Genomic DNA, 72089 nt, shown 5'->3' on the forward strand with positions numbered 1-72089 from the left:
TTACTCATAGAAATAGAACAACCATTATTCTCTGACTTAAACGAGTAACCATCTCGCAATAAACAAGATCCAGATATAATGTTCATGCTCAACGCAGGCACTAAATAACAATGATTTAAGTTCATAACTAATCCTGATGGTAACTGAAGTGAAACTGTGCCGACGGCGATTGCATCAACCTTGGAACCATTTCCTACGCGCATCGTCACTTCATCTTTCGCCATCCTTCGTTTATTCCGCAGTTCCTGTTTCGAGTTGCAAATATGAGCAACAGAACCGGTATCGAATACCCACGCACTACTATGAGAGCCGGTTAAGTACACATCAATAACATGTATATCAAATATACCTGATTTTTCTTTGGCCGCCTTCTTATCAGCCAGATACTTGGGGCAATTGCGCTTCCAGTGACCCATACCCTTGCAATAGTAACACTCTGTTTCAGGCTTAGGTCCAGCTTTGGGTTTCTTCGTCGGATTGGCAACAGGCTTGCCGCTCTTCTTTGAATTACCCTTCTTGCCTTTGCCGTTTCTCTTGAAACTAGTGGTCTTATTCACCATCAACACTTGATGCTCTTTACGGAGTTCAGACTCTGCAACTTTCAGCATCGCAAACGACTCGCCGGGAGACTTGTTCATCCCTTGCATGTTGTAGTTCAACACAAAGCCTTTATAGCTTGGTGGCAGTTATTGAAGGATTTTGTCAGTGATAGCTTCTTGCGGGAGTTCAATCCCCAGCTCAGCTACACGGTTTGAGTACCCAGACATTTTGAGCACATGTTCACTGACAGACGAGTTCTCCTCCATCTTGCAAGCATAGAATTTATCGGAGGTCTCATACCTCTCGATCCGGGCGTTCTTCTGAAAGATAAACTTCAACTCTTGGAACATCTCAAATGCTCCATGACGCCCAAAGCAACGTTGAAGTCCCGGTTCTAAGCCATACAAGACTGCACATTGAACTACTGAGTAGTCCTCCTTACGTGCTAACCAAGCGTTCTTAACATCCTGATCAGCCGTAGCGGGTGGTTCATCTCCTAGCGCAGCATTAAGGACATAATCCTTCTTCCCAGCTTGTAAGATTAGATTAAGATTACGAGCCCAGTCTACAAAGTTGCTTCCATCATCTTTCAACTTAGCTTTCTCTAGGAACATATTAAAATTCAGGGTGACTGTCGCGTGAGCCATGATTTACAACACAAATATATTCAAAGTGGACTTAGACTATGTTCAAGATAATTAGAGTTTAACTTAATCAAATTAGTCGCTAAACTCCCACTCAAAAAGTACATCTCTCTAGTCATTTGAGTGGTTCATGATCCACTTACACTAGCTCAAGTCCGATCATCACGTGAGTTGAGTATAGTTTCACTGGTAAGCATTCCTATGCTAATCATATCATCTATATGATTCATGATCGACCTTTCGGTCTCATGTGTTCCGAGGCCATGTCTGCACATGCTAGGCTCGTCAAGCTTAACCCGAGTGTTCCGCGTGCGCAACTGTTTTCCACCCGTTGTATGTGAACGTTGAGTCTATCACAGCCGATCATCACGTGGTGTCTCGAAACGACGAACTGTAGCAACGGTGCACAGTCGGGGAGAACACAATTTCGTCTTGAAATTTTAGTGAGAGATCACCTCATAATGCTACCGTCGTTCTAAGAAAAATAAGGTGCATAAAAGGATTAACATCACATGCAATTCATAAGTGACATGATATGTACATCATCACGTGCTCCTTGATCTCCATCATCAAAGCACCGGCACGATCTTCTTTGTCACCGGCGCCACACCATGATCTCCATCAACGTGTCGCCATCGGGGTTGTCGTGCTACTCATGCTATTACTACTAAAGCTACATCCTAGCAAAATAGTAAACGCATCTCCAAGCACAAACGTTAGTTATAAAGACAACCCTATGGCTCCTGCCGGTTGCCGTACCATCGACGTGCAAGTCGATATTATCTATTACAACATGATCATCTCATACATCCAATATATCACATCACATCGTTGGCCATATCACATCACAAGCATACCCTGCAAAAACAAGTTAGACGTCCTCTAATTTTGTTGTTGCATGTTTTACATGGTGACCATGGGTATCTAGTAGGATCGCATCTTACTTACGCAAACACCACAACGGAGATATATGATTTGCTATTTAACCTCATCCAAGGACCTCCTCGGTCAAATCTGATTCAACTAAAGTTGGAGAAACTGACACCCGCCAGTCATCTTTGAGCAACGGAGTTACTCGTAGCGATGAAACCAGTCTCTCGTAAGCGTACGAGTAATGTTAGTCCGAGCCGCTTCGATCCAACAATACCGCGGAATCAAGAAAAGACTAAGGAGGGCAGAAAAACGAACATCACCGCCCACAAAAACTTTTGTGTTCTACTCGAGAAGACATCTACGCATGAACCTAGCTCATGATGCCACTGTTGGGGAACGTCGCATGGGAAACAAAAAATTTCCTACGCGCACGAACACCTATCATGGTGATGTCCATCTACGAGAGCGGATGTGTGATCTACGTACCCTTGTAGACCGTACAGCAGAAGCGTTAGTGAACGCGGTTGATGTAGTGGAACGTCCTCACGTCCCTCGATCCGCCCCGCGAACTATCCCGCGATCAGTCCCACGATCTAGTGCCGAACGGACGGCACCTCCGCGTTCAGCACACGTACAGCTCGACGATGATCTCGGTCTTCTTGATCCAGCAAGAGAGACGGAGAGGTAGAAGAGTTCTCCGGCAGCGTGTCGGTGCTCCGGAGGTTGGTGATGATCTCGTCTCAGCAGGGCTCGGCCCGAGCTCCGCAGAAACGCGATCTAGAGGTAAAACCGTGGAGATATGTGGTCGGGCTGCCGTGGCAAAGTTGTCTCAAATCAGCCCTAAAACTCCACTATATATAGGAGGAGGAGGGGGGAGCCTTGCCTTGGGGTCGAAGGACCCCTAAGGGCTTCGGCCGAGCCAAGGGGGAAGGTCCCCCCCCCCAAACCGAGTCCTACTTGGTTTGGAAGGTGGAGTCCTTCTTCCCTTTCCCACCTCCTCTTTTTTTTCTCTTTGATTTTTCTTCCAATGCGCATAGGGCTCTTTTGGGCTGTCCCACCAGCCCACTAAGGGCTGGTGCACCACCCTCAATGCCTATGGGCTTCCCCGGGGTGGGTTGCCCCCCCCCCCCCCCGGTGAACTCCCGGAACCCATTCGTCATTCCCGGTACATTCCCGGTAACTCCGAAAACCTTCCGGTAATAAAATGAGGTCATCCTATATATCAATCTTCGTTTCCGGACCATTCCGGAAACCCTCGTGACGTCCGTGATCTCATCCGGGACTCCGAACAACATTCGGTAACCAACCATACAACTCAAAAACGCATAAATCAACGTCGAACCTTAAGTGTACAGACCCTGCGGGTTCGAGAACTATGTAGACATGACCCGAGAGACTCCTCGGTCAATATCCAATAGCGGGACCTGGATGCCCATATTGGATCCTACATATTCTACGAAGATCTTATCGTTTGAACCTTAGTGCCAAGGATCCATATAATCCCGTATGTCATTCCCTTTGTCCTTCGGTATGTTACTTGCCCGAGATTCGATCGTCAGTATCCGTATACCTATTTCAATCTCGTTTACCGGCAAGTCTCTTTACTCGTTCCGTAATACAAGATCCCGCAACTTACACTAAGTCACATTGCTTGCAAGGCTTGTGTGTGATGTTGTATTACCGAGTGGGCCCCGAGATACCTCTCCGTCACACGGAGTGACAAATCCCAATCTCGATCCATACTAACTCAACGAACACCTTCGGAGATACCTGTAGAGCATCTTTATAGTCACCCAGTTACGTTGCGACGTTTGATACACACAAAGTTTTCCTCCGGTGTTAGTGAGTTATATGATCTCATGGTCATAGGAACAAATACTTGACACGCAGAAAACAGTAGCAATAAAATGACACGATCAACATGCTACGTCTATTAGTTTGGGTCTAGTCCATCACGTGATTCTCCTAATGACGTGATCCAGTTATCAAGCAACAACACCTTGTTCATAATCAGAAGACACTGACTATCGTTGATCAACTGGCTAGCCAACTAGAGGCTTGCTAGGGACAGTGTTTTGTATATGTATCCACACATGTATATAAGTCTTCATTCAATACAATTATAGCATGGATAATAAACGATTATCTTGATACAGGAATTATAATAATAACTATATTTATTATTGCCTCTAGGGCATAATTCCAACAGTTCCCAGCGGAAAGTTACTCGGTTTATTCGTTTCTGAACGAGGGATCGATGTCAACCCCGAAAAGATCGGGACCATCGTCCGAATGGAGCGGCCGGTCAGAATACATGATGTTCAAAGGCTCACAGGTTGCCTAGCGGCTTTGAGCAGGTTTATCAGTCGACTCGGCAAGAAGGCGCTACCTCTGTACCGACTCATGAAGAAATCAAATACTTTCGAGTGGACAGACGAAGCCCAAATTGCATTCGACGACCTCAAAGCCCTGCTTTCCACCCAGCCGGTTCTTACTGCCCCGCTCAGTAAAGAACCCCTTCTTCTGTACATCGCGGGTACAAATAAAGTCGTCGGCACTGTTCTCACAGTCGAACGCGAAGAAGAAGGCAAAGCGTACAAGGTTCAGCGGCCAGTATATTATGTCTCCGAAGTCCTGACTCCTTCCAAGCAGAGGTATCCTCATTATCAAAAGCTTATTTACGGGATCTACATGACTGCGAAGAAGGTGGCTCATTATTTCCAAGACCACTCGGTGTCTGTCGTTTCTGATGCTCCGTTGTTAGAAATCCTCCACAATCGGGACGCATTAGGCCGAGTGGCGAAGTGGGCAATGGAGATGTTATACTGCGACATCAAGTTCGAAGCCAAGAAGGCTACAAAGTCTCAAGCTCTGGCTGACTTCATAGCAGAATGGGTAGAACAACAGCAACCAACTCACATCTACTCGGCTCATTGGACTATGTTCTTCGATGGGTCCAAGATGTTGAATGGCTCCGGAGCTGGCGTAGTGATCATATCGCCAAAAGGTGATAAACTTAAGTATGCGTTGCAGATACATTTCGATTCCTCCAACAACGAGGCAGAGTATGAAGCTCTCCTTTATGGATTGCGCATGGCCATCCCACTCGGCGTCTGTCGCCTGATGGTCTACGGTGATTCGGATTTGGTGGTTAATCAAGTGATGAAGGAGTGGGATGTAAGGAACCCCACCATGACTGCATCCTGCAACGCAGTAAGGAAGCTCGAGAAGAAGTTTGAAGGTCTGGAACTTCACCATGTTCCACGACTGAAAAACCAAGCAGCCGATGAATTGGCAAAACTTGGATCCACTCGGAGACCAGTCCCGAGTGATGTCTGCCTCGAGCACCTACATCTCCCTTCGGTGAAAGAAGATCCTTTTACAGAGGAACCAGTACAACCGAAGAGCTCAACAGATCCGACTGAAGTCGAGGTCCCTGCTGTGGTTGATTTGATCATGGAGATTCTTGCTCTCATCCCTGATTGGACTGTGTCGTTCATTGCGTACATCCTAAGGCAAGAATTACCAGAAGACGAAGTCCAAGCTAGGCAGATCGTCCACAAGTCGAAGTCGTTCACCGTCATTGATGGCCAGTTGTACAAAGAAAGTGTTTCAGGCGTCCTTCAGCGTTGCATCTCCCCTGAGGAGGGACAGTTAATCCTGGAAGAAATTCACTCGGGAACCTGCGGCCATCATGCCTCTTCAAGAGCAATCGTCGCCAAAGCATTCAGAGCTGACTTCTTCTGGTTGCAGGCGAATGAAATGGCGAAAGATATGGTCGACCGATGCAAAGGATGTCAGTTCTATTCGAACAAGTCCCACAAGCCAACATCCGCGCTGAAGACAATCCCTCTAGTTTGGCCGTTCGCATTGTGGGAATTAGATACAGTCGGACCATTCAGAACAGGCCAAGGGGGATTCACTCATATGTTGGTAGCAGTCGAAAAGTTCACCAAGTGGATTGAAGCCAAGCCCATCAAGAAGCTCGACGCCCTTACGGCTATCAATTTGTCAGAGACATCATCGCCAGATTCGGGGTTCCGCACAGCATAATCACTGACAATGGCACAAACTTTGACTCGGACAGATTCAAAGGTTTTTGCACAGGCCAAGGGATCCGAGTGGATTTTGCATATGTGGCGCATCCCCAAACAAACGGGCAACCAGAGCGGGCGAATGGACTTATTCTTCAAGGGTTGAAACCTCGACTCCTGCGAGAAGTTGGACATGCTGCCGGCGCATGGGTCACCGAGCTGCCTTCGGTGTTGTGGGGCCTCCGCACAACTCCAAATAGATCTACAGGGCGATCCCCGTTCTTCCTCGTTTATGGAGCAGAGGCAGTCCTTCTGAGTGACTTGCTTCACAACTCTCCACGAGTCGAACTCTTCTCCGAAGCCGAAACAGAGCAAGCTAGGCAAGACGGAGTGGATCTTCTAGAAGAAGAGCGCGAGATGGCACTGACTCGCTCAACAATTTATCAACAAGACCTGCGACGTTTTCACGCGCGGCACGTCAGGAATCGTACATTCCAAGCAGGTGACCTGGTGCTCCGAGTGGATCAGCAAAGACCTCACAAGTTGGCTCCCGCCTGGGAAGAACCCTTCATCATCTCCAAGGTGCTGAACAACGGAGCATATCGACTCTACAACCTCGACAGGGAAACGGACGAGCCGCGAGCATGGAACGGAGATCTCCTGAAGCGTTTCTACACGTGACCGCCAACGGAGGCAATGTAAAGAACAAGTATCATTGAAGTAATACAAAGCAAATTGATTTCTTGCAAATTCAAAATTCTTCCGCGTTGGCAAACTCCGGTCTAAAAAAATAAAAAATTCGCTCCGAGTGCGCACTAAAAGTCGCACTCGGGGACTTATCCGCGATCCAGAATCGCCTAAGTACAAACTCTCTCCGAGTGTGCACTAAAAGTCGCACTCGGGGACTTAGCCGCGATCCAGAATCGCCTAAGTACAAACTCTCTCCGAGTGTGCACTAAAAGTCGCACTCGGGGACTTAGCTGCGATCCAGCATCGCCTAAGTACAAACTCTCTCCGAGTGTGCACTAAAAGTCGCACTCGGGGACTTAGTTGCGATCCATCATCACCTAAGTACAAACTCTCTCCGAGTGTGCACTAAAAGTCGCACTCGGGGACTTAGCCGCGATCCAGAACCGCCTAAGTACAAACTCTCTCCGAGTGTGCACTAAAAGTCACACTCGGGAACTTAGCTGCGATCCAGCATCGCCTAAGTACAAACTCTCTTCGAGTGTGCACTAAAAGTCGCACTCGGGGACTTAGCTGCGATCCAGCATCGGCTAAGTACAAACACTCTCCGAGTGTGCACTAAAAGTCGCACTCGGGGACTTAGCCGCGATCCAGAATCGCCTAAGTACAAACTCTCTCCGAGTGTGCACTAAAAGTCGCACTCGGGGACTTAGCTGCAATCCAGCATCGCCTAAGTACAAACTCTCTCCGGGTGTGCACTAAAAGTCGCACTCAGGTACTTAGCTACGATCCAGCATCGCCTAAGTACAAACTCTCTTCGAGTGCGCACTAAAAGTCGCACTCGGGTACTTAGCCGCGATCCAGAATCGCCTAAGTACAAACTCTCTCCGAGTGTGCACTAAAAGTCGCACTCGGGGACTTAGCCGCGATCCAGAATCGCCTAAGTACAAACTCTCTTTGAGTGTGCACTAAAAGTCGCACTCGGGGACTTACTTGCGATCCAGCATCGCCTAAGTACAAACTCTCTCCGAGTGTGCACTAAAAGTCGCACTCGGGGACTTAGCTGCGATCCAGCATCGCCTAAGTACAAACTCTCTCCGAGTGTGCACTAAAAGTCGCACTCGGGGACTTAGCCGCGATCCAGAATTGCCTAAGTACAAACTCTCTCTGAGTGTGCACTAAAAGTCGCACTCGGGGACTTAGCTGCGATCCAGCATCGCCTAAGTACAAACTCTCTCCGAGTGTGCACTAAAAGTCGCACTCAGGGACTTAGCTGCGGTCCAGCATCGCCTAAGTAAAAACTCTCTCTGAGTGCGCACTAAAAGTCGCACTCGGGGACTTAGCCGCGATCCAAAATTGCCTAAGTACAAACTCTCTCCGAGTGTGCACTAAAAGTCGCACTCGGGGACTTAGCCGCGATCCAGAATCGCCTAAGTACAAACTCTCTCCGAGTGTGCACTAAAAGTCGCACTCGGGGACTTAGCTGCGATCCAGCATCGCCTAAGTACAAACTCTCTCCGAGTGTGCACTAAAAGTCGCACTCGGGGACTTAGCTGCGATCCAGCATCGCCTGAGTACAAACTCTCTCCGAGTGTGTACTAAAAGTCGCACTCGGGGACTTAGCCGCGATCCAGAATCGCCTAAGTACAAGCTCTCTCCGAGTGTGCACTAAAAGTCGCACTCGGGGACTTAACTGCGATCCAGCATTGCCTAAGTACAAACTCTCTCCGAGTGTGCACTAAAAGTCGCACTCGGGGACTTAGCTGCGATCCAGCATCGCCTAAGTACAAACTCTCTCCGAGTGCGCACTGAAAGTCACACTCGGGGACTTAGCTGCGACCCAGAGTCGCCTAAGTAAAATCTCGCTCCGAGTGCGAACTTACAGTCGCGCTCGGGGACTTAGCTGCGACACAGAATCGCCTAAGTAAAAAAGCTTCCTTCGAGTGTATCCTAGAGATCCACTCGGAGGCTTAGCACACCCTCATTGAGGCTCATGTGGATGTGAAGACAACTGACAACTACATGAGTACCAACTCGCTTCGAGTGCGAACTTACAGTAGCGCTCGGGGACTTAGCTGCGATCCAGGCTCGCCTAAGTAAAAAAGCTTCCTTCGAGTGTATCCTAGAGATTCACTCGGAGGCTTAGCAGACCCTCATTGAGGCTCATGTGGATGTGAAGACAACTGACAACTACATGAGCAACAACTCGCTCCGAGTGTGCACTAAAAACTCGCACTCGGAGACTTAGCCGCGACGAAGAGTCGCCTAAGTAAAATCTCGCTCCGAGTGCGCACTCGGGGACTTGGCAGACCCTCATTGAGGCTCATGTGGATGTGAAGACAACTGACAACTACATGCTCCGCATGTTTGCCACTGGCTTCACCAAGAAACGCCAAACAAAAACCACGAGCCAAAATCGTGTCAAAAAAAATTTTGCCGAATGAAGGGCAAAATATTCGATTTGAATTCAAAGTTGGTTCAACGATAGTCGACTCGGTGTGGATCAAACTTATCCACACCGAACCACGAATGTGACGGCCAACAGCAGTGGCCAAAGTTTGATACAGATACCACTCGGCATACCGAGGTAAAGTTTTTCAAGCGTCACCAGGAGTGGCACCGGGACTGGCAGGCTCCACAAAAGTGTCAAGGTCGATCCCGTCTGCGATGCGAGTGGCGGTCTCAAGGAAGGTCTCCATGAAATCTTCGAATCGAAGCTTCTTGGTGTTGGCGACCTGCAACGTCTTCAGCTTTTCTTCGCGAGCTTCCTTGCAGTGCACTCGGACTAGCGATAGCGCCACGTCCGCACCACAACGAGCGGCAGACTTCTTCCACGCCTGCACTCTGTTCGGGACGTCCTCCAGCCGAGTCATCAACCCTTCTATTTCCCGCCGGGAATCGTCTTCGGGCCACAGCTCCTTGTCATCCGGCCGATGACTTCTCTCAGGCGGCCGATGAAAGGACCCACTCTGCCAAGGCGAATATGCGCTCGAAGCATGTCCCGATTGGCTTCATCGCCGAGTGGAACGTTCGGAATAACCGACCGCTCAATGTCAGCTGCTTCAGCCTCAGCGTCCATACAAAAATCTGCAAAGACAAGACGAGCAGAAAGTAAGCGCAAAACGAACTACAAAGTCAGGAAACACTCGGCAAAAAGCTTACCACCGAGCAGCGCAATCATCTTCCTTGCCCAGTCACTGACGTACTTCTCGTGTGAAATGCACCGACTGTTCATCAACTTCATCTGACCCATCAGTTCAGTTCTTTGCTTGCCCATTTTCTCAATTTCGGCCACCAATGCCTTGTTGGTATCCCGGGACTCCTCCAAAGACTTCTCTCGGTCAGCAAGAGTCCCCTTCACACCAGCTAAGTCATTCACGGCCGCCTCCAATTCCGCAGCAAGCTGAATCTTTTCAGCCTTCAGAGCATTGTACGCGGATCCCATTTCGCAAGTCTTCTGCCAAATCAGCGCAAAGGAAAGATCAGACACATTCCACAAGGAAAACAATAAAAGCTCAAAGTTCTTCAAACCCCTTCCGACGCAAGCAGTCGACAGCGGTCTCGGGGACAACACCCAGTGGGTTCACTAAGAGTGACCCCACTGGCATGAAGCTCGAACAGGTCCGCCCTATTGAGCTACATGACAAACAGACAAGCCTAGGAGACTACTATTACCCGACCTGAGTAAAACTACTCTCGGGGACTACTTCCAGTGGGTGCACTCGGAGTGCCCCCACTGGTACCATTCGGCCAGATCAGCTCTGATCCAATCAAGTCACGGAAAACGTATATAAAGACAACTGCCGGTGCAAGCACTCGACAGAAGTCTCGGGGACTACACCCACTGGGTTCACTCGGAGTGAACCCACTGTAAAATAATCCTACTGTATCGGAGTATATCCGTTAAACCCCCAGTGGGTTACAAGAGGAAAGTAAACACCTACTAGTGCACTTACTCGAATATCGTCCCGGAGCTCCAAGCTTCTCTTGTACAAAGATGCGATGGAGTCGTACGCTCCATTGGCATCACCCACCATCAACTCCACCTGCACCATGGCCTCCTTGGCGGCTCCCACTTGGTCTTCCGGGAGGTGTCGGGCATCGTACTGGACGGTCGATGGACCCGGCACGACAGGAGACTCCTTGGGCATCCCAAGTCCCGGTCCAGTCGATTCCGCCACGAGAGGCACCGCCTCAGTCGACAGCATCGTCTCGGTCGGCGGCGCGTCCATGGTGGGAGCAGCAGCAGATGGAACAGCCTCAAGGACAGGCGCCAAAGTTTGCCCTGACCCCTTCGGGTCGTCCTCCTCCAGATGAATCACCTCCGAAGGAAGCCCGACTGAACAACATGAGATTACAGAAAAAGGGCAAGATTAAAGACAGCACTCGCAAAACAATAATGCGAACTCTCGGAGTCGTCACAACGTACCTTGCTGGGATGTGGCAGCGTTATCCGTATCCATGGGATCATCGTCCTGGCATGGCAGAGAGGTGGCGGAGGTAGCAGCTCTGTCGAGTAAAATCCACTCGACCGATAAGCATGAGTTTAATCAAATACTAAAAGAATATAGGAGAACAAGACACTTACGCTGAGGCAACTAGAACAGCGATCCTCATCCGAGGCAAAGCTTTCCGAGGCTTGGACCCACTCGGTTTGGCCACCTTGGACGGTTGGTCTGTGGACTCTGCAGCAGCGTCCCTGGTCCTCTTCACGCTCCGAGCACTCAGAGCCATAGGAGGAGCCGGCGGAGCACTCGGAGCCGCTGGAGGAGCCGACGGAGTCACAGGTTCGTGACGGCGCTTGGTTCGAGGCTCTAATGGTGGAGGTGGCGAGCTCTGCTCCCCAGCCTCCCCCTCCTCCTCTTCGGTCTCCTCCTCCGTCTCCCCACTGTCGGAGACGTACTCGGCGCTGTCCATGCTGCCCTCCTGGCTGCCCTCCTCTTCCTCAGCTGGATTCCCGTTCGAGATGGGAGAATACCAGTTGGTCCACTCCTACACAAAACACAGTCGACAACATCAGACGTCAGGCGGTGGAACAAGAAAAAGCGATAAATCTAAGAAGATTCAAAGCACTCGACAAGATGTGCTCACCTCGTTCGGAGGAGGATTGTTAGTGCGGAAGGGCTTCACTCGCCGGGTTCCTCTGGGGTTATCGCAGGCGCCTGTGATGCCGCGGACCCACGCCGTCACAACCTCCCCAGTTACGCATTCTGGATGAGTCCGAGTGGAGTCCTCAGGCCCCGTGTAGTGCCACATGGCGTGGTGCCGGGCTTGCAGCGGCTGGATGCGCCGACCCAGGAAAGTCTCCAGCAAATCCGTGCCGGTGACCCCCTTGCGGACGAGAGCAATCAGTGCGTCGACCAGAGGTTGGATCTGGATCTTCTCCACCTTTGTGAGCGCAAGCTGCCTGGGAGGGGCCGGACGGTCTAGGCTAAAGGGTGGCAACCCAGTCGCGGCATTCGGACAAGCTATGTCCTGGCAGTAGAACTAGGTCGAATGCCAGTTCCTAAAGAGGGGTAGCTACTCTTCGTTTTCTTTTGGAAGCCTAAGCCCCCGCACAGCTGGAGGAGATGGGTTTTGTCGTCCGACTGGCTAAGCTTTTTGACAGTCTGGGACCTAGCGGAGAAGATGTACTTAAAGAGCCCCCAATGGGGGGACATCCGATAAAACACTCGCAAAGGGTGACGAATGCAGCGAGATGGGCTATCGCGTTTGGAGGAAAATGATGGAGCTGCGCCCCGAAGTGGTTCATAATACCTCTGAAGAAGGGGTGAGGAGGCAGAGAGAAGCCCCTAAACACGTGGCTGAGCAGCAAGACGCGCTCTCCCTCCTGCGGCGCCGGCTCCGTATCGCCCTCCGCCGGCAGCCTCCACGACTTGTTGGCAACCATGCCTTGCTCCACCAGCTCCAGCAGGTCGTCCGCCGTCACCGTGGAGGGGAGGAAATCCCCCTGGATCCAACCCGCCGGCAGTGCCCGCTGTCGCCGCTGAGTAGGGGCCGCCTTCTTCTTCTTCTTCTTCTTCTGCGACTCAAGCTTGCTCGTCTGCCCCTTCGTCATGGTGGAGGCAGCAGATCCAAACAGGAGGAGAGGAAGGAGGAGGCTTGGAGCGCGCAGGGAGCTACGGGAGAAGCGAGGCAAGTGCGAGTAACCAGGAGAGCGCAACGAGAAACCCCCACTGGAGAAGTTTAAATAAGCTTCCGACTGGGTCACTAACAGGTGGCCCCGAAATCTTATCCCCCGACCGGCCGCTGCGATATTAGTGGAGAAGATAAAGGTACGGTAATCGAGGCGGCAAAAACTACTCGATGATGATGTCGTCATCCCTGCTGAGCGCGCGGCAACCGAAATTTGAGGATCCCAGAAAATCCGCCGCTGTCAGTTGACCGGTCACATTGAAAGATTCCGTGGAAGCACTCAGTCCCTGACGGTTCGTTTCGCGGATATATTCACTCGGATCACTGGTCGAGAGGATAAAAAGGATCGAGGCAAACAACGCCAAAGTCACATCCATACCAGTCGGATCCGTACTCCAGGGATCACTTCGTCGTTCCAACCCTGATCCATTCGGGGACTAATGATGGGGTTATAGTCCCCAGATAGGGTCATAGGCATGCCCTATAGGTCCTACCCAAGGAATACCCTTCATAAAGGACAAGGCCCTTAGACAGTTCCGACTGAACTAAGGACTTCCCATCATCCAGTCGGTGACGATTCCCCCATCATCTAGTCGGTGACGAGCATTCGAAGCATATTAAACGTACCGACTGGATTCCACTCTGTATATCGTAACCTCCCTGGAGGGCAACGGTCATACGTTTTCATACACCATTATTAGCATTTAAGACATACGTTACCTGTAACGTAGGCATTTAATCGCCACTACTCCACCCTGTCCACCGGGCCGTTGTGAAGGGCAGCGCACTCTATATAAGCCGCCCTTCCCCACTGGTGCAAGGGTTGGCATTTACTGTAACCCCATATTCCACTCGACACTAAGCTCCCAAGAGCACTGAGACGTAGGGCTTTTACCTCCACCATAGAGGGGCCTGAACTCATACATCCTCGCCGTAGCTAAGGCTCTGCCCATCCTTTCGTACCCTACTCATCTACTGTCAGACTTATACCCACGACAATTATAAACTAGTATTAATAATTGAGTGTCATCATGCTAACTCAGACATTGCAAAATATCTATTCTGCAGAATAACTCCCGAGCGGCATCGCACGACCCTTCTCCAGGTGTTTCTCCTCCTTGATGACCACTACGGTAAGTTTCTCTTCTCCTCTTTCATATTCTCCTTGCCTCAATTTCCCCAACAATGACATAGTTAGCCCATTTAGCTCCAAAAAGACATAATTACCCCATTTAGCTCCAAAATACTATAATAACCTCAAAATGGCATAAGAACCTTGGTTAGCTCATTAATATTATATACTTAGCTTGTTTTCCTCTAAAATGAGATAATTAGCCCATTTAGCTCCAAAAAGACATAGTTAGCTAATTTAGCTCCAAGAATAGGAGAAGAGGAGAAGAAAATGGGAAAAATGAAAAGAAAGAAGAAGAAGAAGAGAAGGAGGAGGAGGAGGAGAAGGAGGAGAAGGCCAAGGACCTTCTAGTCCTTCTCCTCCTCCTCCTTCTCCTCCTTCTTCTTGATTTCTTCATCTTCTCCTCCTCCTCCTCTTTCATATTATCATTTCTTTAATTTCCCCGAAAAGACATAATTAGCCCATTTAGCTCCAAAATGCCATAATAACCTCAAAATGGCATAAGAACCTTGGTTAGCTCGTGAATATTATATACTTAGCTTTTTTTCCTCTAAAATGGGATAATTAGCCCATTTAGCTCCAAAAAGACATAATTAGCTAATTTAGCTCCAAGAAGAGGAGAAGAAATAGGAAAAATGAAAAGAAAGAAGAAGAAGAGAAGAAGCAGAAGGAGGAGGAGAAGGAGGAGGAGGAGGAGAAGGAGGAGAAGGCCAAGGACCTTCTAGTCCTTCTCCTCCTCCTCCTTCTCCTCCTTCTTCTTGATTTCTTCTTCTTCTCCTCCTCCTCCTCTTTCTTCTCCTCTTTCATATTATCATTGCTTAAATTTCCCCAACAATGACATAATTAGCCCATTTAGCTCATAAATGCCATAATAAGCTCAAAATGGCATAAGAACCTTGGTTAGCTCGTGAATATTATAGTCTTAGCTTGTTTTCCTCTAAAATGGTATAATTAGCCCATTTAGCTCCAAAATGCCATAATTAGGTAATTTAGCTCCAACAAGAGGAGAAGAGGAGAAGAAATAGGAAAAATGAAATGAAAGAAGAAGAAGAAGAAGAATAGAAGAAGGAGAAGGAGGAGGAGGAGGAGGAGAAGGCCAAGGACCTTCTAGTCCTTCTCCTCCTCCTCCTTCTCCTCCTTCTCCTCCTTCTTCTTGATTTCTTCTTCTTCTCCTCGTCCTCCTCTTTCTTCTCCTCTTTCATATTATCCTTGCTTTAATTTCCCCAAGAATGACATAATTAGCCCATTTAGCTCCAAAATGCCATAATAAGCTCAAAATGGCATAAGAACCTTGGTTAGTTCATGAATATTATATTCTAAGCTTGTTTTCCTATAAAATGGTACAATTAGTCCATATAGCTCCAAAAAGACATAATTAGGTAATTTAGCTCCAACAAGAGGAGAAGAGGAGAAGAAATAGGAAAAATGAAAAGAAATAAGAAGAATAAGAAGAAGAAGAGAAGGAGGAGAAGGAGGAGGAGAAGGTCAAGGACCTTCTAGTCCTTCTCCTCCTCCTCCTCCTCCTCCTCCTTCTTCTTGATTTCTTCTTCTTCTCCTCCTCCTCCTCTTTCTTCTCCTCTTTCATATTATCCTTGCTTTAATTTCCCCAACAATGACATAATTAACCCATTTAGCTCCAAAATTCCATAATAAGCTAAAAATGGCATAAGAACCTTGGTTAGCTCGTGAATATTATATTCTTAGCTTGTTTTCCTCTAAAATGGTATAATTAGCCCATATAGCTCCAAAAAGACATAATTAGGTAATTTAGCTCCAACAAGAGGAGAAGAGGAGAAGAAATAGGAAAAATAAGAAGAAAGAAGAAGAAGAAGAAGAAGAAGAAGAAGAGAAGAAGGAGAAGGAGGAGGAGGAGGAGGAGAAGGCCAAGGACCTTCTAGTCCTTATCCTCCTCCTCCTTCTCCTCCTTCTCCTCCTTCTTCTTGATTTCTTCTTCTTCTCCTCCTCCTCCTCTTTCTTCTCCTCTTTCATATTATCCTTGCTTTAATTTCCCCAACAATGACATAATTAACCCATTTAGCTCCAAAATGCCATAATAAGCTAAAAATGGCATAAGAACCTTGGTTAGCTCATGAATATTATATTCTTAGCTTGCTTTCCGCTAAAATGACATAATTAGCTCAAAAACATCATATTTTGTTCTTCTTCTAACTTTCTTATTCACATTTTTGCAGATTGGCTATACTACATGCATGGAAGCTGGCATTCATGGAGTTGAGAAATGTCGATGGATGAACTTTATATGTATATCATCTAGTTTTCATATGAGTTGATGAACAATGTCGAACTATATGTATATGTATAAATGGATAAACAGTGCAATACTTTGTATGTTGGTTCTTTCGATATATGGGGATGTACATTGATTTATATGTATATCATATATGTGTGGTGAATTATATATATATATGTGTTGGCAAGTATATGTGTGGTGAACTATATATCATATATGTGTGGTGACTTATACAAATGTGTTGTCAAATATATATATATATATATATATATATATATATTTGTGCTGTGAAATAATATAAAACAAAAAAAACAGATACTGTATGGGCTCTTTGTCGTCTGCCAGCTGATGGCACAGGTCTTTGCCATCAGCTGGCCGACGGCAGAGGTGCCACATGGCACCCCAGCTGTGCATCCTGGGGTGTCTACATAGGCTCTTTGTCGTCTGCTACCAGGGTGGGCAGACGGCAAAGAAGAGGGCAGAGAGGAGGGGGGAGGAGGAGGCAAACGGCAAAGAGTGGAGGGGGGGAGGAGGAGGCAGACGGCAAAGAAGAGGGGGGAGGCAGACGGCAAAGAAGAGGGGGGAGGCAGACGGCAAAGAAGAGGGGGGAGGCAGACGACAAAGAAGAGGGGGGCAGACGTCAAAGCCTCCGTTAACCCCTAACGGAGGCAACGCTTGTCGGCTGCCGTCTCAAGAACTTTGCCGACTGCTCCTATGAAAAGCTGACGGCAAAGCTCTTTGTCGTACGCTTTGGGGAGACAGACGGCAAAGAAGGTACGATGTCGTCGTAGGCTGACGCAGAAATTTTGCCGGCCGTGAGATTCTTTGCCGTCTGTGGTATTCTCTTTGTCGTCCGGGATTTACTCTTTGCCGTCTGTGATGGAAGATAGCAAAGAAGCTGATTCCTGTAGTGTCAGCATACTCCTGGTCGATCAAGGCGACTGCCATATGAGCCATCGAAGTCCTCTCATGTCAAAGCCTGAATTCCTGTTAGATATCAATGAGGCAATCAGCCGGTATCTTAATACTGAAGCCGTGCCTCATCTTCAGCTTGTCGTTCGTTATGTCAACGGTAGAAAAACTGATGCCGCTGCGAAGGAAGTCCATGAGTTGTGGACAATGCTTGTCACTACTGCAACAGCAAAAAATTAAAATGAAACAAATGTTAGAAACTGCTGCAACAAGGAAAAATATTTCACTACAACTAAAGAGAAAATTATCTTTAGGATTCAAATGGAACATATTGCTATCCTATGCAATTTTTATATCCTATCAATTGATCAAGAAATTGTAAATTAATTATGACACACACACACACACACACACACACACACACACACACACACATATATATATATATATATTCTCCCACGGTTTTGCAAATATGCAACAAGCTAGACATATTGCATATTGCTATCCTGTGGAACCTAGAGAGATCACTATAGCTATCCAATGGAACCTAGAGAGATCATTAGCTATATGCAATTTTCATAACTATGACATATCATATTGTTATCCAATGGAACCTAGAGAGATCACTAGCTAGATGCAATTTTCATAACCTTGGATCAAAGAACGCTGCATAAAATTGTTTCACTACAACTAAAGAGAAATTGATCTTTATAGGATTCCAAAATGGAACATATTGCTATCGATCCTATGCAATTTTTCATATCCTATGAATTTATCAAGAAACCCTCAATTAACTATCCAATGGAACATATATAGAAACTGCATATTGCTATCCAATGGAACGTAAAGAAATCACTATATATATAAATGCAATTTTCATAACCTTGGATTAAAGAAAGCCTCAAAACATACATCGCCCATTGGAAGATCAAGACATGGTATTTGAAACATAGTTGGATGATGGCAACACCTCGTTGACCGGCCGTGTACTCTAGATCAAGCCCCAAGAACTTCTCATGATCCACCGCGGCGTCAAGTCGTCGTCCCTTCAACTGTCTAAGAAAATGCGGCAGCTCCCTGCTCTCATTCGTGTACACGACATCGAGCTTGGTCTTGCCATGTGCGAGCACCTCTCCGAAGCGAGTTGGCATGGTGGAAGAAGAGAGGGGAAGAAGAGAGGGGAAGAAGAGAGCAAGAGAGGAGAAGAACGGAGAAATGGCGACAGACTCTGCTTCGGTTGTGCTTTTGCGAAGCGGGAGGTAAACCGTTTGGGCCTTTAGTCCCGGGTTGAGCCACCAACCGGGACTAAAGGGTGATACGAACGGTTGCCGCCACCACTTTGTCCCGGTTTGTTCTACTAACCGGGACTAAAGGGGGATACGAACGGTCCACCTGATCCAGGTTTGATCCACCAACCGGGACTAAAGGGGGATACAAACGGTCCGTGCCTATTGGTCCCGGTTCGTATCCGGAACCCGGACCAAAGGGTTAACACGAACCGGGACCAATGGCCCATGATGCCCGCCTGGCGCCCTGGCCTCACCAACCGGGACCAATGACACCATAGGTCCCGGTTCGTGGGTGAACCGGGACTAATGGGATTTCTTCAAGTGGACCAAAACCTTGTTTTCTACTAGTGATGGAGGGTCCACAAAGAAGCGGCCTTGTCTATTCCACCACGGCTTCCGCCTATGGAGGACTAGCTTCACTCACGGTAGATCTTCACGAAGTAGGCGATCTCCTTGCCATTACAAACATCTTGGTTCAACTCCACAACATGAAGTAGGAGGCTCCCAACCGACACCTAACCAATCTAGGAGGCACCACCCTCCAAAAGGTAATAGATGGGGTAGATCAATGAACTCCTTTCTCTTGTGCTTCTAGAGATAATATCCTCAACACAAAACCACTCTCTCATGGAATATGCATGGGTAGGAGAGGTTGATTTGGTGGAAAGCAGCTTGGGGAGGCTAGAGATCAAGTTTCAAATGATTGGATTGGAATATCTTGGTCTCAACACATGAGTAGGTGGTTCTCTCTCAGAAAATGGATCTAGCAATGAAGTGTGTGTTCTGAGTGCTTCTCCTGCGAATGAGATGTGGGTGAAGGGGTATATATAGGGAGCAACCAAAATCCAACCGTTACACACAAAAAGGCAAACTCGGTGACACCAAAGTCATAAACTCGGTGGTACCGATCAGCACTAAAGGTGTGAACTTTTGAATCTCGGTGAGACTGATATATGAAACTCGGTGGCACCAAAAAAGTCACTAACGGTCATATGGCCAAACTCGGTGGCACCGATACTCAAACTCGGAAATTTTGATTTTGTGTGCCTAGACACCTGAAAGTTGGTCACCCAAACTCGGTAGCACCGACTTGGTTTCGGTTGCACCGATTTGGTGGAAATGGCTAGGGTTCTGTCTGAAGTCAAACTCGATTGGTCCGATATGTGAAAGTTGGTGACACCGAATTTGTGTATGTGGAATTCTACAGAGTGGATATGTTGGAAAAATGACTGAGTATTTCGAGGGCAAACTTTGAGCATTTTGAGCAATCAGTTCATTTTACTACCTCACCCCCTTTTAATAGTATTGGCTTTCCTATGGATCCAAAAGTGATTTCTCATAAATATAAAAAGAAGAGTCTTCTAGCTTGAAGATTGAGCCAATATTATTCCTTTCTTGCATCAAGGAGCATCTCCACATAAACCTTTAGCCATAGCATCTTTTGAACTTTTCTGAAATATACTTGGAAAACATATTAGTCCAATGATGCATATGTTGTGATCTATTATGAAAACCACCCTATACGGGCGGCGTCGGCACGACGACTGACGGCTGGCAATAGGGTCCGCAGCCATGCGTGGCGACGGCGGAGAGGAGGAGGCTCGGAGCCATGAAGGTAGCGGCTTTGGATGCCATCGTGAGCGTGTGCTTGAGTAGGATATATAGCTGGTGCTTTGTGTTTGGAATGCATGAGAGCTTGGAGAGAGAGTTGCATTTATAGCCGGGGGATATGAATGTGTGCGTGCATGGGATCGAGCTGTTTGGTGTAGTTTGCATGATCATATATACATGGGCCATGTGCGATTCGATCGGCTTGGAGACTGCTATAGGTTGTCCTCTGGGTGTATCATTTGTTTGATACGGCAAGATTTTAGCATGGTCAGGGGCCGGGTGATGGTTTTGGTATTAGTAATCCTGGAGATATCACAGATACGGCAACAAGTTGAGAAATACCCTTGCATGTTCATGCATGTTAGCCAATCTTGTCATGCCACACAACATATGGTAAGAGTATATATAAAGGATAGGATTATGCAGGTAAGTGGAGAAATAACCATACGGTGTGAGCGCTTGGACTTTGTTACACGCGCGCCACACCGTCGACAAGGAAATAATAATACAGGCGCGCATAGTCACCCTACCGGAAGTTAAGCCGACATGAAGGGTTATGTATGTTACCTTCATATTAGAACCAGCTAGAACCATATTCGTCTTTGATAGTACCATCAGTATTTTATGGGCTCTACAGTCACATGCTTTGATAGTCATCTCGATTAATTATCAAATGATAGCGATTAATCAGGTGCTAATCATTGTCATTTTATACTATATTAGCAGGGGGAAGGTGCGGCGTGTCGATTAATCAGGTGCTAATCACTGTCATTTTATGCTATACTAGCAGGGGGCGGCGACACGCCGCACCCGTGTGTACACTTCCATTGTTTATATGGTTAAAAGGAAACAATGGACCGGATGAAGAAGTTATATAGTGAAATGGTTTTAATTTTAAGCCCGTGTGTACACTTCCATTGTTTATATGGTGAAATGGTTTTAATTTTAAGCCCTTGTGTATTTTTTGTTGTTGCATGCGGTTTCTTGTGCGTGATGTGGACTTTGAGTTATTTGCTGAACACATGTGTACGTACATAATAGTTTTAGAAATGCAGAGAATACATATAGGAGTGCATGCATTGTTAATATGCTAGAGAGAGTGAAGAGATACGCAAGCACATACATAGGCTGAGGGTTACATACTACGGTGACAAAATATTCCCTGGGAAGTCTTGGCATCGCATTGTTATTGTCGTCTATTGCTTGAAGAGTAACTATTGGCTGAACTGAAAACCCAAGGATAAGCTAGCTTCAGTGACAGCTTGTTGATCCTGAGATGCTTTGGAATATTGGCTTCTCCGGTACAACTAACTGAGCATTTGTATATATAGGTGGTGTGTCCATAGAGGCTCTAAACATTGTTAGTGATTGCGGCATATATATATATATATATATATATATATATATATATGTGCGCAGTGCGCTCACTCGTTGAATGAGCTGAGAATGTACTCGATTACTTCCGGGCTCCGGCACGCATAAACTACAGGGGCAAGCATGTTATGTTGATCTTAGCTAACTGGGTGACAGTGTATCCAACAGATCCATACTGGGGAGCTTATCGTTGAATTGTGAGCAGTGCAAACTGTATTTCAGTGTCCACTAACATGGTTATGCAGGTACTTTTCGGAGGTGAGGAAAGGCGATGCCGCCCGAGGTCGGCGAGCCACCCAAGCCCTCGCCGGGGCGCGGCCCCCACCCCAGCCCCTGCCCGCTATCGCCCATCCCCAGCGGCACCCAGCCGGGCCAGCCCTCTGCGGCGGCGGCGGCGTCGCCGCGGTCTCTACACCGCCGCGCCAGATCTGAGATGCCCTTCCGTTTCTCGGACGCCGACGGGGGGGGGGGGGGGGGCTCGGCGAGATCGGCTCCGAGGACATGGACAAGATCGCAGGCGCCCGCGACCATGCGGTGGAGATATCTTCCTCCCTGCCGTGCTCCACCAACCACCGCCACACCGCGTCCCTTGACGGGGGCGCTATGAGCTGTGGTGGCCCAGGGGGTCAGCAGGACGGCGGCGGAGCCAAGGGGATGTTCGCAGATGTACTGGAGGCTATGGTGGCCTTAGAGCATCTCTCTGTGCTGGTCTCCGCTGACCCTGGTGCGGAGGGCGAGGGGTCCGTCGCTCAAGTATGTGGTGGGGAGATCAGCTCATCCATTCCTGACGACGGGAAGACCTTCGCGGAGCCCCGGGAGACGTCGCGTGAGACCAAGGTATGTACTGAATATTCACAAGGCTGTTCTGCATGTGTTCATCATATCTGGGAGGTGAGTTTCTCGATCTCTAAGGATGCATCTAAGGTAGATCAGTGTGGTTCGCTAGTTGTTCATCATTCGTCTGGGTGGGCGACGATTAGAGATGCGGAGGGAGATATTCTTGCAGGTACATATCTTATTCCTAATGATTTGAGGATTGGGTTAGAGTTTGAGATGGATGGTATTATAGTTTTGCTGATTAAACCTGATTTCTTCGAGAGTGATTGTGGGGAGAAGATTGTATCGGTTCCTCCTCGGGTCGGTGGAAAGTTTTGGGTTCTTGCAGATCAGAATAACGATTCAGACGTCGAGGAAGAGACTCCTCCCTGCTCTTCGGTACCATCTCCGATTTCACTAGCATCGCCTGTTGGGATGACGGTGGAGTGCAAGATGCAGCGAGATTTCCATTTACCGATGAAGAAGATGGCTGCTCCAAGGCCGAAACCTTGGATCGGGCCACTTCCTAAGGTAAGTAGGAGTCCAATCCTTTTATCTGATTTTCTTGTTCCTGGTAGTTGGCCTGCGGGAAGGTAGAACCAACGACAGCGTAAATTGCGGACCTCCAAGCTGTCTGCGTCGCCTAGGCCGCTGATGGTGCAGTCGACGAGAGCTTTGCGGGATTCTTTCCTTGCGGCGGCTATTTCGGTGGACGGGACGGTTCCTTTTTCTGTGCCGTATGTGGAATCGCAGGCTGGGTATGTGGCCCAGCCGGGTTCTAGTCGGTCTGATGATGCCCAAGGAGTTTGCCAGAAGGACTCCAACCTTGCTGCTTCGCCTGTTGCCGATTAGGTCGATGGCCAGATGGACTCGAACTCTGCTGTTCGGCAGGAGGCCCACCAGGTGGATAGCCAGTTGGTCTCGAACTCTGCTGTTCGGCAGGAGGCCCACCAGGTGGATAGCCATTTGGTCTCGGACTCGGTTGTTTGGGCCTTTTTAAAGACTGCTAGGGTCGGATTCCCTAGACAGCAATCCAGACGGGCGCCGCGAGTTCCATCTCTTCGGCCGCTTGTCATGTCTGGCAAAGATGCCCCAGCACCGCAACAGCGCACGCCGGCGGCCTCGCAACAGGGTCCAGGCAGTCGAGGACCAGGGCCTCGGGTGCCTCCTCATCCTGCTCCACCGGCGGCTAAGTCAGGGGCGGGAGGAGTGCAGGCCGCTCCTAGAACTGCCGAGCCAGGTGGGCACGCTGGGCACGCTGGGGGTGATGTTACCGGCATGCAACCCCGCGGACGATGGGGAGACGATGGGGTCAATGCGTACGGCGCTGGTCAGCATCGTGGTTCGTCGTCGCAAGGGGGAGGTCGAGGATATGCTTGGCAGTCTAATGCTGGTTCGGGACAGGGTTATTCGGGACCCTCCGGTAATTTCGTACCAGGGCCAGCAGGTCCCAAGAGAGGTGGGTATAGAGGACGGTGGAGAGGACGTGGTGGTGGTAGGAGACTACCGCCTAATGTGGCTCCTGTTGATGTAGACAAGGAGCCAGCGCAGAAGCCCGACGATACTCCATTAACTGCGACCATTGGAGGTGTAGCATCTACTGTGGCTGTAGACAAAGATATTGTGCCCCCATGGATAGAAGGAGCAGATCGCCCAACAAAGTGGGCGCGTAAGAAGGAAAAGATGACGTGCTATCGTTGTGGTGAGAATGGGCACTTTGTGTCCGAGTGCTCGGTGGTGCTTTGTGAGCTTTGTCTTAAGCCCGTGCATGGATCATCCTCATGCCCTCTTATGAAGGGTCCGATGCCTGTTATGACTATCTATGGGGTATGTTCTGAAGAGCTTATGTTCTTCGAGTCCCCTGCTATTTCCACTTCGCCACATACGCCAGATGTAGCTCTTATAGGCAAGATCACCGTTGCCAGTGGTAAGATGACTGTTGACCAGGTGGTGCAATAGCTACGAGATCTGGTGTCAGCTACTTTTTGGTGGGAGCCGATTGCAATTTCGGATTTTGTCTTTAAGGTGGTGTTTCCTTCTAAAGAAGATCTGGCCGTTTACTCAAATTTGGCATGTGCAGAGTTCCAAGCATGAGCTGCATCCTGGAGTTTGATGTATGGGCGGGTGATGAGCCTCAAGGGGTGCCTCTGGACCAGGTCTGGGTTCGCTTCTATGGTGCTCCGTCTAAGGCAGTCCATGATTTTTCTGTGGCTTGGAGTTTTGGCTCCCTAATTGGTAAAACGGAGCAAGTGGATATGGTGTTCACTCGTGCTAATGGGGCGGTTCGGTTGTTAGTGAGTGTTCTTGATAGTGCACTGATTCCGGAGGAAGTACTTTGGATTTTCGAGGGTAAGAGATTTACCCTTCGTCTTCATATCGAGATTCCGTCGGCAGCTGTTCAGGATACGATGGACCCTGACATTGACATGCCGGACAGGGATGGTGATTCGGGTGCTAATAATGCGGACAAGGGACAGTTTCCTTCTGTCTCATACTGCCCCTGGGTCGGCTACACTGGATCCGAAGGAGGGGGAGACTACGCCGGCAGCAGGGGGGCTGTGACTCCTAGGGCTCAGTTGCGCTTTGGCTCCTTCCTGCCAGATGCGTTGCCGGTCAGACTCGCCGATTCACAGATGAAGCGGTCCTTTGGGAAGCAAGTTGCTAGTGCATCGTTGCAACCTTCTTCACCGGCTGTGGGTCTACAGCCGATCTCCCTGGATCGTTACCTGCTTTAGGTTAGACAGGAGGATGATAGGACAGCGTTGTCTGTGCCGAGTATGGGGCCAGTGCAGGAGGTCTCTGGATTTTCTAGTCCGAGCAGTCAGGCAGAGATTATGGTCGCCGATTCTCTGGTGGCTTCGGTGCTGGAGACGCCTCATAATTATATCTCTGAGGATGCGGTCATACAGTTTGGGGGTATTCCAGATCCTGTGACGTTGGACCGGAGGGTTAGCAACCGGATTCAGAGCCAGCCCGATGCGGATGATTTGCAGATGGGTCGGGCGACTAGGATTGCAAAATTGAAGGATGTTGAATCGTCAACACGTATGTCGGTTAATTTGGAGCATTCTATTTTGCAGTTTTCACCTCCCGAAATTATTGAAAAAGCTTCGGCTATCGGGGTCTCGCTTGGTAATTCGAATGCAGAAGTTGCAAAATCTATTAATGAATTATTGGACCTAGAGGTAGATAGGGCTTTGGATATTGTTAGGAACTTAGCTGCGGTTAAACCGATGACAGATGCAGAGATTAGTAACCTTGGGGGGCTGAATTCTTTATGTCAGAATTTATATCCCATAGATGAGCTTAACGAAGGTCAGGATTCGGTTCTTGATAATACTTTAGGTGACGAGGGTGCTGTTCATAATGACTCCGATGATCCTGGTTATACGGACCAGGGTCAAGGGCAGAAAATTAAACGGACTTGGAACAGAAAAGTTTATCCGGTCTCTGCTATTCGTAGGAGTGCCCGCTTTAAGACTGCTAAGAAATTCTATGATGAAAGATGAGAGGAATTTTTTGGAATAGCAGAGGTCTACGCGACTTGGCTAAAACTAGATTCCTCGCTGAAGCCACGACGAAGCACCAGCTAGACTTTATTGCCGTTCTAGAGACAGGGAGAGATAAGTTCTCTTCTCAGTTTCTGAGCTCTCTTTCCGCAGGGACAGATTTTGATTGGCATTGTCTACCTCCAAGAGGAAGATCCGGAGGGATCTTACTTGGAGTTAGATGTGATACACTCCAGGTTAGGGAAGTAGTGTTCGGCGATTTTGCGGTTAAATTCAAAATTACATCCAAATTGGATGGTTTTAGGTGGGCTTTAGTAGCGGTGTATGGGGCTGCTCAGCCTGAACTTAAATCTGAATTCTTGGCCGACTTAGTTCGCATCTGTGATGAACAACTGCCTTTACTGATTGGTGGTGATTTTAATATTATCCGATGGGCGTATGAAAAGAATAATAACAATTCTGATGGTAGATGGCCATTCTTGTTCAATACTATTATTGAGAGCCTAGAACTGTGGGAGATAGAACTCACAGGTAGGAATTTCACTTGGGCAAATTCCCTGCCGAATCAAACTTTTGAGAAGTTAGATAGAGTTCTTACCAGTGTGGACTGGGAACAGAAGTTCCCTTTGGTTACAGTTCGTGCACTCCAAAGGGCGATCTCCGATCATACCCCCTTGCTGTTGGATACTGGGGATGCATTATATATGGGTAATCGAGATAGTTTCTCTTTCGAATCCAGCTGGTTCTTAAGGGAGGGATTTCTGGACCTGATACACAGGGAATGGAATAGGACTTCGGGCGGTGCATCGAGTGTACAATGATGGCAAAATAAAATTAGACACCTGAGACAGTACCTTCGTGGCTGGGCCAAGCATGTCTCGGGGACATATAAAGATGAGCGGGATAGGCTCATAAAATTTATCGATGAGCTGGATAGAAAGGCTGAGCACTGTGTGTTGGACGGAAATGAACGTCAACTCAGATTTGAGGCTGAACAGAGGCTCCGCTCTCTTCTCAGAGAGGAGGATATGAAGTGGGCGAATAGAGCTAAAGTTAAAGCTATTACTCTTGGGGATAATAACACGAAGTTCTTCCATTTAATAGCTAATGGCAAGCACAGGAAGAAGAGGATAGTGCAGCTTGAACAGGATGAAGGTACCATAGTTGGCCATGAGAACCTAAGATTATATATCTCTAACTATTATAGACAGCTTTTTGGTGCTCATCAAGATAGTTTTGTGACTATGGACGAGTACCAGGTTGCAGATATTCCCCAAGTTGGGGAGGCTGATAATGAGTCTTTATCTGCTCCCTTCTCGGAGAAAGAGGTGCTAGACGCGATAGGAGGTTTGAACTGTGGTAAGGCCCCTGGTCCGGATGGGTTTCCGGCAGAATTTTACAAACACTGTTGGCACATCATTAGGAAGGACCTTATGGCTATGTTTGATGATTTGTATGCTGGTAATCTCCAACTCTTCCATCTGAATTTTGGTACTATTACGTCGATACCAAAGAAGGAAGGAGCGTCTCGCATTGAGCAGTTTCGCCCGATTTGCTTGCTTAATGTTAGTTTCAAAATATTCACAAAGGTTGGAACAGATAGACTAACTAAGATGGCGCATTCTGTGGTGCAATCTTCGCAAACCGCATTTATGCCTGGGCGTAATATCCTTGAAGGGGTAGTGGTTCTCCATGAGACTCTGCACGAAATGCACTCAAAGAAACTAGATGGAGTTATCTTTAAAGTGGATTTTGAAAAGGCATATGACAAAGTAAAATGGTCCTTCTTGCAACAAACATTGCGGATGAAGGGGTTCGATGAGGTTTGGAGAAAGCACATAGATTCCTTTACCACAAGAGGGAGTGTCGGGATCAAGGTCAATGATGATATTGGTCACTTCTTCCAGACACTAAAGGGACTAAGACAAGGCGATCCTATGTCCCCTATTCTCTTCAATATTGTTGCGGATATGTTGGCTCTGTTGATCAAGAGAGCTAACGAAAAGGACCTTGTAGCTGGATTAGTACCTCATCTGGTGGATGGGGTTGTATCTATTCTACAATATGCTGATGATACGATTCTCTTTATGGAGCACGATTTACTCAAAGCTAAAAACCTTAAGCTCATCTTGTGCCTTTTTGAGCAGTTATCTGGGTTGAAGATTAACTTCAATAAAAGTGAGTTGTTTTGTTTTGGTGAAGCCAAAAAACAACAACATATATATAATCAGCTGTTCGGATGTGTGGCAGGGGAATTTCCTTTTACGTACTTAGGAATTCCCATCCACCATCGTAAACTATCTAATGCGGAGTGGAAATGTATTGAGGAACGGTTTGAAAAGAAACTTAGTACTTGGAAAGGCAAGCTTATTTCTTACGGAGGCAGATTAGTGTTGGTTAATTCAGTATTAACAAGTCTGCCTATGTTCCTCCTATATTTTTTTGAAGTACCTGTTGGGGTACGGAAAAGATTGGATTTTTACCGCTCTCGCTTTTTCTGGCAGAGTGATGAGGTTAAGACTAAGTATAGGTTGGCGAAATGGGATATTATTTGCCGTCCTAAAGACCAAGGAGGATTAGGTATTAAAAATTTGGAAACTAAAAATATATGTCTGCTCAGCAAGTGGCTGTTTAGATTGTCAATGGAAACCGATGGAATGTGGGTGCAAATTCTGACCAACAAGTACCTGCAGTCCAAATCTTTATCGCAGGTGGAAGCGAGACCTTTTGACTCGCCATTCTGGAAGGGTCTAATGCGGGTAAAAAGCTCATTCTACCACAAATCGAGGTTTATCATTGGAAATGGGGAATTGACTAGATTCTGGGAAGACACCTGGTTAGGAGAAGCGCCTCTGGCTATTCAATATCCGCGGTTGTACCATATTGCCCAACGTCGACAAGTGACAGTTGCGGTTGTATTGCGGGAGATTCCCCTTAATATTCACTTCCGCAGATCTTTAGTTGGGGATAGATGGGTTTCCTGGTTGCATCTAGTTAGAAGGTTAATGGAGGTTAACATTTCTGATAGGAGTGATCGAATCTCCTGGAGATTAACACCAAATGGGTTGTTTACGGTTAAATCCATGTATTGTGATCTCATTGATTCAGTCCCAATTCCAAAATCAAAACATATTTGGAAGGTTAGAGTTCCTCTTAGAATTAAAGTTTTCTTGTGGTTTGTTCACAAGGGAGTTATTTTAACTAAGGATAATTTGGCCAAACGGAATTGGAAGGGGAGTCCCAGATGTTCTTTCTGTCCAAGAGTAGAAAGTATTCAGCACCTCTTTCTCGACTGTCCTTTGGCTAAACTTGTTTGGCGCTCAATTCATATTGCTTTTAATATCTCTCCTCCTGTTAACTTGAACTCGTTATTTGGAACGTGGTTACAGGGAATTGATGTTCAATTGGCTAAATCTATTCGTGTCGGAGCATGTGCTCTTCTTTGGGCTTTATGGAATAGCAGAAATGATTTGGTTTTTAACAGAGCTCGTGATATTCAATTCTTGCAGGTTATCTACCGAATTACCGCACTGATCCGCACATGGTCGTTACTAACTCCTGTGGCAGCCAGGGAGCTTATGGTTACTGGGTGTGCCCGCTGGGAGATGGTAGCACAGGGTATCTTCAACCGGTTTGGATGGCGGCATATTAATAGGATAGGTGTTTAGTCATCTTTATCTTTGATCCACTCCAGGCCGCGGCGCGATGTTCGCCATGTATCTTTTTTCCTTTTTATATACTCTGTACTTTCTGAACACTTAGTTTGATCAATATATGGCTGTATGCATCCCTCGATGCAGAGGCCGGGGCAAGGCCTCCTTTTCTAAAAGAACTAACATGGTTATGCTTGAGTGTTAGGAAAATTTAGGCAACAACAAAGCATGGTCTTATGACATAACAGAATCATCTTATGACATAGCAGAATAAGGGTGATGACAGTGCTTCACACCTCAAGGCGACTAAGGTATATGAAAGCAAGCTAGATTTGGCACATATCAACTGTTTTACGCTGAACTTCAGTAATCTGAATCAAAAAGTCAATGTTCTATTAATTATAAGTGGTATTGCACTGCATTGAATAAGTAAGACAATATAGTATTAAGAGGAGATACACAATGATACACAATCCGTTGATTTGGTACCAAAACAGCATATAGTAGTATAGGAATAGTTATAATATTAAGCCAAAAGTTGTACTAATGTGAGTGTATAATTTTTTTTCACAACAGTACCTGTTGACAATATAAGTCGAAACTAAGAGACAATTTGAGCAACTCGAGAGACAATATAATTGTAAGTCGAAAGTTGTAGTAATTTAAGCAGACAATTTTTTTTAAAGAAGTTACTTCGGAGAATAGTTTCAATGACTAATTAAGATACATGGTGTAGAATCCACCTTTATATTATGAGGCCAACAGATAGAATTGTACATAGATGGATGTAAGTGATGCATTTTCATAATATTTGGACATAGGATGGAGAAACTCAAAGGAAACATCAAGACGACGTCGTGGTATATCCATTAGGAACTGAACTCTGCCAAAAAAATAGTTCTGTATCAACAAACAAATTCATCAGTTCCAATTAATTGGTCAAATCAAGCACCCTAAAATTAGAAAAATTCTCCTCTTATGTTCTGAAAGGTAAGATAGATTAATTATATTATTATACAACTTGAGAAGAAAGCATATGTAACATCATGTGGTTTTCAAGAAAGGCAACATGTATGTAATTAATTAAATCCGTTAAAGGTCATGACTTTACCCATAAAAAAATTGTGTGCCTTGCAAATATTGCCAACAACGTATGGAACCATGTTTTCTACTTAATGCAAAAGAAACAATATGTATCCTCATTTCCTCACACTAATCAATGTCTTCATTTCCAAATTTCATAGAGATCCATGTTGAAACAGTAGATATGAAAAAGAATAAAAAGGCAACATACCTTGTTGCTGCTGCTGTCGAAGAGTTGTTGACTTGTTGGCACCGGGTTGTAGCCTGGAGAGGAGGGGGGTCGCAGAGGCTGAGTGCCTCCCGCCCTAGATCGACGCGGAGTAGAGGGAAGAGGGCCTCGCTAGGATTCAGCTGCTTGTCGGAGGGCCTCGACGGCGAGCAGCAGACGAGCACTGAGATCAACCTCCCATGGAACTGTCTCTTGTTTGAGGGTTGGGGACGGGTGGGACATGGATCAAGCAAGCCATGGAGACCAAATCACGTGCTCGATGTAGAAGCTTGCTATGAATATGATCATTGAAAGTACCGATTGTGGCCCTCGTTCTACAACACATAGATTTAGCGTCAAATCACCACCAAAATACAACCTTTTCCAAATGGAAGGGCCATGTTACTGCTGGAAGCAGGATAAACATCCATCAAACTCATGTCCAAAGCCTCCATGAAAAAAAAAACTCATGTCCAAAGCCTCAAAACAATGATAGTGGGTCATGGGTGCCTCATCCCACAAGATTAAGTTAGTAGATATGACCTCCTCGAGGCATTACATCCACTATCATCATTAATATTAGCATCAAGTAGAATCCTAAACCAGGGATGAGCAGTCTGACCTGGCATTGATAAAAAAAATAACCGAGGAAGATGCAGCGGCAAGAGCAATCCCACCTTCCCATATCAAGTATTGACGGCGTAACAATACAATCACACTGAAAAATCTTGTCTATACAACCATGCCCAGAAACAAAGATACACCTCCCACTCAACATATCTATAGTCTATAGCATGTATAATTTTATTGTAAACAACCCCTTGATCATGATTTAACTCACCCCTAGCAATTCAACTTGGACTTTCAACCCAACCTTATTATATTGCATTTCGTGTACTATCAATTATAGTAGTCCCGGTTAATGTCCCGATCCAATCAAATTCATTAGATAATTAATTGTTTGTCTCAAAAATCTCTAAACTGAAACAATTATCAGGTTGGGTGTGATTTTTTATTGTACTCAGCAAGCTATGATGGTTTATAATTCACATAAACTTGAACATCCAAAGCATCATATCGGTCAGCATCATTGAGCAGATCAAAGTTACTGAGTTGATAATTCATAAGCTACAATAACGGCAACTATTGATCCCATTTAGGAAACAAGGTGAGAAAACAAAACAAATAAGGTATATCAAAACTACAATGAGGATTGTGGTTCCTGCGTCCATGTTAGTTGTTATGCAAAATATTGTAATAGAAGTTGAAGGTAGAACGAAAGAGAACCGCTTTCTGAAATGCAAGCTCACATAGTATGGTATGGCACAATGAAAAATAACATTATCTACAGTGCCATATGTGCAACGGCGGAAACGTCTTACCCGATGTGGGAGATGGTTGCGTGTTATATAGAGGGGCGCAAGATCCCTAGAGCGCCTACAAGTCAGTTTAGGTTGATACAATCTTGGAGAGAAAGAAAGAGAGATAGAGATAGCTAGTTACAACCGAATTTAGAGATAAGACTCAGCTAACTTAAATTACTCTATAAGAAATCTCCTATATGATTACAACTCTAACCAAAGTATGTTTAACACCCTCCCTTAATCACAACTTCATCAAGTTGAGATTATGTTTGAAGTCCTCAAAACTTTGTGTAGGTAAAGCTTTTCTAAACCCATCAACAACTTGATCTTTTGAATGGATAAACCAAATGTCCAGGAGTTTATTTGCAACTCTCTCTGACAAAATGAAAGTCTATCTCAATGTGCTTTGTTCTAGCATGAAAACTGGATTTGCAGACAAATATGTGGCTTCAAGGTTGTCACATCACAAACAAGGAGTCTTGGAGCTTTTTATACCCCAACTCTTTTAGCATGGATTGTACCCATATGACTTCAGCTGTTGCATTTGCTAGTGCCTTGTACTCTGCCTCGCTGCTAGATCTGGAAACAGTAGCTTGTTTTCTAGCAGACCATGAGATGAGATTAGGTCCAAAAAATATTGCAAAACCACCTGTTGAACGTCTGTCATCTAGATATCTTGCCCAGTCTGAACCAGAAAATGCACTAACAAGTGTAGAAGATGACTTGCTGAAGTTTAGACCAACATTCATAGTATGTTTCACATATCTTACTATACGCTTGGCACCTGTGAAGTGAACTGTAGTGGGTGCATGTAAAAACTCACACACCTTGTTTACAGCAAAAGAAATATCAGGTCTTGTAAATGTAAAATACTGAAGAACACCTACCAGACTTCTGTATTTAGTAATGTCCTCTGAATCTAGAGGTTTTCCTTCCATGAGAGATAGTTTTTCTATACTAGATAAAAGAGTGGGTGTGGGTTTACAACCTTATAGGGCAGCCTTTTTTACCAAGTCTGTTGCATACTTTTTCTGAGAAAGATGAAGTCCATCCTTGTGTTTCTTCACCTCAATTCCAAGAAAATAATGCAACTCTCCAAGATCCTTGAGAGCAAATTCTGCACTCAAATCCTTCAAAAGTCCTGATATTACCTCATTAGATGAAGATGTAATAATAATATCATCTACATAGATAAGAACAAATATTGATGTATTGAACTTATTGTAAATGAACGATAAAGTATCAGATTTTAAAGGAGCAAAACCAAGTGTCTGCATCTTTTTACTGAGACGGGAGTACCAAGCCCTTGGAGCTTTCTTCGGTCCATATAGTGCTTTATCCAATTTGCACACATGAGAGGGTGCAAGTTTGCTTTAAAACCCAGGAGGTTGTCTCATGCACAATTCCTCCTCCAGAACACCATGAAGGAACGTGTTCTGTACATCTAGCCGTCGAAGGCTCCATTCCCTGGATACCGCAATAGACAGAACAAGATGAATGGTGGCAGCTTTTACAACTGGACTAAACGTATCCTCATAGTCTATGCCATACCGTTGTTTGAAGCCTTTCGCAACAAGTCTAGCCTTATAGCGGTCAATGGTTCCATCGGCCTTTCTTTTTATTCGAAAGACCCACTTGCAGTCAATGAGGTTTTTACCTTGTTGTGGAGGAACCAGGTGCCACATTTTATTTTTTTGAGAGCTTTGTATTCTTCACACATTGCCTTTTTCCACCGATCATCACCAAGAGTAGCTTCAAGGGTGTTAGGTTCGCCTGGTTCACCTGTAGAGCAGACTAAACCATATTTATGTACATTTTTATAGTTTACGGGTTGAATTACTCCCTTTTTCAATCTTGTGTGGTGTGATATAGTTGCATGAGTTGTCACGGCAGAAGATCCAGCGGCCTGTGGAAGTGGCCCATCTGCAAGGGATCCCGATGGGGATCCAGGCGCATCAGCCGTGTCGGGCGATGTTGCAGCGACACTGGGATCTTCTGCGGTGTCGGATGAGGAGTCGATGAAACAGGATCCGCAGAGGATCCTGGGTATAGCGGCACGGCTCATGATGAGGCTACGAGGCAGCAGCCCTGCTGCGATCCGCTTCGGCCGCTCCTGCGCCCACCTGGCAAACAGAGACGCGCCGTTTGTACATCCGGACATTATATGTTCATGCACAAAGTTTGGTGAAAAGGACACCTTTTGTGGTTTGTGTAGAACAGTAAAAATAGGCATTTTTTCGATGTTTGATTATAACTATTCATGAGGCATTTTTTCATATTTTTTATGCATTCCAAAAAAGTGTTATTTCTTTGTACAATCCTGTGCGCAAAAAGGAAATGTCTGAATATGCACGCTAAGTTATTGTTCAAATCTTTTTAACATTTTAAAATGTGTATGTATATGTATGTAGCTCTCACCATATGCATCTGGCCACTGCACAACTCCTCAGCCAGCCACGCCTGCGCGTGGCCTCGTCATGTTTGCCGTCCGTCAAATAGATGTAAACATATAACTATTATAATTGTTTATGATTATTTTATATATTTTTAAACACCTATTTACACATTTGTTTCAGCATGGCTTTCACACAACGCGTGAGGCATTATCTAGTTTTCGAATATGTATGTGCGTGCGCTCGTCCAAATCATACATGTGTTTTTTGAAAGAAAGAAAAAGGGCAATTAACTAGAGCAATAATAATTGCTCGCTGATGATATATATATCAATACGAAGAGTACATGGCTGTTTGCCAAAAACAAAAATAGAGTGTTCTGCTTACAAGGATTCAAAATGTGGACACGAAAATAACAAGGAAGTACGGATCGAAAGCAAATCTTATTCAGCGCCCATTCAGCAGCACGCGACCGTTAATGGGCTGGGCAAGTGAACTCGGACGGGCACGTCTTGCCGCAGTGGTCGAGGAGGAGCCTGATGTCCACGTGCACGTCGAGGTGGATGCCGAGGACGTTGGCCCTGACGGCGGTGCAGAGGCAGACGGCGGCATCAAGGTCGACCAACCCCTGCAGCAGCGGGCAGCACTCGTCGCGCGCCGGAACGCCGACCTTGAGGTCGAGCAGGCCGCCGAGAACGTTGGCGCACACCCTCAGCTTCAGCGCGTCGATGGAGCACTGCCCGACGTGGCCTCCGTGGTACGGCGGCGGAACGACAACGGGCGGCGTCGGCACGACGACTGGCGGCTGGCAATAGGGTCCGCAGCCGTGCGTGGCGACGGCGGAGAGGAGGAGGCTCAGGGCCACGAAGGTAGCGGCTTTGGATGCCATCGTGAGCGTGTGCTTGAGTAGGATATATATAGGTGGTGCTTTGTGTGTTTGGGATGCATGAGAGCTTGGAGAGAGTGTTGTATTTATAGCCGGGGATGTGGGTGTGTGCCTGCATGGGATCGAGCCTGTTTGGTGTAGTTTGCATGATCATATATACGTGGGCCATGTGCGATTCGATCGGCTTGGAGACTGCTAGGTTGTCCTCTCGTCTGGGTGTACCATTTGTTTGATACGGCAAGATTTTAGCATGGTGGTATTATTAATCCTGGAGATATCACAGATATGGCAACAAGTTGAGCAATACCATTGCATGTTCATGCATGTTAGCCAATCTTGTCATGCCACACAACATATATATGTTAGAGTATATAAAAAGGACAAGATTATGCAGGCAAGTTGAGAGATGACCATGCGGTGTGAGTGCTTGGACTTCGTTATGCGGTGTAAGCCCTTGTACACGCCGCCGTCACAAGGAAATAATAATAGGGACGCGCATAACCACTGTACCGGAGGTTAAGGCGCCATCGAGGGTTACGCTATCTCCATATTAGAACCATGTTCCTCTTTGATAGTACCATCAGTATGATGTGGGCTCTACAGTCACATGCTTTGATAGTCATCTGGATTAATTATCAAATGGTAGGGATTAATCAGGTGCTAATCACTGCCATTTTATACTATATGATAGTGGGAACTTTGGCTGATTTTTCTTTTTAAGGAAACTTTTTCATGGAATAAGCTAGCTGGCTTAATTTGTGTGTGTCTTAGCTAGGCCTCAAGTCAAGTGCTCGGTGTGTCGGTCTATGAGACCTTAACAGTTTCTCTCTCTAATTAAACCCAACTTTAACAGATTTTCTAACCACAGCATGCTGCCTGCCTTTATATAGGTGTAATCAAATTACTAGTACTATACCATGTCAAGGCGAATTATTAAGAAAACTATACCTATATAGGCCCTACTTTTATCTTATGAAATCTCTTGCGGAGAAATAAAAATATACCACGTCCGTGACAATTTTCTTCCTTGTTCTGGGCAAGTTAACAATGGGTCAACAAGAGCAAGTGGAACGAAATGCGCGACAAATTTGCACGCGTCGTCGAGTTCACGGGCACCGAACATGAGCTAAATAATTGTCTTCCCGACCATGGCCACGCATGATTCCATTGACGTAATCGCGTCAATCTATTTTAATTTTTTGTTTCTCGTGACACTAGTAGAAAACAGGGTTAAGCCGACATCAAGGGTTATGTTACCTTCATATTGAAACCAGCTGGAACCATATTCTTCTCTGATAGTACCATCAGTATGATGTGGGCTCTACAGTCACATGCTTTGATAGTCATCTTGATTAATTATCAAATGGTAGAGATTAATTAGGTGCTAATCACTGCCATTTTATACTATATGATAGTGGGAACTTTGGCTGATTTTTCTTTTTAAGGAAATTCTTTCATAGAATAAGCTAGCTGGCTTAATTTGTGTGTGTCTTAGCTGCCTGCCTCTATATAGGTGTAATCCAATTACTAGAACCATACCATGTCAAAGCGAATTATTAAGAAAACTATACATATATAGTGTAGGCCCTACTTTTATGTTATGAAATATCTTGCGGAGAAATAAAAATATATCATGTCCGTGACAATTTCTTCCTTGTTCTGGGCAAATTAACAATGGGTCAACAAGAGCAAGTGGAACGAAACGCGCGACAAATTTGCGCGCATTGCCGAGTTCACGGGCGCCGAACAGGAGCTAAATAATTGTCTTCCCGACCATGGCCATGCATGATTCCATCGACTTAGGCCCTGTTTGGAACCACAATAGATTATAATAATCTGGATTATGGAGATAGATTATATAATCTGGTTTATAAAAATAATCCAGGTGGACATGTTTGGAGGTCAGATTATATAAACTGTAATTCAGGTTTTACATTGTACAATGACATGTCTGTCCTGTTTATAAAAATAGGACAGTGGCGGTGGCAGTAGGTAATTATCTTAAAGTTTACAAGGGTAATAGGTCATTAGTAATCTATAATCTGATTTTAGCTGGGGTAGAGTAGATTATGAGTTTTTAATAATCTGGTCATCTTGTTTTTAAAATCTATAATATAAACTGTCCTGTTTGGAAACATAATAGATTATAAAAACCAGATTATATAATCTGGATGGTTCCAAACAGGGCCTTAATAGCGTCTGTCTGATTTAATTTATTATTTATCGTGAGCACCCAGTGGGTCATAAGGTCATATATGTCGGTACAGTGGTGCACACATAAAGTTATTTGTTCGCATCTAAAATATTCTCAGGCAACTCGACCTACTGATCTGCGCTGTCCTGATCAAACTTTCACAAACCAGGACCGTACTCTGGTTTTTTGAAACAAACTTTCATCTAGCGAAAGAGTCCGTGTGTTACACTCACCTAACTCAATGACCATGATCCCAATAGATCTGCATCATTTATTTTAACATATGATATTTTATTTGTGTTGTCATTTATCATCCTTCTCACCTTCACCAACGGTGACCTTAATGCTCACACAATCACAACGCGATTGATTGTTGTCAATCCTAATACACCTCTCTCTCTCTCTCTCTCGAAAATTGTTTTTCTATGAGGTTTGGCAAGTCATGCATGCGTGGTTGCTGACGTGTTATTTTCAATCAAGATGACAGACCAAGAATATCACCTATAGTAGGTATAGAAATAAAGCCAAATATAGGACACACTCAAACTATACAAGGTAGTGATGAGATCATCAAACTAAGCAGATAAAAAAAGTAGCAAGCGAAATCGAATCAGAAAGAAAACTATAACACATAAACATTGCTTGGACGAGAGCACATTGTAGCTTGAATCCAATGTCATGGTTCGATCGCCGGTGATTCACGTCCATCATGACGCTCCTAGGCAAGTCACAACGCAAAGACACTGTTGTCTGAGTCCAAACTGGCCAAGATTTTCCTCTGAAACCCTGAAATTGGGAAGAGACCCACAACAACGTCATCAAGAGGAATGCGGCACCAACGAACGTCGTCATCGTCGGCGCCAAAGCACAAAGCTTTTGCTTGAGCTCTCACCCACACCACCACAAGGCACCTAATCCACCACCACGACGAGCGCAAGACCACCTGATCCAAATCTAAAACGTCTCTCTCTCTCTCTCTCTCTCTCTCTCTGTCTCTCTCTCTCTCTCTCTTTCTCTCTCTTGAAAATTGTTTTTGTATGAGGCTTGGCGAGTCATGCATGTGTGGTTATAGATGATTTATTTCATCTCCGATACTGATTTTGCTGATGGGTTCATTTTCAATCAGCATCGGCATCGGTATAAAAGAAAGACAAATTATACGCTATTGAATAAGGTTGCACCTCAAATGGATTGTTTAATGGTTAACATGTAATAACATCATATTTAGATTCTACATATTTTTCTAATCAAATTTCACATATAGCATGTTAATTTAAAGTCAGGCTTTATCAGATATTGATATTTTTTTAAATCATTTGGTATGTGCTACGGGTTGATTAACCCAAATACCGAAGGTTTCCAAAAATCTAACTTAAAATTGTCCTGCAGGTTGATTATCAGAAACATCTGAAGGGTTTTGCAAAAAGCAAAAAATCTTACTTAAAACTAGGCCACTACCAGAAACATTTGGGTGTTTTCTGCAAAATAGGATGACATACCAAGAAGGCAAGAATATCACCTAGAGGTATAGAATAAAGCCAAATATAGGACACACTCAAACTATACAAGGTAGCGCCAAATATCTGTCAAACTTCACCACCATATACGCACCGCACCCGCAACGAATCTCGGGTCTAACCCTGCGGGTGCATCCCTTCATGGTTATGAATTTTCTCTGCGTTCTCCCTGTCCTCGAGCAAAGGATGCGCATGTACCGTATAATTGCAGAAGCACCTTTCCCTCGTTTCACCTTCTGATTTCTGATGCTGAACCCACGCTCTTTGGCGCGAGTGTTGTAGAAATTATATGCATCCCGCTGCAAACGAAATTGTGACACTGGATACGCTAATTAACCTATCCCTTGATTCACTTCAACATATACACATATGTTATTCTGCATCCAAGCAAGTTCCAGGCCGAGGTAAGAGTATTTAAGTTTCATGACCTTCAGCGGGTTCAGTTTTACTCTTCTATACATTACTCAACCAGTAATAACCACATACCATTCTCAAAATAGCGCACAAATACGCTTATCAAATCAAGATTGGTTAAGAACCTTACTTCACCACAAATCAAGCTCTGAAATTTTAGAACTGGTTGGGCACGGAACTACTGCTGTATCAGCGCAAATTTGAGATTTAGATACCAAGCTTCCTGACTGGGACTGGTACTCCTAGATCCCTATGTGAACATCCATAGAATTATGAACAGCTTACCAGCAAGCTTGGCAGATGGGAGTGTGTGTTCTTGGGCATTTCCTTGCAGGGCCATTGATAGTACTGATGCTATTTACAGGCTCGAGACCCATGTATATCCTTGTATATGTCTAGCAGAGCGATACAGACAGGACTGATTTGGCCATTCACGTTTCTGCGGGGGCAACAAGAAACTGAGGACAAATATACTGGCTTCTGAAGATGTAGCTGGATTGGACACTGGCAAGGGAGCATGGTGCTCGAGGGCCAGGAGAGTTCCGAGGGGAGGGGACTGGCATGTCCTGCTCCTGGGTATATGACCACTAGAATCTTGTGTGCGTGCATAGAGATGGTGTATAGGCATTGGAACCCATAGAGCAACAATTGGGTAAAAGAGCAAAGGTCAATCAACTAGGGGGGGGGGGGGGGGGGGGCACCCTGTATTCACTTGGCCTTGGTGAACTGACAGTTCGATCTAGTCGGCGAGTAACTTGCGCAGTGGAAGCATTGTTTGTACCACTTCTAGCACTTGTTGCAGGGTATGCTCTTGGCGCACTGACCGTTGGCGCTACATTCAGCAAGGCTCTATCCGACGTATGTGTGCGTTGGTTTTGACTGACAGCGTCCTGAGGAGGAATCTGGTTGCTAAGAGAGGGGCAAACTCTGTCCGGCCGTTCCCTTGCAACCCTCACCACCAGGGTATGTTCCTCCAGAACCTGCAGAAATACAAAGTGAAGACCAGATTCCCGAATGGAAACTCAAGTTTTGACACTGAAACCAACCAACTGTTACACTAACCTGCTTGTTGAGGGCACCTATCGCCTTGTACGATTCCTCGTCCGTTGCCATTGTGACAAAACCAAATCCCCTCGAACACGAGGCGCCTTCTCGCCGCTCGTAGATAACTCTGGCATCAACTACTTGGCCATGCTTGTTGAACAGCTCCTCCAACCGAGAGTTGTCCACTTGACTAGGTAGATTGCATACGAATATTCTGAGTGGAGAACCAGATTGACTGCGAGTGGCGCCCACCCGGGTGCCTCCTCTAGGAGCTGCGATACTTACAGTCAGACGCCTGCCATGCACCTCCTGTAACGTCCACATAAAAGGTTAATCAGTGAAGCCCAATGCATAATATTTCTAGCCTTTAGCATATAGGCTGTACGTGCTGCATATACCACCTATAAATGAAAATGAGCTAGTAAACATGGCTAACAGAAAAAAAAATGCTCAAGTTGGCTTAGATTAAAAGTTAGAAATAAACTAGCCCCATAAAGTTGCAGAATATACTCACAGAGCCATGGTAGATTCTCACAGCCTTCTCAGCCTCCTGAACAGTATTCATGATGACATATCCAAATCCACGGCTCCGGCCTGTTTCTCTGTCATAAATGACCTGCACATTTTATGCATTTTAGAACAAAAGGAGAGAGAACACATAACCTACAAGCTGCATCCCAACAGAAATGGTGAAGAAAACAGTGCCGATGAAACAGATTGCCTAACAAATACTCCCTCCGTTCCTAAATATAAGTCTTTTAAGAGATTTCACTAGATGACTACATACAAAACAAAATGAATGAATCTACACTCTAGAGTATGTCTATATACATCCGTATATAATCCTCTAGTAGAATCTCTAGAAAGACTTATATTTAGGAACGGAGGGAGTAGATGAGTAATGATCCACAGAGCTTGTAATCAGCAACCTCTCCACCCAGCACAATCATCCTTTGAAAATTGCAATAATACCACAGAGCAGTCTAAACATATCATACAGCAACCTTACTAACCAGCCAACTAGACTCTAGCAGCTCCACCCCTTGAGCTTCGACTATGCATAAGTTTAGTCATGCCGGTGGTGAGCGATCTGAGGCATTTTTCCATGTATGATTGTCTGTGACAGACAATGAAGAGCCAAAAATCTCACCTTTGAGAACAGGACAACCCCGGCATGCTGGAAGTTCAGCTTGAGTCCCTCATTGTCAAGGTGGTAGGGTAGGTTCCTGACATACACCGTGGCCCCCTCCCGCGCATCCTGCTCCGGCGGGTAGCCACTGGCCGTGGCGGGGGAAGTAACTTGAGCAGAATGAGCATTGCTTGAAGCTCTTGCCGCAGGGTATACTCTTGGTGCACTGACAGTTTGCTCCACGGGGCGAGTAATTTGAGCAGTGTGAGCATTGTTTGTACCTTTTTCAGTTCTTCCTGTCGGGTATGCTCTCGTTGCACTCACAGTTGGCTCCACGGGGCGAATAATTTGAGCAGTGTGAGCATTGTTTGTACCTCTTCCAGTTCTTGCTGCAGAGTGTGCTCTTGCTGCACTGACAGTTGGCTCTGCTGGATGAGTAATTAGAGCTGTGTGAGTGCTGCCTGTACCTCTTCCAGCTCCTGCCACAGGGTGTGGCCTTGATCCACTGAGAGTTGGCTGTACTAGGCAAGTAGCTTGAGCACTGTGGGCATTGCTTGTACCACTTCTTCCAACTTCTGTTGCAGAGGATGCTCTTGGCGCAGTGACAGTTAGCGCTAGTGGGCGAGCAACTTGAGCAGTGTGAACACTGCTTGTGCCACTTCCCTCTCTTGACTCTACATTCGTCGAGGCTCTAACTGAAGCATGTGTGTGTTGGTTTTGGGTCACAACATTCTGAAGAGGAATCTGATTGCCAAGAAAAAGGCAAAGGCGGTCGAGTGGCGTCATTGTTGGGTGGACAGCAGTTTCTGCTTCTCGATGAGGCGCTGGAAGGTCTTTGCACCTGAATTCCTGCCTCAGTATATTCCATTTGGTTTCCTTATCCGTAGCATGACAATGATCGCCAACCAAGAGGCCGTTACCCCAGTAACCGCATGGAGCTGGGACGTCACACACAAAACAGTAGCACTGCATTTGGAAAACGGAAACAAAATGCCTATTAAAACATATATACTGTCTGCTCTGCTTAATATAAGTATTATGTATCACATCGCCGGCAGCATCAGGGAGTGGAAATGTTCATGACTCACCATGGCACAATGCTTCTCGTGAGAGGTGGTGCCGAAGGGCATATTGGAGCATAAATGGCGCGAGTGAGGGAAGTCCCTGCATGCTACCTGCAGAAGCATAACCAATAATGAAAATGTGACACTGCAGGTAAACAGAAGTGGCATAGGTTCCACATAGATGCTCCTAAACTCTGAAATGTCTTTGTCAAATTAGACGAAATAGTTTTATTTTTTGACGAAATAGATGTCTTTGTCAAATTTGATGTGAACTAACAAAAACCACAGATATTCATAGACAATACGAGCAGATAAGCATGGAAAAATTATGTTATAAATTGAATAATGTATCTTTAACAACTTGTAATCAATTGAGCTAAGCTTGTATTGTATCCACAAAATCAAATTGCAATTCCAGAGAACAAAATGCAAGGAAAGGAAGGCAATACCTTGCCTTTCTCCGCGACTATCTGCAATTCCTCATCCGAGCCGCCATCCTTCTCATCATTGACGGTGACCGCGCTAAAAGGATCACTGTCTAAAATCACACAGTCATCGTCGTCGTCGTCTTCGTCTTCAACGCCACCAGCCATGTCTTTCGGTTGCGGTGGCGCCTCCGCCGGCGAATCCCTGGCCAGTGGGGGCAAGCCCTCCTCCTGACCAGCAAAACGCAGCTCCCGTGCCACTGGGACAGAGTACTCTGTCTCGGCCATTATCATCTCCATATCCCACGATGTCAACCCAACCATAGAAGAACGCGAGCACAGATCGCCCGCCATCGCCGGCGAGTTCCTCGACACGGGGGACAAGTCCTCCTCCTGATCATCAAAAAGCAGCTCCCTGTCCACTCGGGGAGACTCCTCCATGTCGGAGCTGACCTCCACATCCCGCGGCGACCCCGTCCTCCAAAGCTGAGAAAAAGAACTCGAGCACAGATCGCCCGCCGCCGCCGGCGGGTTCCTGGCCACGGGGGACAATTCGTCCTCCCGATTATAAAAACGCAGCTCCCTCGCCACTCCGGAAGAGCCGGGGCTGATCTCCACATCCCGCGGCGGCCCCGTCCTCCCAGCCTGAGAAGAAGTCGAGCACAGATCGTCCGGCTTGTTGGCGAGGATTCCAGCAGATGGACGCCCATGAGGAGGCAGGAAGACCTGAGCAAGGCCGCAGAAACCACGAAGAAGGCCGCCGCAGCAGCCCAAGCTGTCGCCGCCCGCCATGGATCCGTAACCCCCAAAGGCCGCGCTACCAGGGAACGCCCCCCAGGCCGTCGAGATTGCTCAAGGCTTGTTAGTTGTTACCGACGGGAATTCGGCGGCGACTGGGGGACGAGGAGCTCGACCTGCGGCGCCACCATGGCCAGCACCGTCTCTAGCAGACTGATTCCCAGTAAGATTGTAAACGGCTGAGCAACGCATTTGCCATTCCTCAGTCAATTGGAAAAAAGATCAATTCAGTCGATTCCTGGCAGACAGAGCAGCAGCTCGACGAAAAAGGGGCTGGGGGTTTAGAGGGATGAGCGGCGGCGACACCGGTCACGGGTGACCGTGAACGGCGGTTAGACCAGCGTCGGAACTGACGCCGTAGAGAGGAGGAGGACGAAGGCCATGGAAGGAGCAAACAGGGGAAAGTGACTGAACTTTGAATAATAATAATAAACAGGTAAATGCCGTAAAGGTACGAAAATCCTCTTCTCAGCACGGGCTCAGCTGATTCCACATTCCCACTCACGAAACAAATTTTAAAAAATACTAGAAAATTTTAAAAAAACACCTTAATATTTTATGGTACATAATTTGATATGTGAAGTCCACTCTAAATTTTATCTTCTTTGAACATATGAGAAGCTCTCAGCAAAAAAGATAAATCGGGTCAGAAAATTCGTGAACAGTCAACCTTTTTCATACACCCAGATTTTGTCTTCTTTTGCTGAGATCTACTCAGATGTTTAAATAAGATGAAATTTAGAACATACCTCACACATCAAATTTTCTACCACACACAAAAAAATGAATTTTCTAGTATTTCTTTTGATTTTTTTTTGTGAGCGGGGGTGCAGATGAGCCCGGTGCAGAAACGCCCTCTCCGTAAAGGTACTCCTATGATTGATTTGCTTTAATGCCACGGTCCAAAGATGCTTAATATTGGGTGATTGATTGATTAGCAACATATCTTATTTCTTCCGATTCATATTACTTTTCCCATCTTCAATATCCGTGTCACCACCAGGGCGGGAGCTTGTAACACAAGAAATCGAATCACCCCGACGCCTACTCCCCCCACCCCACACCCATGCAATACATAATCATAGGCATAAGTAGGTTATTATCTCCTCCATCTCCCCTGCCCCGCGTCGCTCCCTAGGGGCGGCTCGGGCGGAAACGCTAAACACCACCGCCGTCGTCCCCTCTCCCTCACCCCTCCTCGTTGTCGTCGACGCACATCGGCGGGCAAAGCTCGTTGGCGAACGGTGGCGGCGGGATCTGGCCTGCGCGCACCCGTGCTGGTCTGGCGCGACCCTCACGGTGATGGGAGTCTCGAGCTGCTGTGACGACGCGCGACAGAGCTTCATAGCGGAGTGGTGGTGCGCGGCTGGGGCTCGCGGGAGGAGTTGGTTGTGGTGCGGTGGCCCCTCCTGGAGGCGACGACATGGGACTTGGCGGAACAAGGAGGCAGCAACGTTGTGCTCGGGCAGGAGTTGTTGCGCTTGCAGCGACCGAGCACGTTGCGTCCCTTGTGCCTCCGTCGTGGTGCCCCCTCTTGGTCTTAGTGGTCATGGGTGCTAGATGCTGTCGAGCGTGATGGATGGGCCAGATCTGGGCTGCATGGTCGTGACAGAGTCGGCTGCTGGGAGTTGGCCTAACGACTGGTTGTGCGGTCCGGCGCCCCTGGTCGGGCATGGAGGGTGCTCGGGGAGTTCTCAGCCGTGGAGTGATGACCCACAAGTATAGGGGATCAATCGTAGTCCTTTCGATAAGTAAGTGTGTCGAACCCAACGAGGAGCAGAAGGATCTGACAAGTGGTTTTCAGCAAGGAAAAATCTGCAAGCACTGAAATTGTCGGTAACAAGTGATTGTGTGGTGAGATGATTCGTAACAAGCAACAAGTAACAAAAGTAGCAACGGTGCAGCAAAGTGGCCCAATCCCTTTTGTAGCAAGGGACAAGCCTGGACAAAGTCTTATAGGAGGGAAAACGCTCCTCGGGACACACGGGAATTTCTGTCATGCTAGTTTCATCATGTTCATATGATTCGCGTTCGTTACTTTGATAGTTTGATATGTGGGTGGACCGGCGCTTGGGTACTGCCTTACTTGGACAAGCATCCCACTTATGATTAACCCCTCTCGCAAGCATCCGCAACTACGAAAGAAGAATTAAGACAAAGTCTAACCATAGCATTAAACTAGTGGATCCAAATCAGCCCCTTACGAAGCAACGCATAAACTAGGGTTTAAGCTTCTGTCACTCTAGCAACCCATCATCTACTTACTACTTCCCAATGCCTTCCTCTAGGCCCAAATAATGGTGAAGTGTTATGTAGTCGACGTTCACATAACACCACTAGAGGAAAAACAACATACAACATATCAAAATACCGAACGAATACCAAATTCACATGACTATTATTAGCATGACTTATCCCATGTCCTCAGGAACAAAAGTAACTACTCACAAAGCATAATCATAATCATGATCAGAGGTGTAATGAGTAGCATCAAGGATCTGAACATAAACTCTTCCACCAAATAATCCAACTAGCATCAACTACAAAGAGTAATCAACACTACCAGCAACCTTACAAGTACCAATCGGAAGTCGCGAGACGGAGATTGGTTACAAGTGATGAACTAGGGTTTGGAGATGAGATGGTGCTGATGAAGATGTTGATGGTGACAAGTCCCCTCCGATGAGAGGAGTGTTGGTGATGACGATGGCAACGATTTCCCCCTCCGGGAGGGAAGTTTCCCCCGCAGGATCGTCCTGCCGGAGCTCTAGATTGGTTCTGCTCAAGTTCCGCCTCGTGGCGGCGGCGAAACCACGAAAAAGCTCCCTTCTGATTTTTTTTCCTGGACGAAACCCTCCATATAGCAAAAGAGGGGGGCTAGTGGGCCAGTGGGCTGCCCACAAGCCCCCATGGCGCGGCCTGGGGGTGGCCGTGCTGTGCAGGCTTGTGGGCTGATACGTCTCAAATGTATCTATAATTTTTGATGGTTTCACGTTGTTATCTTGTCTTCTTTGGTTGTTTTATGTACCTTTTATATTTTTTTGGGACTAACTTATTAAATTCAGTGCCAAGTGCCAATTCCTGTTTTTTCCGTGTTTTTGACTCTTTTCAGATTTGATTTTGGAACGGGGTCCAAACGGAAAAAAAAAACCCGAAATGATTTTTTCCCGAACGGAAGAAGACCACGTGGCTTTTGGGCCAAGCCAGGTGGCCTCGAGGGAGCCCACAAGCCCCCACTCCGCCACCAGGGGAGGCGGCGGTGGGCAGGCTTGTGGCCTCCCTGGCCGCCCCCTGACCTAGGTCTTTGGCCTATAAATTCCCAAATATTCCACAAAAAATCAGGGGAGCCTCGAAAATACTTTTCCGCCGCCGCAAGCTTCCGTTTCCGCGAGATCTCATCTGGAGACCCTTCCCGGCGCCCTACCGGAGGGGACTTTGGAGTTGGAGGGCTTCTTCATCGTCATCATCGCCCCTCCAGTGACTCGTGAGTAGTTCACTTCTGACCTACGGGTCCGTAGTTAGTAGCTAGATGGCTTCTTCTCTCTCTTGGATCTTCAATACAAAGTTCTCCATGATCTTCATGGAGATCTATCCGATGTAATCTTCTTTGGCGGTGTGTTTGTCGAGATCCGATGAATTGTGGATTTGTGATCAGATTATCTATGATATATATTTGAGTCTTTGCTGATTTCTTATATGCATGATTTGATATCCTTTTAAGTCTCTCCGAGTCTTGGGTTTTGTTTGGCCAACTAGATCTATGATTCTTGCAATGGGAGAAATGCTTGGTTTTGGGTTCTACCATGTGGTGACCTTTCCCACTGACAGTAGGGGCAGCAAGGCACACATCAAGTAGTTTCCATCAAGGGTAAAAAGATGGGGTTTTTATCATTGGTTTGAGATTATCCCTCTACATCATGTCATCTTGCTTAAGGCGTTACTCTGTTCTTATGGACTTAATACACTAGATGCATGCTGGATAGCGGTCGACGTGTGGAGTAATAGTAGTAGATGCAAAAAGTATCGGTCTACTTGTTTCGAACGTGATGTCTATAGATATAATCATTGCATAGATATCGTCATGACTTTGCGTGGTTCTATCAGTTACTCGACAGTAATTTGTTCACCCACCGTCTACTTGCTTTCATGCGAGAAGCCACTAGTAAACACTACGGCCCCCGGGTCTATTCACATCCATCGTTTACACCTCCGCTTTTACTTTGCTTTGTTACTTTGTTGCTTTCAGTTCTCACTTGGCAAACAATCTATAAGGGATTGACAACCCCTTCATAGCATTGGGTGCAAGCTTTTGTGTTTGTGCAGGATCTTGAGATACTCCTCCGCCGGATTGATACCTTGGTTCTCAAACTGAGGGAAATACTTACCGTCGCTGTGCTACATCACCCTTTCCGCTTCGAGGGAACACCAACACAAGGCTCCAAGGCCACGGGGGAGATCCTTTGCATACTTGCCTAGGAAGTCCCTTAAGGCGTAGCGTAGCTGAAGGATTCCTGGTGCCGTCGACACAACTGATTTTTGCGCCGTTGCAAGGGATACACAGCAAACATCATGGGCACCCCCTGGTGCCCCTCCGGTACTTCTTCGGCCCAGTATTTTTTATAAATTGGGAAAAAAATCTCCGTTGATTTTCACGGTGTTTGGAGTTGCGCAGAATAGGTATCTCAACTTTGCTCCACTTTCAGGCCAGAATTCCAGTTGCCGGTATTCTCCCGCTTCATGTAAACCTTGCAAAATAAGAGAGAAAAGGCATAAGAATAGTACCGTGAAGTGAAATAACAGCCAAAGAAGCGATAAATATCAACATGAAAACATGATGCAAAATGGACGTATCAACTCCCCCAAGCTTATACCTCGCTTGTCCTCAAGCGAAAGCCGAGCTCAATAAATAATGTCCACATGTTTAGGGAGAGAGGTGTCGACAAAACAAGATATGAACATGCATGCATCATGATCAAGATCAGAGCAGCAATACCAACATATAATTTCTCATGCTAAAGTGATAATTCCTTCACAAAGTAAAGCATGGATCAAGAACCTTACCGAGAAGTAACAACCGATAGCCTTTAGTCATTGAAGCAATTGCAATTTATCACAACATCGGAAAGAGTCAAGTAAGAGCTTGTAAAGCAAATTCACATACTCAATCATCCTTTCGTTCTCTACAATTGCTACAACTCACGTGGTACTCATGAGATCAAAGTTTCAGCTGAACATAGAGAAAGATAGGGGCTTATATTTGCCTCCCAACTGCTTACCTCAAGGGTAATGTCAACAATAATAATTCATGGATACTTACCTCCAAGTTGACATATGAATGTAGATCTTTCCCAAGCATGTGACGGTAGCCAAGACAAAGGCAAAATAGGGAATTGGTGAAGATCACCATGACTCTTTCAAGGGCAAAAAGTAAAGGTACAAGATAGGCCCTTCGCAGAGGGAAGCAGAGTTTGTCATGCGCTTTTGAGGTTTGGATATGTGTCCTCTTATTGCGGAGGAACATCACTTTATATTGCCTCCTGTGATAAAGAACTTCATTATGCAGTCTGCCGCTTTTATGTCTTCCTCATCACAGGTTCGTACAAAGCTTATTTTCCACACACTAATAGATCATACATATTAGAGAGAAAATTTTATTGCTTGCACCGATGACAACTTACTTGAGGGATCTTATTCAATCCATAGGTAGGTATGATGGACTCTCATGGCAAAACTAGTTTGAAGGTTTATGGATGCACAAGTAGTATCTCTACTTGGTGCGGGAGGTTTTGGCTAATATGAGGTGGAAGCAATCGTCACATGCTAAGGGATCTCTAATCATATAACATTGTTCAGAGCCAAGCAAACACAATTCATTACGTTGTCTTCCTTGTCCAACATCTACTTCTAGGCATGCAATAGTTTAGTGAGTGTTCACAATCATAGATGGTTTTAGAGATGATATATTTATATGTGAACCTCTCCTTCTTTATTACTTCCTATTAATTGCAACCATGACCAAGGTCTACGTTTGTCTACCCTCAACAAGTTTCAATCATCATCCCTTTTATATGTGAAGCTATCACTTCCCATAAGATCATTACATGATCTTTCATGCTTTTGTTATATTCTCACTCTTTTGATCATGACAAGAGGCAAACCCCTTCAACTAAGACACTCTTTATTATATGGCTCACGAGCAAGAATAAATCGGGGGTGACACAAAGAAAAACTCAAGACTAAAACACTAAGACTTTTAAACTACTAGAGAAAAAGAAAACTGAAAAGGAAAACTAAAACAAAGGTAAAGGCAAAAGATGTGATGGTGATACGATACCGGGACAACTCCCCCAAGCTTGGCAAAAGCCAAGGGGATTGCCCATACCAATGCTCAGTTGTCTTCCTTTGGTGGTGATGGTGGTGGAGTTGTTGCAACCTTTGATTCCAAGAGGGCCATCAGTCTTCGATTTATACTTTGGAGATCTGTGATATGTTTCTCCAGCAAAACAACTTCACGAGTGAGACAAGTATTACGAGCACGAGTTGTTTCACAAAACCTCAAGAGTTCAATCAAAGATGGAGACAGTAGGTGGAGGTAGGGTTGGAGGAAATCCACTCCTTCAACTTCTTCCTTGTTGAGCACAGATTGCACTTCATCCCCTGCGTGATCCTTCTCCTTGGCTTTGCCCTTGTTTTCTTTAGGTAGCCTCTCTCTAGCCTCCATGACCTCCATCCTTTTCAGATTAGCATGAACTTCTCCATAGAATTGACGGAGATTGTTCTCCCCCACAGATTCCTGGGACGACATCTTGCTCTAGATCTGCGGCAGAAAACAGGCTCGAAACGAAAAACAGAGGAAATCTGCGTGATGCACGGGTCAGACCAAACGGGAGTATATATAATGTTTTTTTCAGACTAGAAGGAGTACCCTGCACGAAAACGGAGTCCGGGAGGCGCACGAGGTGGCCACAAGACCTCACGGCGCGGCCAGGGGGTGGGCCCGCGCCGTGCAGGCTTGTCGCCTCCTCGCGCACTTTTCGGACTACTTCCAATTTTTGTATTTTTTTCAAATATTCCAAAATGGAGAAAATTTCCTACTGGAAAATTTTTGGACTTTGTTTTCTTACCGAATAACATACCTCTTTGTTTTCGGATTCTGAAACAGGCTGATAAATATCCCTTAGGTATTCCTCTGGAGTTATGGTATTGATGATATTGCTTTCAACATTAATGGGAGTACCTGAGATATAGTGCTTGATTCTCTGCCCATTTACAACTCTCGGACAATTACCTTCCGTGTTGTTGATCTTGATAGCACCGGAACGATATACTTCCTCAACAACATAGGGACCTTCCCATTTAGAGAGAAGCTTGCCTGCAAAGAATCTTAAACGAGAGTTATATAGCAAGACATAATCACCTACATTGAACTCACGCTTTTGTATCCTCTTATCATGCCACCTCTTAACCTTCTCTTTTAACAACTTGGCATTCTCATATGCCTGAGTTCTCCACTCATCAAGCGAGCTAATATCAAATAACCTCTTCTCACCGGCAAGTTTGAAATCAAAGTTGAGCTCTTTGATTGCCCAATAAGCTTTATGCTCTAGCTCAAGAGGTAAGTGGCATGCTTTCCCATACACCATTTTGTACGGAGACATTCCCATGGGATTCTTATAGGCAGTTCTATAAGCCCACGGTGCATCATCGAGCTTCTTAGACCAATTCTTTCTAGACCTGTTGACAGTCTTTTGCAGAATTAGTTTAATCTCTCTGTTGCTTAGCTCTACTTGACCACTGGACTGAGAGTGATAGGGAGACGCAATTCTATGGTTGACATCGTACTTAGCAAGCGTTTTACGGAAATCACCATGAATGAAGTGTGAACCACCGTCGGTCATTAGATATCTAGGGACTCCAAATCTAGGGAAGATAACTTCTTTCAACATCTTGATAGAAGTGTTGTGATCAACACTACTAATGGGGATAGCTTCTACCCACTTAGTGACATAATCAACAGCAACTAAGATATGCGTATACCCGTTGGATTTTGGAAAAGGTCCCATATAATCAAAGCCCCAAACATCAAATGGTTCAATGACAAGTGAATAGTTCATAGGCATTTCCTGACGTTTGCTAATGTTACCTATTCTTTGACATTCGTCACATGACAAGACAAACTTACGAGCATCCTTGAAGAGAGTGGGCCAATAGAAACCTGATTGCAATACCTTGTGTGCAGTTCTGTCTCCCGCATGGTGTCCTCTGTAGGCCTCGGAGTGACACTTCTGTAGGATCTGTCCCTGTTCATGTTTAGGTACACAACGTCTAATAACACCATCTAGTCCTTCCTTATAAAGGTGAGGATCATCCCAAAAGTAATGTCTCAAGTCAAAGAAGAATTTCTTCTTTTGCTGGTATGTGAAACTAGGTGCTATGTATTTGGCAACGATATAGTTTGCATAATCAGCATACCACGATACACTACGTGAAGCATTGATGACATTCAATTGCTCATCGGGAAAGCTATCATCAATAGGTTGTGGGTCATCAAGAATGTTCTCCAACCTAGACAAGTTATCCGCTACTGGGTTATCAGCACCCTTTCTGTCAACAACGTGCAAATCAAATTCTTGTAGCAAGAGAACCCATCAGATAAGTCTAGGTATAGCGTCCTTCTTCTCCATGACGTACTTAATAGCAGCATGATCAGTGTGAATAGTGACTTTGGAATCAACTATGTAAGACCTGAACTTTTCACAAGCAAATACGACTGCTAAAAATTCTTTCTTCGTAGTGGCATAGTTTCTTTGGGCACTGTCTAGAGTTTTACTAGCATAGTGAATAACATTCAACTTCTTGTCAACTCTTTGCCCTAGGACAGCACCAACATCATAATCACTAGCGTCACACATGATCTCAAAAGGCAAGTTCCAATCAGGTGGTTGAACAATAGGTGCAGTTATCAAAGCCCTCTTAAGTATTTCGAAGGCTTCCTCACAATCATCGTCAAAAACAAAAGGGATATCCTTTTGCAAGATTTTGGTAAGAGGCCTAGAAATCTTAGAGAAGTCTTTGATGAACCTTCTATAGAAACCAGCATGACCAAGGAAACTTCTTATTCCTTTGATATCTGTGGGGTATGGCATTTTCTCGATTGCATCAACCTTAGCCTTATCGACTTCAATACCTCTTTCAGAAATTTTATGTCCTAAGATGATGCCTTCATTAACCATAAAGTGGCACTTCTCCCAATTCAAGACAAGATTGGTGTCTTTACATCTCTGTAAGACTCGATCAAGGTTGCTGAGGCAATCATCAAAGGAAGACCCGTAAACGGAAAAGTCATCCATGAAAACCTCAACAATCTTTTCACAAAAGTCAGAGAATATAGCCATCATACATATTTGAAAGGTGGCAGGTACATTGCATAAGCCAAAAGGCATACGTCTATAAGCAAAGGTACCGAAAGGGCAGGTGAAAGTGGTTTTCTCCTAATCAGATTGTGCAACTGGTATTTGGGAGAAACCAAAATAACCGTCTAGAAAGTAGAAGTGTGTATGTTTGGACAACCTTTCTAGCATTTGGTCGATAAAAGGCAAAGGGTAATGATCTTTCCTAGTGGCTTTATTCAATTTCCTGAAATCAATCACCATCCTATAGCCAGTAATAATCCTCTGTGGGATCAATTCATCCTTATCATTAGGGACAACGGTAATGCCTCCCTTCTTAGGGACGCAATGTACCGGACTCACCCAATCGCTATGAGCAACAGGATAAATGATACCTGCTTCCAGAAGCTTTAGTATTTCTTTTCTCACTTCTTCTTTCATCTTAGGATTCAATCTCCTTTGATGATCAGCAACTGGTTTGAAATCAGGATCAGTTTTGATCTTGTGCTGGCATAGAGTAGGACTAATGCCCTTAAGATCATCAAGAGTATATCCAATAGCAGCACGGTGCTTCCTCAGAGTTTTTAGTAACTTCTTTTCTTCATGCTCTGAGAAGCTAGCACTAATTATAACAGGATATATCTCCTTTTCATCAAGATAGGCATACTTAAGAGTATTAGGCAACTGTTTAAGCTCGAACACAGGATCACCCTTTGGTGGGGGTGGATCCCCAAGCAGTTCAACAGGCAGATTATTCTTAAGGATAGGATATTGTTCTAAGACAACTCTATCTATCTCATCCCTTTCATCCATATGCATATCATTTTCATGCTCAAGCAAGTATTGCTCTAAGGGATCAGTAGGAGGCATGGCAATAGAGGCTAAGGAAATAGTTTCATCCCTACTAGGCAACTCCTTTTCATGAGGTACCAAACTAAGAGAAATTGAACTCATGTGACACACCTTCAAAGCCAACAGTGGCAGTTTGCTTCTCACAATCAATATCAGCATTGACAGTATTGAGAAAGGGTCTACCAAATATGATGGGACAAAAGCTATCTTGTGCGGTAGCAAGAACGAGGAAATCAGTAGGATACTTCATTTTACCACACAAGACTTCAACATCCCTAACAATTCCCACAGGGCAGATAGTATCTCTATTGGCAAGTTGAATAGTGACATCTATAGGTTCTATCTCAACAGGTGCAATATCATCTTTGATTTCATCGTATAAGGATTGAGGTATTGCACTAACACTAGCACCCATGTCACATAAACCATGATAACAATGATCTCCTATCTTAACAGAAACCAAAGGCATGCCAACAACACACCTATGTTTGTCTCTAGCGTGAGGTTTAGCAATTCTAGCAGCATCTTCACAGAAGTGAATATTATGTCCCTCAACTTATTCAGACAGAAGATCTTTGATAATAGCAATTCTAGGTTCAACTCTAATTTGCTCAGGGGGTGTAGGTGTTCTAATATAGCCTCTACGTATCACAGTTGAAGCTTTAGAATGATCCTTTATCCTAACAGGGAAAGGTGGTTTCTCAATGTAAGCATTGGGAACAACAGGTTCATTATAGGCAATGACTTTCTCTTCAACTGGAGTGGGTTTAACTACATTGACTTCTAAAGTAGGATGATATTTAAACCACTTCTCTTTGGGGAGACCAATATGAGCAGCAAAGGATTCACACAGTGAAGCTACTATCTCAGAGTCAAGTCCATACTTAGCGCTAAAGTCACTAAAGGTATTTGTCTCAACAAAGGATTTAACGCAATCAAAGTGAAATTCATACCTGACTCCTTACCTTCTTCAAGCTCCCAATCTTCAGAGTTGTGTTTAATTCTCTCCAATAAATTCCATTTGAAGTCAGTATCTCTCTTCATAAAAGAACCGGTACAAGAAGTGTCAAGCATGGTGCGATCATCATGAGAAAGCCGAGCATAGAAGTTCCGAATGATAATTTCTCTCGAGAGCTCATGATTGGGGCATGAATATAGCATTGATTTAAGCCTCCCCCAAGCTTGAGCGATGCTTTCTCTGGCACGAGGCCAAAAATTGTAAATATAATTCCGATCACAATGTACTAAATGCATAGGATAAAACTTTTGATGAAATTCCAATTTCAACCGATTGTAGTCCCATGATCCAGTATCATCACATAGCCTATACCATGTCAATGCCTTATCCTTCAAAGATAAAGGAAAGACCTTCTTCTTGACCTCATCCTCGGGCACACCTGCAAGCTTAAATAAACCACAAACTTCATCTACATAGATTAGATGCAAGTCTCGATGTGATGTTCCATCTCCTGTAAAAGGATTAGCCAGCAGTTTTTCAAGCATACCCGAAGGAAATTCACGGAAAATATTTTCAGTAGGTGCAGCAGGTTGAGGAGCAACTCTTCGTGCTTCCGTTTGAGGTGAAGATACCCCGAACAAGCCCCTCAAAGGATTAGTATCCATAGTGACAAGTGACAATAAATTTCAGCACACTATATGAATGTTTCCTTAGCAAGTTCCACTTACCAAAGGCGCTTCACTCCCCGGCAACGGCGCCAGAAAAGAGTCTTGATGACCCACAAGTATAGGGGATCAATCGTAGTCCTTTCGATAAGTAAGAGTGTCGAACCCAACGAGGAGCAGAAGGATCTGACAAGTGGTTTTCAGCAAGGAAAAATCTGCAAGCACTGAAATTGTCGGTAACAAGTGATTGTGTGGTAAGATGATTCGTAACAAGCAACAAGTAACAAAAGTAGCAACGTTGCAGTAAAGAGGCCCAATCCCTTTTGTAGCAAGGGACAAGCCTGGACAAAGTCTTATAGGAGGGAAAACGCTCCCGAGGACACACGAGAATTTCTGTCATGCTAGTTTCATCATGTTCATATGATTCGCGTTCGTTACTTTGATAGTTTGATATGTGGGTGGACCGGCGCTTGGGTACTGCCTTACTTGGACAAGCATCCCACTTATGATTAACCCCTCTCGCAAGCATCCACAACTACGAAAGAAGAATTAAGACAAAGTCTAACCATAGCATTAAACTAGTGGATCCAAATCAGCCCCTTACGAAGCAACGCATAAACTAGGGTTTAAGCTTCTGTCACTCTAGCAACCCATCATCTACTTACTACTTCCCAATGCCTTCCTCCAGGCCCAAATAATGGTGAAGTGTTAAGTAGTCGACGTTCACATAACACCACTAGAGGAAAAACAACATACAACATATCAAAATACCGAACGAATACCAAATTCACATGACTTTTATTAGCATGACTTGTCCCATGTCCTCGGGAACAAAAGTAACTACTCACAAAGCATAATCATAATCATGATCAGAGGTGTAATGAGTAGCATCAAGGATCTGAACATAAACTCTTCCACCAAATAATCCAACTAGCATCAACTACAAAGAGTAATCAACATTACTACCAACCTTACAAGTACCAATCGGAGTCGCGAGATGGAGATTGGTTACAAGTGATGAACTAGGGTTTGGAGATGAGATGGTGCTGATGAAGATGTTGATGGTGACGAGTCCACTCCGATGAGAGGAGTGTTGGTGATGACGATGGCGACGATTTCCCCCTCTGGGAGGGAAGTTTCCCCGGCAGGATCGTCCTGTCGGAGCTCTAGATTGGTTCTGCTCAAGTTCCGCCTCGTGGCGGCGGCGAAACCACGGAAAAGCTCCCTTCTGATTTTTTTCCTGGACGAAACCCTCCATATAGAAAAAGAGGGGGGGTAGTGGGCCAGTGGGCTGCCCACAAGCCCCCATGGCATGGCCTGGGGGGGTGGCCGCGCCGTGCAGGCTTGTGGGCATCCCCTGGTGCCCCTCCGGTACTTCTTCGGCCCAGTATTTTTTATAAATTGGGAAAAAATCTCCGTTGATTTTCACGGCGTTTGCAGTTGCGCAGAATAGGTATCTCAACTTTGCTCCACTTTCAGGCCAGAATTCTAGTTGTCGGTATTATCCCGCTTAATGTAAACCTTGCAAAATAAGAGAGAAAAGGCATAAGAATAGTTCCGTGAAGTGAAATAACAGCCAAAGAAGCGATAAATATGAACATGAAAACATGATGCAAAATGGACGTATCATGGAGGTGCTGGTAGTTGGGCTGCATGCTCCCGGCTGTGCGGGTCTTGGGTGGACCCAGACTTCTCGGCTACAATGGCGAAGTGTTGCGGCGACGGCGGAGTGGTCAACTTGGATGGTGTGGCCCAATCTGGTGGGCAAGGACGGAGATGTGGAATGATCCGGAAGAAATTCCTGGCCGTGCTCGATCGATGCTGGCGGCGACGGCACCCGCGGGTGTCGTTCCCCTGCTTGAAGGTGTTGCCAAGGTGCGTCGGCATCTCCATCTCTCGTTCATGTGATTGGTAGCGGTCTTCGGGCGAAAGCCTAGGTTCAAAGTTGAACCGACGCGATGGCATGGTTTTAGCACTATAAGTGGTGTGGAGTGTGGTGGAGGTTGCAAGAAAAACAAGGAGAAGATGGTCACATTAACTAGGCATATCAATGAGCTGTGGAGAAGCTCATCAATAGATATCAATGTGAATGAGTAGGGACTGCCATACAAATGATGCACTAGAGCTAAGAGTATGTGAAAGCTCTTAAAGAAAACTAGTGGGTGTGCATCCAACTTGCTTGCTCACGAAGACCTAAGGCAATTTTGAGGAAGCCTATCATTGGAATATACAAGCCAAGTTATGTAATGAAAATTTCCCACTAGCTATATGATGGTGACAAAACGAGAGACTCTCAATCATGAAGATCATGGTGCTTAATAAGCACAAGTGTGGAAGGATAGTAGCATTATCCCTTCTCTCTTTTTCTCTCATCTTTGGTGGACTCTTTGGCCTCTTTATATATATATATATATATATATATATATATATATATATATATATATAATATTTTGGTGGGCATCTTTGGCCTCTTTTATTTCCTCACATGGGACAATGCTCCATCAATGATGATCATCACACTTTCAACTCAAAACTTAGAGCAACGATGACTCTATATGGAATGTCTTCGGTAGTGTACCGTGACAATGATCTAGCATGGCATAGACATTAATGGAAACATCATGCTAGCTATCTTACGATCATGCAATGGCAATGTAGAAGTGGTGGCACATGTCATGGTGGTAGTTGCATGGCAATATATCTCGGAATGACTTTGAAAAAGCCATAGTAGGTAGGTATGGTGGCTGTTTTGAGGGAGGCTAATGGTGGGTTTTGTGCACCAGCGAAAGTTGCACGACACTAAGAAGATAGTGATGGTGGAAGGTGAAAGTGCATCTAAACCATGGACTCAACATTAGTCATGAAGAACTCATATACTTGTTGCAAAAGTTTTATTAGTAATCAAAACAAAGCATTCAACGCATACTCCTAGGGGAAGGGTTGGTAGGTATAAACCATCGCGCGATCCCGACCGCCACACAAAGGATGACAATCAAAAGACTAATCATGCTCAGACTTCATCACATAGCGGTTCACCATATGTGCATGCTACGGGAATCGCTAACTTCAACACAAGTATTTCTAGATCCACAACACCTTACTAGCATAACTTCAATATTACCATAACCACAACTCAAAACTAATTGAGATGAATCAAACTTCTCTAACTATTCAATGCACATGAAGGTGGAAGTTTTCGTATCCCTTTGGATAACTACCCATTTTGAGACTACTTTCAAAGAATAGATCAACTACCAAGCCACGCACCGCCGTGCTCTAAAAGATATAAGTGAAGCACATAGAGCAAAATCAACTAGCTCAAAAGATATAAGTGAAGCACATGTGAGCTGAATTGTCTACCAAAGGATATAAGTGAAGCTCGACAAAATCACGATGAGTGCATGTCTCTCTCTCTCTAGGTGTGCAGCAAGGATGATTGTGACACAACAAAAATAAAAGACTCCTACAATACAAGACGCTCCAAGCAAAACACATAACATGTGGTGAATAAAAATATAGCCCCAAGTAACGTTACCGATGGATTTGAAGACGAAAGAGGGGATGCCTTCCTGGGGCATCCCCAAGCTTAGGATTTTACGGCATCCCTGAATCTCTTGGGGTGCCTTGGGCATCCCCAAGCTTGAGCTCTTGCCACTCTTTATCTCTTTGTCCATAAGAACTTCACCCAAAACTTGAAAACTTCACAACACGAAACTTAAACATAAACTCGTGATAACATTAGTATAAGAAAGCAAACCACCACTTCCTTAGGTACTGTAGCAAACTTAAATTCTACTTATGTTGATGCTGGGTTACTGTATTTTCAATCTTCCATGGCTAATACCCCCCGATACTATCCATAGTTTCATCAAAATAAGCAACCAACACAACAAAAACAGAATATGTTAACAGCACACCCGTCTGTAGCAATCTGTATACTTCATATACTTCTGGTACTTCAAAACTTCTGAACAATTACGACAGTCTGAAGAATTTGCTTAGCAATCAGCAGCAAAAAGAATCAACTCAAAAACTCTTACAGAAAAAATGAAAATTCTTTTCGTGAGCAGAAAGTTTCTGTCGTTTCGAGCATGACCAAACGATCATCCCCAAGACTAATCATAACGGTTCTGCTTGGCACAAACGCAAAAATAAACACAAAAAAACACAATCATAACAGAATTATGAAAGTGTGGAAGACACAAAACAGAAAGAAAAAGGATAGATTCGTTGGGTTGCCTCCCAACAAGCGCTATTGTTTAACACCCTTAGCTAGGCATTCAATGATGCTCTCACAAAAGACAAGAATTGAAGCACAACGAGAGTATCCTAAAGCATGTGAAAATCACATCTAAGTCTAACATACTTCCTATGCATAGGCATTTTATAGAAAAACAAATTGTCAAGACAACCAATAGTTACCAAATGCAAGGAAGAAGAAAGAGACAATAGCAATCTCAACAAAACGAGAGGTGATTTAGTGATATGAAAGTTTCTACCACCATATTTTCCTCTCTCATAATAATTACATGTGGGATCATATTCGAATTCAACAATGTAACTATCACATATGATATTATTTTCATGATCCACATGCATGCAAAGTTGATGCTCTGCAAAAATAGTGGGATTATCATCAACTAAAGTGATGACTTCTCCAAACCCACTTTCAATAATATTGCAAATATCATATTCATCATGAGGCTTGAACAAATTTTCAAGATCATAAGAAAGATCATCACCCCAATCATGATTATTGCAACAAGCAGGAGACATAGCAAAACTAGCATCCCCAAGCTTAGGGTTTTGCATATTTTTAGCATGATTGTCACTAATAGGATTTATAGTGAAACCATTGCAATCATGCTTTTCATTCAAGGAGCCCTCATGAATCACTTCATAAGTTTCTTCATCACGATTTTTAGATTCACGCATCTCAAGCAAAACTCCATAAAGATAGTCAAGTGCACTCAACTCACTAGCAATTGGATCAACATAATTGGATCTCTTAAAGAGATTAGCAAGTGGATGAGGATCCATATCATTAGATTTTCAGCAAGCGAAGATGCAAGCATATTGAAGGCACATGGCACACAAGCAAACAGAAAGCAAGCGAGAGAAGAGGGCGAACGAAAAAGGCAAACGAAAAAAGGCAAAAGGCAAATGAAAACGGCAAAGGAGAAAGGCAAATGAAAACGGCAAATGTGAAGTGGGGGAGAGGAAAACAAGAGGCAACTGGCAAAAAAGTAAATGCAAGAGATGAGTTTGTGAGACCTACTTGGATAGATCTCTCCTTCCCCGACAACGACGCCAGAAATACTTCTGCTACTGCAACAAAAGACCTTCCAACGGTGCCAGAAACACGTGATGACGGGAGACTATTCTTGTCTTGATACTCCTCAGAAACGGCACCAGGAATCCTTCTGCTACGGCTATGCCTTAAGGGACTTCCTAGGCAAATATGCAAAGGATTTCCCCCGTGGCCTTGGAGCCTTGCGTTGGTGTTCCCTCGAAGCGGAAAGGGTGATGTAGCGCAGCGGTGGTAAGTATTTCCCTCAGTTTTGAGAACCAAGGTATCGATCCAGTGAAGGAGTATCACAAGTACCTGCACAAACACAAAAAGCTTGCTCCCAACGCTATGAAGGGGTTGTCAATCCCTTATAGATTGTTTGCCAAGTGAGAACTGAAAGCAACAAAGTAACAAAGCAAAGTAAAAGCGAAAGTGAAAATGATAGGTGTGAATAGACACGGGGCCCGTAGTATTCACTAGTGGCTTCTCTCATGAAATCAAGTAGACGGTGGGTGAACAAATTACTGTCGAGCAATTGACAGAACCGCGCAAAGTCGTGACGTCATCTATGGTAATGATTAAATCTATAGGCATCACGTCCAAAACAAGTAGACCGATACTTTCTGCATCTACTACTATTACTCCACACTTCGACCGCTATCCAGCATGCATCTAGTGTATGAAGTCCAAAAGAACAGAGTAACACCTTAAGCAAGATGACATGATGTAGATGGACAATCTCATATCTACGACAAAGCCCACCTTGTTACCCTTGATGGCAACTACACGATGTGTGCCTTGCTGCCCCTACTGTCACTGGGAAAGGTCACCACACGTTAAGAACCCAAAACCAAGCACTTCTCCCATTGCAAGAATCATAGATCTAGTTGGCCAAACAAAACCCAAGACTCGGAGAGACTTACAAGGATATCAAATCATGCATATAAGAAATGAGCAAAGACTCAAATATATAACATAGATAATCTGATCACAAATCCACAATTCATCGGATCTCGACAAACACACCGCCAAAGAGGATTACATCGGATAGATCTTCATGAAGATCATGGAGAACTTTGTATTGAAGATCCCAGAGAGAGAAGAAGCCATCTAGCTACTAACTACGGACCCGTAGGTCTGAAGTGAACTACTCACGAGTCATTGGAGGGGCGATGATGTTGATGTAGAAGCCCTCCAACTCCAAAGTCCCCTCCGTCAGGGCACCGGGAAGGGTCTCCAGATGAGATCTCGCGGAAACGGAAGCTTGCGGCGGCGGAAAAGTGTTTCCGTAGATTCCCTGATTTTTTTTCTGTATTTTAGGGAATATATAGGCGAAGGAGTTAGGCCAGGGGGCGCCAGGGAGGCCACAAGCCTGCTAGCCGCCGCCCCTGGTGGCGTCTACAGGGCTTGTGGGCTCCCTGTAGCTCTCCTGGCTTGGCCCTCAAGCCCCGTGATCTTCTTCCGTTCGGGGAAAAATTATTTCGGGGATTTTATTCCGTTTGGACTCCGTTCCAGAATGAGATCTGAAAAGAGCCAAAAACACAGAAAAAACAGAAACTGGCACTTGGCACTGAATTAATAAGTTAGTCCCAAAAAAGATATAAAAGGTACATAAAACATACAAAGATGACAAGATAACAGCATGAAACCATCAAAAATTATTGATACGTTTGAGACGTATCATTACTCTGTTGGGAGCATCTTTCTTAAAGACACGGTCTTAGTTCCATGTTACGCACTTACGCTACTTGCGGTGTTCGCTGTTGTCCAAGACGATCTTCAATGGTGCAATGTACGTCATCATCGGTGAATCCAAGACGGTGCCTTTTGTGGACTGTTCAAGTTCCGCCATCTACTTGCCACCTCCTTTTAGGCATGATAGGGTGGATGATGCGTCGACTGGGAAGTTCACCCGGTGTTGGTGTTGTCTTCGGAGATGATCGGCGATGGTCGAGACGCGGCGTTGTTGCTCTCTTGTAGGACAAATTCTTTTTTACTTTGTAGTTGTGTCGTCGGTGATGGTTGTCTTCGGACTAGCCCTCGTGTGGTGTTTGCACTACGCTTGTTGTTCGCAACAAGTTGTAGTCTTCTTGTAATTTAAATTCTGCCTTCCATAAAAATATGATACGCATTCGCGTAATCTTGAAAAAAGGTTATTATCTCCTCTCAAAGGGCCCGTATGTGGGTAAACTTGTCGTCTCCTCCCTTACCATCACTATTTGTCGCTCGCATGCCTCTCCAAAAAATATGACGTCCTCAAAGGTACTGCCGGTCACAAAACACCGCCAATTGGCATGCTAAGTAAGGGTCCATGCACAGAGACCATTGGAGCGGATTAGGATGGCTTCCTCGACCCATGTCGACGGCAGCATGCTGCGATGATGAGAACTCTTCACCCCCCAACACACACACACACACACACACACACACACACACACACACACATTTCATCTCCTACATGACATAGGGACGCATCTACCCTATCCTCTTCCGGGAGGGTTAGGTCTTTCGCTTTAGTGCCATGGATATAAAGTAAGTTAATAATATAGTAGATATTTAGGGGGGTTGAAGGGTTTATGTTTGCCCCATAAAATAGAAACGCACAATTGAAGAAGATGACCAGGAGGCAAACTCATGCTTACTCCCACAGGAGTCACTGGAATTCCCCAAAGAAAAGGGTGAAGTAGAACAACAACAAAATATTTAGTTAAGAACCAATGTAATCAATCCAATAAGAGTCAACTAAGCTAACAAAACAAACAACACCTGCGCACAAACGAGATGAAGACTTGCACCCAGTGCAGCAAGAGGGTTGGCAAGCCCCTTGTCTTGCTAGTTACAAGACTAAAAGCAAATAATACAAATAGATAGTGGTAAAATAGGAAGGCAAATAAAAAGGCAAAAATATGTTGAAGATTTAGCAATGGGGAATAGACTCAAGCGCCATATGTTCACGAGTGACATCTCTCTCCAAAACAAGTGAATGACATGGTAAACAATTTACAGTTGGGCACCTAAACACATTGCAATATTTATGACTATAATCATTCATGGCATAATGTCATATAGGTATTAGGTTCGTGATAAATACATTGCTAATCGAATTGCATCTACTACTAATACTCCATCCCAAAACTGATATCCAAAATGCATCTAAAGTTATTAAGTTTGCAAGAAAAAGAGTAACAAATAAAAAAATATGACATAATGTACACAGGAATAAGTAAATCAATATGACTAAACTTCATCGTTTTTTTCCTTATTGGCAGTAACACAATACGTACCTTGGTTCTTTTTGTCACCGAGCTAGATGATCGTAAGGTTGAACACACTACAAAGTACACTCCCCGTGAAGAAAAAACTTCTCAAACTTGGCCAAAGAAGATAGATATATCGAGGAGCATACAAAGCTATTTTTATTACGCAACAAGAAATCCTCAAAAGATTCAGTTAATTTCAACGAACAATCTGGTCATAAAGTGACATTTCGTCATGTCCCAACAAACACATCAACGACTACATAGAATTGACCTCGATTAAGAACGAGAACATGGTATTGAACATCAAAAAATAGAGAGAACCATCTAGCTACCGGTATGGACCCGTAGGTTCTAAGGAAACTATGCACACATGGTCATAGAGACAACAAGGTTGATGAAAATGGCTCCGGCAATAGCTTCTCCCTTCTGCAAGGCCCTTGATGAGGTCTTCACAGAACAAAGACTTGTGGTGGCAATAAAATTATTCTAAAAATACGTCAAAGGGTTTTAATATTTATAGAAATTTATGATGATGAAATTGGACCAAGGCTAGGCCTACACGAGCAGGTGGCGCCCCTGGCCGTATGGGGCAGCCGTGTGAGCCCTTGGTAACTCCTCTCCAGGTCTGGTAATGCTTCGTGTGTTTTTTGTTGCCCCAAAAATCACATTGAATCAACAATTTATTTTGACCTCCGTAGATATTGATTTCCTGCGAAATAAAAAATAAGCAGAACACATAAATTGATACTACACATTAAATCAATAAGTTAGTCCATTAAAATAAAATAAATTGCTATAAAAAGTAAATGAAAGTAAAAATATAATAACATGAAATAATAATAAAAATGTAAATACATTAAAGATGTATCAACTGCTAGAAAAATAGGCGATGGACATCGCCCGAATCCTAATTGTCACTCATTGCAACAAACTGCCTACAAAACACAAAACCGAGGAAACAAAAATGCGTCGACCCACTTGTAGCTAGCATGGGTGACTAAAGTACCCAGATTGGAAACCTTCTAGAAGGTTCCATACCTATTATGGGAATTTTTTAAAGGTTCATAAATTGTTTTTCTTTCTTTCTATTGTTTTCTATATCAATTTCTTTTGTTTTTAAGTTTCTTTTTTTATAATTCATATTTTTCAAAAAAAATGTCCCCCTTTTATAAATTTTTCAAAGTTTAGAAAATGTTTGCATTTTCCAAAACTTTTCAAAATTTAAAAATTGTTTAGTTTTTAAAATTTGTTGATAAATTTAAGGAATGTTCATGTTGCAATAAATGTTCATAATTTCCCAAAAAATCAAAATTCCATTTTTTTGCATCTCATGGAAAATACTTTTGATTATAAAATATAATAGATAAGTATATTAAAACAATTATCATTATAGTAGGGCATGCTACAATGCCTACAATAAATATGAATTGTTCATTTTTCTCGGCCCTGCTATAGTCTATCTCTTACACATTCTCCTGCTTGCTACAATGACTGGTCGCTTCATGTATCGCCAATGGATCGGTCCAATCAGGGGGCACCATATATGATGGGTCGACTGTTTCTCCCATAATATGATGGATCTGTCGACCGTCGTCGGTCATTTTGCAGAAAAGCCCTTGCAGATTCAGTTAATTAACCCGTAGTCCAACTTTAAGTCAGAACAAACCGTTTTCTATCGTTTTGTAGAAAAGTCCTCACAGTTTTAGATAATCAACCCGCGGTCCATCTTTTAGTCAGAGCCGAACCGTTTTTTTTGCATTTTACAGAAAACTCCCTGATGTTTCAGGTAATCAACCCACCGTCCCTATTTAAGTCAGCCGAAACGCTTTTTGTTTTAACAAAAAAAACCCTAACTTTTCAATTAATCAATCCATATTTTATCTAAAATAAAATTATCCATATCTTTTAAACCGTAACTCCGATTTTAACATGTTATATATAAAATTTGATTGAAAAAAATGTGTAGAATCTAAATAGGATGTTATTTTTAGCTGTTGAATAATTCTTAAATATTATTTTTGGTGCAAATTTAATCTGTAGTGCACGATCTTTTTTTTTCTCTCTTTCAGACGACCATACGAATTGCAATAAATATCCATTAAATTAAAATCAAATTGAGAGGAAAGAAAACATCGTTAACCACACATGCACACCTTTGGAAAATTTCGTGGGGAGAAACAACATATTTCTCATCTTATTCCGAGTGAGTGTACATTCAAACGCGTTTTCGTTGTATGAGCACTGAGGCCATCGTCGACAACACAAATATGATGCCATGTGAAAATATATTACGTTTAAAGTGTGTGTTATTTTCTCTTCCGTTGCAACGCACGGCCTTTTTTCCTAGTAATTGTTAATGCGCCCAATAGGAGCTCCTGCACATGGCGTTGGAAGAAGCTGACAAAATGGATTAAAGATGCCTCTCCAACTCCTGGTGTCTAGCTCTATACAAACCCAACCACGGAGCCAGCATGGGCCCGTAGTAAGGAATCATTATTTGGCGCTCCAGGCGCCCGTTCCTACTGTTTCTGCAAATGAGCGTTCACTGGCGTGTCTAATTGGGTTCGGCCCATTTTCCATCTATTTTTGTAAACCAAAAAATGCACGCGTGGTACCACGCAACCCTAACTACCCAACCATTTTTCGCTCTGTCTTATTATGTCATTTTGTTGTTGTATTACTATTTCACTCTGTCTTATTATATTTTTCACTCTGTTTTATTATGTCATTTTTTCCTTGTATTTGTTTCTTTTTTCTGTTTTCTTTTTCCATTTTCAATTTTTAGTTCTATTTTATTCAAAATGGCTTTGTTCGTTTTTTTTATTTTTGCTAGCTTTCATTAACTTCCATAAACAAATGATGAACTTCTTTTCAAATCAATATACTGTTTTCATGAATTATTTCAAATCAAATGAACCTTTTTCAAATTATACAAAGCGAGACTTTAGAAGACTTGCTAAAAAATACAAAGTGACCTTTGGCTTGACAAATATGTAAAGTGTGGATGCAATATAGCAAGCTTTGTAAAAAAATGGTGATGGACCACTTATACAAAGGGAAACGTTTCCCTTCGGCGCGCCGGCCGAAACTTCGGTCGGTCTCGCCCACTCACGCTTCTTCCGACGAACCAACTAGCGACACGTAGATGTGGCCCAGCTCCTCTGTTTCTTTCACCTCCCGCGTCTTTTTTTTTCTCTCTCTCTCCGTCGCACATGGTGCCCTCCGCTCTGTCCGCTGCTCCTTTGCTCCTCCGCTCCCCCTTCTTTGCAGCACACAGCCGCAACTCCGGCGACCCTTGACTGGTCGGCGGCTGAGGCATCCCAAAACCCGCTGCACGCCCTCATGATACAACTGTTATAAAAAAAAAGCTTCAACCAGGCATATAAAAGGTTGCAAGCGGTCATTGTCATGGCGGAATATTACAACAGTTTATGAAAAAAGCTGCAACAAGACATATATAAAAGCAACAAGCGGTCATTGCCATGGCGGAATGCTGCAACCTTGACATAAAATGCTACAGACATATAAAAAGTTGCAAGCGGTCATTGCCATGACGGAATGCTGCAACCGTTGACATAAAATGCTACAACCATTGATGAAAAAAGCTACAACGAATGACCGACAAGGTGCCCGTGTTTGTTGGCTCTGCAAGGACGACGACCAGGGGCGAGGAAGTCCGGCGAGAGGGGGCGACTGGAGAAGGACCCCTCGATCGCCAGGGGGCAGGGGAGTGCCGCTGCGCGTTGGACGAGAATGGTCGGCAAGGGGCTCACGTTCGTGGCTCGAGGTTGAGGACAAAGATGAGATCTGACGATCAAGTGCCCCGATCTGACGGTTGCTGTGCGACCGGCGCGAGCCCTCAGTCCGGCGCGCCGGCACCCATCACTGCGCGTATACAAAGGCTATTAGAGAAGATTTTTTATCAAGATTTATAAAATAGCATGGGAGTGCAAATATACAAATTTGTTTGCTCTTACTCGTAGATCTTTTTCCTACAGCAGGTCAACAGTATATGTGCGACAATACCGGAACAATTTATTTTGCTACAGGGCACATATAGGGCGTGTTTGGTTCCTTGCATAGCTTCACGCTGCATCGTATGCACCATCCTGGCCGAGTCAAGCCTGGCTAAACCGATGCAAAAAAGAATTGAGATGTATGTTTGGTTCTGTGCATACCATGGGGCAGGCCAATGCAAGAAGTTGTTTGTTAGACTGTATGAAAAACCGGCACATACTGCCCAAAAGCAGGAGAGGGAGCTCCTCCCGGCAGCGCAAGAGGGAGCTCGGACCGGCGGCAGAAGAGGGAGCTCCTACCGGCGGCGGCACAAGAGGGTGCTCGGACCGGCGGCGGAAGAGGGAGCTCCTCCCGGCGGCGGCGGTGGCCCTCCTCCCGGCGGCGGCACAAGAGGGTGCTCGGACCGGCGGCGGAAGAGGGAGCTCCTCCCGGCGGCGGCGGTGGCCCTCCTCCCGGCGGCGGCACAAGAGGGTGCTCGGACCGGCGGCGGAAGAGGGAGCTCCTCCCGGCGGCGGCACAAGAGGGTGCTCGGACCGGCGGCGGAAGAGGGAGCTCCTCCCGGCGGCGGCGGTGGCCCTCCTCCCGGCGGCGGCACAAGAGGGTGCTCGGACCGGCGACGGAAGAGGGAGCTCGGACCGGCGGCGGCGGTGGCCCTCCTCCCGGCAGCGGCACAAGAGGGTGCTCGGACCGGCGACAGAAGAGGGAGCTCCTCCCGGCGGCGGCGGTGGCCCTCCTCCCGGCGGCGGCACAAGAGGGTGCTCGGACCGGCGGCGGAAGAGGGAGCTCCTCCCGGCGGCGGCACAAGAGGGTGCTCGGACCGGCGGCGGAAGAGGGAGCTCCTCCCGGCGGCGACGGTGGCCCTCCTCCCGGCGGCGGCGGTGGCATCGATTGCATCGGTCTGGCTGAGAGGGCTGAGAGGAAAAAGAGATACGGGAGGACGTGGGTGCAGGCACAAGCCTGCATGAATGATACGCCCGATTCCTGCGTTCCTCTCAGCCTGGCTGAGAGGGCTGTTTTTGCATCAGCCGGGCCAGGCCAAGAGGCCCGTGCGGAAAACCAAACAGACTGAATTTTGTATGCCCGATGCGATCCAGGTGCGAGCCACCCAACCAAACACGCCCATAGTGAATGCTACACTCCACCCTCTGTAGCATCTCTGCCGTGTCCATTGCACGGTAGAGGAGCCGCCCTCCTCAGAGCAGAGCAGCCCATCACGTCAAAAAAAAAAAGAAAAGAAAAAACAGAGCAGCGCATGTCAAAAGAAGAAAAAGAAAAAAGAACAGAGCAGCCAGTCGCCCCTTCCCGACCCCGTGACGCTAGGGTTCCTAGCCGCCGCCGCTGCAACCGGCCTCCGGTCACCCTCCAGCCAACGACGCCGCCTGGAGCAGCGGTCCCAAGTCAGCCCAGGTACTCCTTCCTCCCTTCCCTCCCTCTTCCATCCCCTTCTTCTTCCCTGTTCCAACCGCGGCCATGGTCCAGCCGGCCGGCTATGCACGGACTTCCTTCCTCCTCCCTCTTCCTGCATCGGCTCTGGCCTGTGGGTGGCATGCACCAATCGGATCTGGGCATCCCTCTTCTCTGTAATTGCTGATTGTGTCCATGTATACACTGCAGATTGTGTCCATGGATTGCCATGTAGGAGTATTATTGTGTACTCCCTCTGTTCCCAAATATAAGTCTTTTTAGAGATTCTATACTGTGAACTACATACGGAGAAGCAAAATGAGTGAATCCAACTCTAAAACATGTCTATATACATCCGTATGTAGTTCATACCGAAATCGATAAAAAGACATATATTTTAGGAACAGATGGAGTAATATGCAACATGAAGATATAATCGTTGAGTTTGTATGTTACATCATTCCTTTTCATTCGACGGAACATAAAATTCCCGATCGGGCAAGCAGATGGAAGCCGACGCCGCCTCCTCGCTCAATCCCCCGGCGCCAGAGGAAGCCTTACAAGAGGATCCCTCGCCAGTGCGCTTCTACTCCTCCTGCGCGGCTGCCCCTGCGAGTGCGGTGATGTCTCCCGGAGCAAGGGAGGCGGCGGCGGCGATGGAGGCAGTGGAGCGAGACGCCGCCGCCATCGCCGAGAGCTACGCCTCCCTATTCGCCTCCCTCCGCATCACACTTTCCAATGTACTCGCACCAACTAGTCGTGAATTTTCCAAGTTTCCTTGCTTCTAGTACAGCAATAGTTACAGCTCGCCGAGCGCCTAATTCAGCTGCTTTGACACACGAAAAGGTTACCTCGACGTCAGCGGATAACATGGAGTGCTTGGGCGAAGTTGTAGGCCGCCTCCAGGAGTCAGGTGAGGGTGTTTCCACATGTACTAAGCTCCTGGAGTATGTGTCCTCTGCATCTGAATATCTGAAATTGTGCGTTCAAGGGTTGCGCCCTTTTGTATACTTATTATGTAATTGAGACTATATCATTTCCGTATTTTTTTTGTTAATTGACAATTGTTAGTTTGTTTTCATAGTAGAGCACAAAAATGACTCACATATTAGTCAACCATATTGCAAGTTTTATATCATTACTTTGTTTTTGCAGCACTTGAAGCGTCTTCTAGAGGGAATAAGTACATCCATTCGTGCCTGAGGTGATTACTTTGAACTAGTTTCTTTCTCTTCCGCTCTGCCGGGCGATGTGTTTCATAACTAAATTCGAGAGAGATAGTTCCCCTCTAAATTACAAATTCAGGATAAATCATATACTTATACTACTGATATTGGCTCAAAACCAAGTTGCTTTGAGGAATTCCTTTCATCATATCAAAATGTTGCAGCTCCATAGAGAAGAAAAAGCTTTTTAGACAACGGTTGTATTTTCTCTCTCTCCAAAATCATGTGCTGTTTCTATGCATCTGTATTGTTACAGTTCATTTTGTCTCTCTTGCAACTGCTTTATGGAGCATAATATGATGTATGTTGCAGGTTAAATGAGGAAATGCGAGGCTTGGAAAGCCTAAGTATGCAGCTGTATCCTTTTGTTAGTTGCTGATAACATATAATTCTGCTGCTATGTTGTCCAACTGGTGAAAGGTCATTTTAATATGATTAAGTTGCTTAGTTTCATAACATCTTTGCATTGCTTCTCTTGGAACTATGTTATATCTTAATTCCTGGAAGAAAGATCATGCGGAAGATCGTTGATTCACTAGATTTGGCTGTTGATCGGCTGCTCCACCTCCCGTAGTTCATGCATACTATCAGCAGCTTCTACAAGGTAACTACCAGTTACATGCGTTTTTGGCTCACTTGCTTTTAGTTTTTGTCTAAAATGTACAGATATGCAAGAGGAAGTGCTTCAGTGCATATTTCCAAAAAAGAAACAACAATATTTTTGAGCAAAATGACAACTTCTCATTATTCTATTACTGATTATTATTTTTCCAATATTTTGTGCGATCTAGTATCTAGAATGCATGGAGTCACTGCACATATGCATATGAGGATACCTTGTTGCCACCATTAACTTATTTGGAAAATATTGAACATTCTTAATACTCTAGAGCGGCCTCCTTGCCAAATTATACTGCATATAAGTTTTTTTTTGAAGTCATACTGTATGAACTTTAACTAAGTTTATAGAAAAAATATGAACATTTAATGTAGTCAGCAGATGGTTCTTATATGACTCATGAGTTTGACTGGGCATATGCCTTTATTAG

The 72089-nt window shown here is 45.2% G+C and overlaps 3 protein-coding genes across 10 annotated transcripts in view; 1 reads left to right on the forward strand and 2 right to left on the reverse strand.

The window, feature by feature from the left end:
- Positions 1 to 34797: 34797 nt before the first annotated feature.
- On the reverse strand, positions 34798 to 35463 carry LOC123447228 (cortical cell-delineating protein-like). The gene has a single exon (XM_045123811.1). The coding sequence runs from the start codon at positions 35395 to 35397 to the stop codon at positions 34984 to 34986; it is 414 nt and encodes a 137-aa protein (XP_044979746.1). The 5' UTR covers positions 35398 to 35463; the 3' UTR covers positions 34798 to 34983.
- Positions 35464 to 39453: 3990 nt separating this feature from the next.
- Positions 39454 to 44398, reverse strand: LOC123449707. Its single transcript, XM_045127017.1, has 6 exons — positions 43206 to 44398; positions 42781 to 42867; positions 41714 to 42658; positions 41078 to 41179; positions 40582 to 40872; positions 39454 to 40499 (listed from the first exon to the last, which is right to left on the reverse strand). The coding sequence occupies exons 1-6, from the start codon at positions 43971 to 43973 to the stop codon at positions 40191 to 40193; spliced, it is 2502 nt and encodes an 833-aa protein (XP_044982952.1). The 5' UTR covers positions 43974 to 44398; the 3' UTR covers positions 39454 to 40190.
- Positions 44399 to 69648: 25250 nt separating this feature from the next.
- The window catches only part of LOC123449709, a 2870-nt gene continuing 429 nt past the window's right edge, over positions 69649 to 72089 (forward strand). For 3 of the 8 annotated variants that reach the window (XR_006632040.1, XR_006632041.1, XR_006632042.1), the window contains exons 1-6: positions 69649 to 69817; positions 70321 to 70554; positions 70661 to 70727; positions 70970 to 71018; positions 71353 to 71397; positions 71552 to 71644. Coding sequence is in view for 4 of the 8 variants with exons in the window: in XM_045127022.1 (XP_044982957.1) it covers positions 70321 to 70554; positions 70661 to 70727; positions 70970 to 71018; positions 71353 to 71397; positions 71548 to 71614 (462 nt within the window). In the remaining 4 variants the exon portion in view is untranslated. Of the gene's footprint in view, positions 69818 to 70320; positions 70555 to 70660; positions 70728 to 70969; positions 71019 to 71352; positions 71398 to 71547; positions 71645 to 72089 lie in introns of all 8 variants that reach the window. The other 5 variants (XM_045127022.1, XM_045127023.1, XR_006632039.1 and 2 more) reach the window with 4 other exon arrangements.

The sequence above is a fragment of the Hordeum vulgare genome, chromosome 4H (assembly GCF_904849725.1).
Source record: "Hordeum vulgare subsp. vulgare chromosome 4H, MorexV3_pseudomolecules_assembly, whole genome shotgun sequence".
Taxonomy (NCBI): Eukaryota; Viridiplantae; Streptophyta; class Magnoliopsida; order Poales; family Poaceae; genus Hordeum; species Hordeum vulgare.

Coding starts and splice junctions, on each gene's coding strand:
- LOC123447228 (XM_045123811.1), bottom strand. CDS start 35,397: ATGGCATCCAAAGCCGCTACCTTCGTGGCCCTGAGCCTCCTCCTCTCC.
- LOC123449707 (XM_045127017.1), bottom strand. CDS start 43,973: ATGGCGGGCGGCGACAGCTTGGGCTGCTGCGGCGGCCTTCTTCGTGGT. Junction 42,868..43,205: donor TAGTCGCGGAGAAAGGCAAG/GTATTGCCTTCC, acceptor ATGCTTCTGCAG/GTAGCATGCAGGGACTTCCC. Junction 41,180..41,713: donor GGGTTGTCCTGTTCTCAAAG/GTGAGATTTTTG, acceptor TAAAATGTGCAG/GTCATTTATGACAGAGAAAC.